At 40.7% G+C, this 72089-nt stretch overlaps 1 protein-coding gene across 2 annotated transcripts; it reads left to right on the top strand.

Annotated features, from left to right (window-relative positions):
- The first annotated feature begins 25189 nt into the window (after positions 1-25189).
- Positions 25190-57822, top strand: TMEM64 (transmembrane protein 64). Of its 2 annotated transcripts, XM_062188275.1 has the most exons (3): positions 25190-25996; positions 49322-49477; positions 54005-57822. In XM_062188275.1, the coding sequence occupies exons 1-3, from the start codon at positions 25190-25192 to the stop codon at positions 54194-54196; spliced, it is 1155 nt and encodes a 384-aa protein (XP_062044259.1). In that variant the 3' UTR covers positions 54197-57822. The 2 variants fall into 2 exon arrangements, with proteins under 2 accessions (XP_062044259.1, XP_062044260.1); XM_062188276.1 differs by lacking the exon at positions 49322-49477.
- The last annotated feature ends 14267 nt before the right edge of the window (positions 57823-72089 follow it).

Here is a 72089-nt window from a genome sequence, read left to right on the forward strand (position 1 = left end):
TTAATTCTAACAGTTAGTCTTAGCAGACACTAGTCTTGTTTATGTGATCCCTTTGACTCTTAATCCTATCATTATGATCAATTGTGAGCTGAAACTGATCACTTTGACTAGTGAGATGGCATTGGTACATGCCACTTTGATGGGATGGGATTGGAAATTAATTCTTACTAATTTCCAAATTCAGTAAATTTTATTCAGTAGTGCTTATTTGACCTGTCAACAATGATTAATAATCTTGGCCACTCTATCGGTTGTGCCGATCCAAAGCCAGGAACCAGGTGCTTCCTCTTGGTCTCCCATGCGGGTGCAGGGCCCAAGCACTTGGGCCATCCTCCACTGCACTCCCGGGCCACAGCAGAGAGCTGGACTGGAAGAGGAGCAACTGGGACAGAACCGGCGCCCCAAACAGGACTAGAACCCGGTGTGCCAGCGCCGCAGGCAGAGGATTAGCCTAGTGAGCGGCAGCGCTGGCTGGCCACTCTATATTTTAAAATTTCTCATGAAGTTTCTATGACAACCCTCTCTATTTCTTTGTATTTCTTTAAAAAGTGCTTTCATCCTTTCTAGTGAATCAATTTTGGTACTTTTCTGGAATTTATCCTTGATCCACATTTTCATCATTATATATATTCTCATTGGATAAACATTTAAATCATCAACACATAGTTGCTTCCCAAATCACCACTCTAATCTAAACCTTTACCTGAATATCATCACTATTTATCCAGTTATATACTAGATAGCTTCCTATGGATGTATCCCAAATGCAGCATGTCCAAAGCTAAATTCATCATCTTCTACCCTAGTCCCCTAATGCTGAACATTAACAGGTACCCAAATGGTGTTTAGTGCTACAGCCCCCTCCAGCAACATAGCTCTATATTCCACAGATTCAAATACATAGACAGAGAACCCAGACTTGGAAAAAGTTGGGGGAACTTCAAAGGTGTTACTGTTTAACTGTTTAACTGAACTTTAAAGTAAAGGATTAAATGTCAAATTCAGTGCTTCTCACTCTTCTGAATTTGCTCTGAGATGTCAACTATAAAAAGCTGGTCTTGGCATTACCTATATGAGGAGGAAGAATTTTTATATTGACTTGAAATAAACTTTGACTAAAACAGTTTTAATTTTATTAAATATAGATACAAAAATAAGTTTAATTACTACGGAACACATATTTTTATTATAGGTACAACTCTCTTAATCCTTTTTATCCTGCTATATCAGAATTCCTAACACTAGGAAACCTAAAGAATAGAGGGTTATCTCTGATAGTTCTGGAGGATGGGAAATCCCAGATGAAAGGATCAACATCTGGCAAGAGCATTCTTGCTGTGTCATCCCATTGTGGAAAGCAGAAAGATGAGAAAGAGCAATAGGGAGTCTAACTCAATTTTTAAGCAACCCTCTCTTGAGATAACTAACCCACTCCCATTCATTAACCTATTCGTGAGAACAAAGTCCCACGACCTAATCACCTCTTATTAGGCTCCACCTCCCACTATTATTACATTGGGTACTTAGTTTCCAACACATGAACTTTGAGGAACACATTCAAACCAGAGCAGTATCTAATAATAATTTTAAGAAAATCTCTGAAATTCCATCTTAACATTTTTTTGTATGAGAAAATTTTATTTCATTTTCAGTCATAAAAGGCAAACTTCTCCCCCTCTCATCAATTCAAATATTTTACTCTATTTCATTCTTTTTATTAAACTTTTATTTAATGAATATAAATTTCCAAAGTACAGCTTATGGGTTACAATGGCTTCCCCCCTCCCATAACTTCCCTCCCACCCACAACCCTCCCCTTTCCCGCTCCCTCTCCCCTTCCAATCACATCATGATTCATTTTCAATTCTCTTTATATACAGAAGATCAGTTTAGTATATATTAGGTAACGATTTCAACAGTTTACCCCCATATAGCAACATAAAGTGAAAAAAAATAATGTTGGAGTACTAGTCATAGCATTAAATAAGAGTGTACAGCACATTAAAGACAGAGATCCCACACAACATTTTTTAAAAAAATTAATTAATTTTCTATGCCATTTCCAATTTAACACCAGGTTTTTTTTTTTTTTCATTTCCAATTATCTTTATATACAGAAGATCGATTCAGTATATAATTAGTAAATATCTCATCAGTTTGTACCCACGCAGAAACACAAAGTGTAAAAATACTGTTTCAGTACTAGTTATAGCATCACTGCACATTAGACAACACATTAAGGACAGATCCCACATGGGATGTAAGTACACAGTGACTTCTGTTGCTGACTTAGCAATTTGACACTGCTGTTCATGGCGTCAGTAATCTCCCTAGGCTCTAGTCATGAGTTGCCAGGGCTATGGAAGCCTTTAGAGTTCACTGACTTTGATCTTATTCCGATAGGGTCATAGTCAAAGTGGAAGTTCTCTCCTCCCTTCAGAGAAAGGTACCTCCTTCTTTGATGGCCCCGTTCTTTCCACTGGGATCTCACTCACAGAGATCTTTCATTTAGGTCTTCTTCTTCTTTTTTTTTTTTTTTTTCTTTTCCATGGTATCTTGGCTTTCCATGCCTACAATGCTCTCATGGGCTCTTCCGCCAGATCCGACTGCCGTAAGGGCTGATTCTGAGGCCAGAGTGTTGTTTAGGACGTCTGCCATCCTATGAGTCTGCTGTGTCTCCCACTTCCCATGTTGGATCTTTCTCTGCCTTTTTGATTCTATCAGTTAGTATTAGTAGACACTTGTCTTGTTTGTGTGATCCCTTTGACTCTTAGACCTATCAGAGCCATCAATTGTGAACTGAAATTGATCACTTGGACTAGTGAGATGGCATTGGTACATGCCACCTTGATGGGATTGTATTGGAATCCCCTGGCACATTTCTAACTCCATCATTTGGGGCAAGTCTGATTGAGCATGTCCCAAATTGTACATCTCCTCCCTCTCTTTTTCCACTCTTAAATTTAACAGGGATCACTTTTCAGTTAAAATTTAAACACCTAAGAATAATTGTGTGTTAATTACAGAGTTCAACCACTAGTACTAGAACAACAACAACAACAACAAATACTAAAAAGGATAAAGTATTACATTGTACATCTAGAGCCAGGACAAGAGCTGATCAGGTCATTGTTTCTTATAGTGTCCATTTCACTTAACAGGTTTCCCCTTTGGTGCTCAGTTGTCGCTGATCAGGGAAAACAAATGATATTTGTCTCTTCGGGACTGGCTTAATTCACTCAGCATGATGTTTTCCAGATTCCTCCATCTTGTTGCAAATGACTGGGTTTCATTGTTTCTTACTGCTGTATAGTATTCTATGGAGTACATGTCCCATAATTTCTTTATCCAGTCTACTGTTGATGGGAAAAAACTTGGAGTTTTTGAGCCATTTTTTTTTTCACATTTTGCCACACACACACAGAAATGGCATTTCTAGTATTATAGTATGTATCGACCTCCATTAGCATTACTTATCTGTCTCCTGTAATTTACTGTGTACTACTTGCGGCAAATAGTTATCTGTAACTCCAGAGTAGAAAGTCTGATCCCCATGAATAAACAGTAAATGAAAGCTCATGGCACTTCCAGGGTCAGGGTTAAGAGTACTTAATCATGTAATTAGTACTTCAAAAGGCATGGAAATTGTGTCACATGCTTAATCTTACATCCTGTCACTATAAGGTGTAACAAGAATACTTTAATCAGGCCGGCGCCGCGGCTCACTAGGCTAATCCTCTGCCTTGCGGCGCTGGCACACCGGGTTCTAGTCCCAGTCAGGGCGCAGGATTCTGTCCCGGTTGCTCCTCTTCCACACCAACTCTCTGCTGTGGCCAGGGATTGCAGTGGAGGATGGCCCAAGTGCTTGGGCCCTGCACCCCATGGGAGACCAGGAGAAGCACCTGGCTCCTGCCTTCGGATCAGCGCGGTGTGCTGGCTGCAGCACGCCGGCCGCGGCGGCCATTGGAGGGTGAACCAACGGCAAAGGAAGACCTTTCTCTCTGTCTCTCTCTCTCTCACTGTCCACTCTGCCTGTCAAAAACAAACAAACAAACAAACAAACAAAAAGAATACTTTGATCATAAATCAGGCTTCTACCTTCTGTTTCTCTACTTCTGTGTGAAATTTAATAAAAATAGTAAAAAAGATATAAAAATGGTTATATCTTCCCTTTTCCTCTCTTCTACTTATTCTTCCTCCACACAGCTCATCCTATTACGAATTAAATTATGTTTAGCTATTTACTTATTTAATCAGTTTGAGTTTTCCTGGGCTAAATATTAATAATTATATTTAAATTAACAAGTTTTACTTAGGCAAAAATACTTCTGGATTTCCTTGAGTTCTGAGGGCTTATTAATTTGCCAATGCTAATTAAAATGCAGCTAACATGAAAATGTTAAATACTTCTTTTAAGGCACAAAGATAGTAAATAAGATTTTACACTGTCTCCCTTTTACTCCTTAAAGAAATTTTTAAAATTATGCAAGAATTTCAAGCAGCAACTGGCTTTTATAATTGACTTTTCATGTTCTATTGCTCATCTTTGATTAAACATAAGGTCTAACTCACTGGAAGTTTAATAACTCAAGAAATGAAGAATTATTATTGGTATCTATGTTTGAATTAAACACTAAAAAGTGTTTAATATAAACTTAAGTCATAAGCATAACTGTGAGATAACCTAGAACAGAGATGCAGTTGTGAGCCATGAGTTACTTATGGTCATGTGTAAATACAAAAATAGATTGGATCCATGGTTCCAAATGTTACTTATATGTAGATGCAAATATAAATTTCGAGGCAGTGAAAACTGTGTTACACTTTCCAGATTTATATAGATGTATTTAATGTTCAAGAGATATATGTGCTATAATGTTAAAAATAGATTATTAAAGTTGAATTTTAGATGTCTGCCCAAAATTATTTCAAGTATAGTTATATAACATCTGTTTTTTTCTTTGTCTTTCTGATGATATGTAAGAATTACTGAAATTTAAGCCTAAACTGGAACATGAGTGGCTACAGTAACTACAATAGGTAGCATGAATATTAATTCTCCAGTGGTCTTTGACTGAAAACATGGAGGTAATTCAGTGAGTGAAGTGACTTTACACATAATGATTAGTATCTACAAAAGGGGATTACTGTGAGATTTGTTCATTCAGTTAATGAATGCTTATTAAGCACCTAATATATGCAAAGCTGGGTGTTGGGTCTTAGGAATTCAGTAATGAACAAAGCATACACAGTATACTGTCTTACAGTAGAGCTGAAATATAAATTTTTAGGTAGAAATTTCAAGTAAATGTATGAAAGGCTATTGACACATAAAACCTAATCTGAGAGGACAGCAAGTAAGTGTGTGTGTGAGTGAGAGAGAGAGATAAAGAGAGAGACAGCGAGAGAGAGACAGATAGACAGGGAGAGAGATTTAATTTTCCTAACATCACCAGTTATTTAAATGTTATTTCCAGAGTTAATGTTGGTTACACACTCTATAATTAGGGGAGGCAAAGAAACCCTTCCCTCTCAGTAATACCCTCCACGGTGGTGTTCTGATAAAGATTACAGTCAAGGGTAGGATTAAATGTCATTCAATAGGAGAAACATCCACTGAGCAACTACTAACTGCTAGAAAACAAGACAGACTCAATCCAGAAAGCAGACTGTGGAAGGATAACAGACAATGATGAGAGTCTCAAAAGGGAAAGTCCAGACAGCTGACTGAAGACTTAACAACAAAGCTGAGCCAGAGAGCCACAGACTAAAGGTTTCCAAGAAATCCAGATGAGTAGACAGCTCTGATTCTGGCGCCTTTGGGCTCTGTATAGCAGTTTTGCTGTTCTTTTTCATATAGAATGTGTCTTTTCACTTGGTTTTGCAGTAAAATGCTTCCCTTCCCTCCCTACACACACACACACACACACACATCCCGATGTTGAATGGCCTAGGATGGGTAACTTAGGTGAGATCACTTCTCAGCATAAAGACTTGATCTTTTACTGTTGGTGCTATTTTTCCTAAACTTGCTTTTCCTCCCATGTTAGTACTGAAGGAGGAAGATTCTGGCAGCAAAAGTTAGGGTGTAGGCCTAGGGGAGAGGAGCCAGAGGCCTCTGCTTTCTTCTCATTTAGGCTTTAGGCCAAAGGCACAAAAGGAGCCCTTGTAGAGTTATGTGACTCTGCCTTGCTTGCTAGGGCCCTGGTGGAGTGCCAGAGATGTATTGTGAAGGATGTGCCTGCTCAGACCTTTTCACTGGTCTGTTAGGAATCAAGAGATGACTGATTTACTTTTTGGAGACTTAGGGATCCCAACAAATCACTTTTTAATCAGCAACTTAACTCACACAAAACAAGGAGACTATAATATATTGCTTTCTTTAAGAAATGCACTCAAATACTTGAAATATTTTTGTTGCTCATTAGGTGTAGAGCTCTGCCCTGTATTCACTCTCTCTCCACTGGTTTAGGGACGAGGCTGTTTTTTCTGGTGTCAGTACTTGCCCCTTGGGTCAGCAGTGAAGTCACCATAGACCTGTCTTTTCTCCTACATCCAGTCAGCTAGCTGGCAAGATAGGGCAGAGACGGCCTTTGGGGATGCATGGATGGGTTGTCGTCTTTTGCTTCCACTTTTCCTGATTTTGGAGCACAGCTAAGGCCACATCAACAATACTCAAGAGAACTAACAGATGCCTCTCATTTGCCTTTCTTTTCATTTCTATTAGGGCCCATTGGACTCTAAGGAGGAAAAAAATGAACACACAGTGATCCTAAGAGCTTGCTTTAAACCGATGTGATTTGTGTCTAATGAGTTCAAGAAAAAGAAGCATTTCATGTGTTCAACCAGGATTACCAGATCTTGTGCTGTGGCTTGTTGCTGTTGTTTAGTTATTTTCTCTCTTGATCACCAGCTCCGTGGAAATATACTTCTCGGAAGTATCCAGGAAGGAGATGATTAGTTAAGGCAAGTTTGTAGACATTCCTAGAACTCTTGGGCAAAACACCATTAAATGGTACTACAATCTTAAATTTCTAAATGTGTAAGCATGGAAAAGTGACTAAAAAGTAAAAATGCTATTTTTGTTTGCAAAGTACATTTTACTTGTATGATGCAGTAGAGGACCTGACATTCACTGTAACCTGATTGCAGACAGAGTAGTAGGATATTTACAAATCAGTCCAAGGATTTCAACAAAGTCTTGACAGTGAACTCAAGATTGTCCATACTCAACTGTTCATTAGCCTCTGCACTAGACTTGTTAAATTTGGAATCAGAGAAATTTTAAACATCGAAAGGCAAATGCTTTGAATTCTGGAAAGAAAATATATCTACCTTGAGTCACATTGTATTAATCACTGCAAAATATCATGGTAAAGTTTCCAAAAGCAAATGTTTTCCTTTTTTACAATATTTCTAATATCTAGAAATAGATAGATATTTCTAGTTATTGTCCTGTAAATTTTGGCTATGACTTCATTTGCTGCTCTTAGCAACCCTATGAGGTGGGTGGGCAAGCCATGGTTATTTGTGGAGTTCTCATGTTCAGCTGGTTGCTCTTCTTATTCATCAGAGGTATTGCATTATAGTCTGAATATTTAACATATTATATAGTATGGTAATTTGAAAATCAATAAAAATACTGATTTTGTAATATAGACCACAAAAACTAAAGCTGGAACAAAGTAGATACTGAAGCTAAGATTCTCAAGTATGATGGATGATGAAAAGGTGTCATGTTTATTCATAAAGGAGATGAGGCTTAGACACATGATAAAAATTGCTATGAGGTAGGCATTTGACCACTTGGGTCACCTGCATTCCATATCCAAGTACCTGGGTTCTAGTCCTGGCTCCACTTCCAATTCTAGCTTCCTGTTAACATGCATCCTGGGAAGTAGCAGGTGATGGCTCAAGTAGTTGGCTACTGCCACCCATGTGGGAGTCCAGGATTTAACTCTAGGCTCTTGGTTTTGGCTTTGCTGTTGGAAACATATGGCTTCTGGCTGTTGGAAACATATGGGAAATGAACCAGCAGTTCTCTATCTCTGACTCTATCTCTAACTCTATCTCTGCCCTTTGGGCCTTCAAATAAATGAAAATATATATTTAAATTGCTTTCTCCTTTATCCTAGATGATCTCATCCATTGCCACGGCTTTATAATCACTAAAATATGGGAGTCTTTTACATTTCTTTCTCTAAACTTGATTCCTCTCCCATCTTCTGACTGGAATATTTGTTTGCTTGCTTAACAACTCCTTGATTTCAAAAATGCTAGCTTGATTCATATTGTCTAAAGGCATGAATGGAGCTGGTCTTCCAGGCTGTTTCCTTAGCAGCATCTGTGTATAAATAGGCAAAGGAAGGCAAGTTACGCAAGCAGCAAGAACAGATGGCCACCATCAGATTGGATGCACTGAATCTGCTTTAGTTTATTATTCATAGCACATTTTAGGAAATGTAACATGGATTGGTTTTAATTTCAAATTATTTTTGTTGTTTAACAATCCTCAAAAGCCAGTTAGATAAACAAACCACTAGACTAAAAGCTGAACAAACTTCAGATAAAAGAGTTCCTACTGGGTTGATCCATAACAAACATTAGCCTTCTCACAGATGAACTATCAACATCAACATTACCCAAACATGACAAGAGGGTATCTGATGCTATGCTAATATGTCAATGCTCAAATAACTGCAGATAAGCATTGAAAAAGCAAGTATGGAAGGTCTTCCAAAAATTCATGGAAAACGTGTAATGCTAAAACTACACATGGATTTCAAGTTGTTTGTACCAAAATAAACCAATCTTTTAATTTTATTTTTCTACAAACTTTCTGAAGTACCTTATTCCACCTGATAGTTTACATCTGAAATGGTAATCAGCCCTTCATTTTTTACAAAACTGATATTTCAAAAATTTAAATCCTCAGACAAGATGAACATGGACATAGGAACTCTTGCTTTAAATAACTACATACAGTTTTTCCTGTCAGGACTTAGCAATCATTAAAAACTTTTATTCTAACCATATATGTATGAGTGCATGATTTTCACTAACTTTTATAGACAACACCTCTGTAGAAACTCAGTTATAGTATTTGTACTGGGAGAGGTATGTTTTCCAAGGTTATTTCTGAGAATATCTGCACAATGAAGCTTTTCTTTAGTATTCATGTACTCTTGACTATATTTTTCATGTAATTTAATTATAGATCACATAATATCAAACATTGTTTCACCAGGGCAACACTTCATGTGTCTGAAGGTATGAGTGGTTTTTGGAATGAATGTTATTACGTCTTTAAAAAAAAAACCAGGGCAACTTTATTCTAAGACCTGTTTGAATTTTTTCTTTTTGTGTTTTGAAGCCCAAACTGAACACATAGAAAGCATGTTATTGGTTTAATATGTTTCCACTTATGTATTTTATTAGCAAATTACCTATGAAAACTTGCTAGAAACCTAAAGAATATTCACTCTGAGAAGGAAAATGGCCTTAACATCTTGAGACAGAGTGAACAAAACAGCAATAACCAGCACAAAACTGATTTTATTTTTTCTACCACCTGGATAGTGCTTAAAATTAAAAACTATTTCTGGCTGTTTTAATATAATAGAACAACAATGGGTTTCATGTTAACCTTTCTGGCTGCTTTAATTTAATAGAACCACATGGATTTCATGTTAACCTTTTATATCAAACATCATGTTACCCAAAACCAATACTGCTAAGCTATATATAGACTTTAATGGCAAAAAAAAAAAAAAAAAATTCCTTAAAATGCTATGCATCTACAAATGTACACACACATATTCCAAGCCTCAATCCAACAAACACAGCCATGTGGCATGCTAAAATGATAGCAAAGACCTAGTTACATAACAAAAATGAAATTTTTTTAAACTTCAGCTGAAATAGATTATTCAGCAACATCATTTGATTTTTCTTTTCCTTGAGGACTACAGTCCCTCATTTTCAACAATTTTTACAATAAACTTGAGTTGAACAAAACGTGTAGAACCGGGCCAGCGCCGTGGCTCAACTGGCTAATCCTCCGCCTAGTGGCGCTGGCACACCGGGTTCTAGTCCCGGTTGGCACACCGGATTCTGTCCCGGTTGCCCCTCTTCAGTCCAGCTCTCTGCTGTGGCCCAGGACTGCAGTGGAGGATGGCCCAAGTGCTTGGGCCCTGCACCCCATGGGAGACCAGGAGAAGCACCTGGCTCCTGCCTTCGGATCAGCGCGGTGCGCCAGCCGTGGCGGCCATTGGAGGGTGAACCAATGGCAAAAGGAAGACCTTTCTGTCTCTCTCTCTCTCTCACTATCCACTCTGCCTGTCAAACAAACAAACAAACAAACAAACAAACAAAAACCCGTGTAGAACCATGACTCTATTTCCCTGCATCCTTTGTGCATCAGTAAGAAGCAGGATGATTCTTCAGCACTGCATGTGCCTTAGAAGTGTGCCAAGATAGACAGCCCTGGAAAGGAATTCATGAGATTTTTCAGCCTCTCCAACTGAGTCTAGGAAGACAATTACAGGCCCTGCTATCTTCACTGAAGAATGAGCACTAGACCCCACTGCTACTTCTCACGTACTTACTTTAGAAGAACATTGATACTTTGCAAATGAACAAGCAATGAAATCTATTCAATTTCTGTTACAGAAACTTAGAAAAGATAGAAAATACTAATGATATTTTTGAAAGCTACTCATAAATCCAACACCCAATGGGAAACATTTTGTATTGTCTCCCAGTATTTTCATGTTTATGTATTTGCAGTCCCTATTTTGTATGCCAAAATAATACTGCCTAGCATAAAAGAGAACATCACATAAGATAAGTATTTATTGAAAACTTAGAAATACATCAAAATAAAAGATAATATGAAGCACTGGAATGCTGGGGGAATATGGGAGGAATCAGAAGATATTCACACTACTTGTATCACGTTGGATGTAGGGGGAGTAATTAAGGAGGCTGCTCTTTCCAGCGAAAGAAACTAGTAGGGATCTTAGGTTCTGAAATGTTAAAAAATTACTATATTCATTTACCTTTATTTGAAAGACATAAAGAAAAAGAGAAACAGAACAGGGACAGAGAGATCTTCCATCCGCTGGTTCACTCCCCAAATATTCCAATAGCCAGAGCTGGGCCAAAATAAAGCCAGGAGCCTGACATGCAATCCCTGTCTGCCACATTGGTGGCAGGGACCCCAGCACTTGATCATCTGCTGCCTCCCAGAGTGCTGGAATCAGAAGTGAGGCTGAGGGGCCATCGCGGTGGTATAGCAGGTTAAGCTGGTGCCTGTAATGCCGGCTTCCCACATGGGCACTCGTTTGAGACCTGGCTGTTCCACTTTCCATCCACCTCCCTGCTAATGTACCTGGGAAAACAGTGAAGGATGGCTCAAATGCTTGGGTCCCTGCCATCCACATGGGAGACCCTGAGAAAGCTCTAGGCTACTGGCTTTGGCCTGGCATAGACCTGACCGTTGTGTGGCCATCTGGGCAGTGAACCAATAGATAGAAAATTGTCTTTGTCTCTCTGTAACTCTAATAAATATATAAATGAAAAAAAAAAAAGTGAGGCTGAGACTTGAACCCAAAGCACTCTGATATGGAATTGCAGATGCCCCAAGGAAGCAGCGTTTTAACTGCTACACCAAATGCCTACCCGACATAAAAGTTAGAGATAACAGACAGCAGATCACACAATGTTTTATAGTTTACTGGTGATACTAGGAATGATACTTCTTTAGGGCACTGTAGCCACTAACATCAACATGAAATTAAAACATGTATAGGTGAGAATCTTGGATCATTCATACTGAGACCCAAATGCAAATGCAAGAAATAATGCTCAAAATATTCTAGGTAATATGAAATTTTTTTTTTTACTTTTAACCTGAGAAATGGAACTGATACAAATGCAATTTTGAAATACGTCCCTTATTGAAAGAATTGCCAGAATACTTTTTAAAGTGTATTTTATAAAGTAGGTATGTGAGAAGGAAGTACACACAAATTTCCCCTTAAGAAAAAAATGTTCTTTAATAATTTTCAAACTTACTTTGCATTGCAGATTTTCAATGGTTAGAAGGCAATACTATTTTATTAACTTACTTATGAGGCCATAAAGATAGAAAAACAAGAGTCCAGGGGTGGACATTTTGCCTAGCAGTTAAACTGCCAGTTAGGATGCTTGTGGCCCATATAGGAATGCCTGGATTCAATTCCTAGCTCTGATTCTGCTCTTGACTCTAGCTTCCTGCTAAAGGACTCTGGGAGAGGGACCAGTACTCTGGGCAGTGTGTTAAGCTGCTGTTTGCAAGGCAGGCATCCTATATGGACACGGGTTTGAGTACTGTCTGCTTTGCTTTTGATCCAGCTCTCTGCTAATGTGCCTGGAAAGGCAGTGGAAAATGGTCCAGGTTCTTGGGCCATGTAGGAAACCTAGAACAAACTCCTGGCTCCTGGCTATGTGCTGGCCCAGACCCAGATGTTGCAGCCATTTGGGGAGTGAACCAGCAGATGGAAGATCTCTCTCTCCCTCACTCTGTAACTCTTTCAAACAGATAAAGGGCTCAAAAAGTTGGGTTCCTGTCATCCACAGAAGAGATCTGGATTAAGTTCCTGGCTGCAGACTTTCTCTTTCTCTCTCTCTCTCTCCCTCTCTCCCCCCTCCCTCTGTGTGTGTGTGTTTCTCAAATAAATAATAAAAACCAGGAGTCCAGATCAATTACAATCCTAACTTCTATTTGCATGTGTTAAATACAAAAAGAAAATTGGCCTGATTTTTGGTGCAAATAAAAAAATGTAATTATAATATTTGTTTTAAACATCAAAATACTTTAGTTACAGAAAGTGGTATTATTTTCTCCATTTATTGACATTTATTAACCAATTCAAGCCATATTCTCCTTTATTTTACCAATTTGCATCAGGCCATTTTCCCATAATTTCCATAATTCCTAAAGGAATTAATAAATACCACATGAAAAGTGTTCATGTCCATATAATTTCTTGGTACTTCACATTTTTTCAATATTTATTTATTTATTTGAGAGGCAGAATTACAGATAGGGAGGGAGAGGCAGAGAGAGAGATCTTGTACCCACTGGTTCACTCCCCAAATGGTCGCAACCAGTCCAAAGCCAGGAGCTTCTTCTGGGTCTCCCATGTGAGTGTAGGGGACCAAGGAGTTGGGCCATCTTCCACTGTTCTCCCAGGCCATTAGAAAGAAGCTGGATCAGAAATGGAGCAGCCAGGACACTACAGGGTGCCCATGTAGGATGCTGGCACCACAGGTGGAGGCTTAACCTACTATGCCACAGCTCCAGATCCCAGTACTTAACTCTTAATATAACAGATATTACCAAAAGGTAAATAAAATGTTTGTGTCTTTAAGTATTTTTTTTATTTTCATATTAAAATAGTTCCCTTTTGGGAATAAGTGATAACGTTTCCTAAGAATTGAGCATTCAAGTCGTTTTAAGCATATTTTAAGTCATTAATTAACTAATAAGCATAATTAAATCAATGGATATTTTATTTGAATAAGATATATAGTGAATATAAAGTGAATTGCTTTAGAAATATAAGTAACTTTTTAAGTAATCGATTTTGGCATATTCATGAGACAGAATCAATAGCTGGAGACAACTGTATAACTGATTTTCTTGTATGATCAAACTTACTTGTCTAACAACTCAGTTGCCAAGATGCCTATAATTTTTGTTAAATTTATTATTTTCTGTTTTAAATGACTCCAATAATGCTGTTTACATACCTCTCTCTTCTGGAAGGAGACAACAAACTTCCTGTGGGCTGGGACTGTGTTCTCTCATTTTTTTTGTATGCTTGCACCTTTCAGTGGTACATCTTTCAGGTGATCCAAGAATAACTTATGCATGAAGAAATGAACCCATTTTATATTAGTGCTCAATGCTTCTGTCAGTGTTTCACAGCAAAAGAAGAAATTATTTTTATTTCTCCATGTCCAGGTTCTTCATTCTCTGCCCCAGCTTCTTAAAGCAGCCATAACAAATCACCATGACCCATGTAGCTTAAAAACAATAAAATTTATTTTCACACAGTTCTGGGACCAGAAGTCAAAACCAAGCTGTCAGCTGGGCTGTGTTCTGCATGAAAGCTCTAAGAAAGAATGTTTTCTTGCCTTTTCCAGTTTATGGTGGCTCTAGGTATTCCTTGGCTTGCAGGTACATCAGATCCAACTCTGCCCCTGTATTTTCATGGCTTCCTCATCTTGCCTGTCTCTTCCTCTTCTGTTTCTTATCAGGATATATATCATCGTGCATAAGGCCCACCTGGTTAATCCAAGATGATCACATTTGGATATATAATTATATCTTCAAATATTATTTTTTCAAATAAGCTCATATTTAGACTGAGTAGACATGTGTTTTGGGGTCTACCATGTAATTCACTATAGTAGTTAACTGTACAGATTTCTTTTGATTGAATATTTTAAAGAATATCTTTAAAAGGAGCCATAAATATTTCTTCTAGGTGGCATAAATGTAAAGCTGATTAAAAATACTCAAAAAGCAGAGTAGCCTAAATAAGGCAGAATTTTATTTCTCTCTTATCTTGCAGCCTGGCCAGGCTAGGCTGGCAGAGCAGCTCTGTTCCATTAAGCTGTTTAGGGGCCCTGGGGCCCTGGGTCTCCACCGTGTCAGCACTGCAGCTCAGGAAGGAGAAGGAAAGTAGAAAATAATGGATTTCTTTTTAGGCTAGTGAGGTTGGAGTAGTACATCACACATACACTGCCATTTCATTGATGAGAATGTGTTCATGGGGCCACCTCTAGTGGCAAGTGAACCTGGGTGATAACATCACCAGCAAGAGGCAACTCAGCGGCTATGGAGGATGGAGGAATGGATGGGGGAGAACTACTACTATGTGCTAACATTTGAAAACTTTACCACTCATAAGTGTATCTTTTTTTAAATCTGAGAGGCAGAGAGATACATGGGGGTGGCAGGGAGAGGACTCCCATCAACTGGTTCACTCCCCAAAGGTCCACAAGATCTAGGACTAGACCAGGCACAGGTCAGAAACCAGATCTTCAACATGATGGCACAGACCCAACCAATTCAGCCATCACCTTCTGCCCCCTTGTGTACTGGATCAGAAGTAGAAGCACATGAGTCAGTATTCCATCCAGACACTCTGATAATTAGATATGGGAGACTTCATGGCTGTACCAAATGCCTGACCATCTACATTTTTAAAAAGTCCTTGTATTTTAAATTATCTGTAAAGGGAGAATTTTTTACAGTTCAGAAGTGATTTCTAGACATTTCTTACTAGTCACTGCTATTTTCCTATAACTATCTTTAAAATCTTTTATAAAACATGTCGAGTAATTTTCCTCTGGATTCCATAAGTGTTTATCATGGCTTCTTGCCCTCCACCTTCTTTCTCCTCCACAGGTAGTGTAACAAATGGCCTGGTAGGTGGTTGGCAGCTATTGGCTTAGGTTTGTGTGTACACCCTGCAGACTCAAACTTTCCCTGTGGTGGGCTGTTCAAAGGATAGCCTGACAGCAGGTAGTCATTATTTGTGTCTTACTCTAAGGTACATTCTCCATGAACTCCATCAGAAACAGAGATGAAGTTCTGATTTTGATTTGCTTGACTCAGGTGTGTCTCTCAACTGATTCAAAACATAAGTGGCAAGTAGAAGGACTAATTTATTAACCTCCTCTAACACAAATAGTTATCATGGAAACTTCTGTTTTGTTAATGACGTGAACATAAAAGTTCCCGAAAAGCTGCAGCCAAGACTATGCTTAATGTTGTTATGAAGAAAGAGTAACATTTTTGCCCAAGGGAGGAATTTGTTTTCAGCTTAGACACAATATGAAAATTACTCTTCCAGTAAAAATGAACAAAACACAACACCTTCCTTACCCTCACCCCCTACCCTATCAGAATCCAGGGATAGAACACAGAGGCTGCAATCTAATGCAATGGATTCAAAGGGTCTCTTGCAAAAACCATGACTGCAAAAACCAGGAGAACCTAATGAGCTACAAGTAGATCGCAATGAGTATTGAAGAAAGCAAGCTCTTTTGGCAGTAATTATATTGATGAGAAAGTTAAAAAATTATAATATGACAAAAAAGTATTTGTGGGAGGACTCCACCAGTTCAACACCCCTGCAAGACCAGCTAACAGCATAAAACACAAGGAAGGACTCAGCAGAACCTGGACACCCTAGGAAGAATGACAGATACTTCTTTTTTCATGTTGTAGCTTCAACCAGTCTCCAAGAAGTCCTACGTATTGGGGGGTGGGGGGTGGTGGTACTTCTACACTTAATAACAGCATACTGAGGCTGTGAAGAACAAAACTGATACTTGCAGCCAAGGTTCTGATACTAAGAGTGGGCACACTGGATAAGCAGTGCCGCTGGAAGGTGTTTCCTTAGAAGTCTTGTTCCTATTTGAGCAAGCTTCATGTCACATTTTTGAGGTATAACTGCTGAATGACCATGATGAAGCCATCTCTTTTTATAGCTAGAAAGATCTAACCCAGAGCACTAGCAGGAAAGTTATAAGAAACTTAAACATAGGTTTAAGGTTTGATAGAGTAAGATTCTTCCAATACAAAATATTTAACTTACATTATTGAATGTAATTTTTAACATCATAGATTTCCTCCCTCTTATTCTCCATATTCAATAATTACAAGTACTTTTGGTTGTGCTTTAGAAACTCTATTTCATCTTTCCATAAATGGGTTGGGGCCCATTTACTCCATCTCTCAGATATGTGAAATAATCTGTGAAGTGGTTTCCTTCCACTGCTAGAGGATGGCCCCCGTGGTTGATGCTGTCTGCCTTGCTTCCCCCAGGCTCTCATGTGTACTCTACGCATCTGCCCTCAGAACATCTCACCACTTTCCAAGCACACCATGCTCTTTCACACTTCTGTGCTTTGGCACTGTCTGTGCCTGAAATGTTATTCTGGTTCCCTACTGACTGGTTGACTCCTCTAAGGCACCTTAAATCCTTCTGGAATGAGTGAGATATAAATAAGTGTATACTCATCCTTCAAGACCCAGCTCAAATATCATGTTTGTTGCAGTGTTTTCTGATGCCCAGACAGAGTTAGTCATTGCTTCCTGCTGTGCTATCATAGTACTTAACACTTGGGGCTACAATTGTTTATGCCTTCTCACACTGGAAATTTTTTTTTAATATGTCCGAATATATCCTTTGAAATGCTGGGATCATAGTACATATTCCTAATAAGAAATTGTGGAGTAAGATGTATTTGGTAGTTTAGCAGGCAAGCCAATCTATTTCTCTGTTGTGTTGTTTTTTTCATTCCTTTCCTTTAACTGAAGGTGACTCCTCTTCCTTCTGGAAAGATTTCCCCTCTTCTTCCTCTTCAAACTTGTGAGAGCACAAGTTGAGAGAGAATGCCATGAAGAGATGAGGTGAAAGACTATCATCTGGATCAGTCACATTAAACCTAGAGATCAGTAGAGCATATCTTTCCTCCCTAACTCATACCTCACAAATGATAAAAATAATCTTGATGTAACTGTAGAGTCAAGTTCAAATTCTTAAAATTTTCTCTAAGATTTTATTTCAATCTTGATTTATGAGAAGCATTGAAAAACCATTGTTTAATACATGTTGGAAAATATGTAATTCTATGCATGTTTCTGTGGCTAAGAAGTAATTGATTTGTCCTGTGGAAGTAATTAATATCAATCTCCAGTCATATTTTCTATACTGGGAAACAGGTCCATTGGCAGTATAATATTCTGAGTTTTCCTTTTTGGTATGTTTTAAAAAAAAACCTAAAGAGACATTTTATACTCATTTTTCTCCTTGATAACCTATATGATGTTAATAAGTAGAGTGGCTACACAGAGCAGCACTTTTCACACAAACTTGTAGAAAAACAGAATTATAACTAAGATTGCTATTTTAACATCAATGTACAATAAATAGTTTTCTCTTGGGAACCAAGAAATACTGTTTCATGTAAAATTGAGAGTAATGCAAACAGAAAACACCAAATCTTCTGACTCTTTTGGACTGGAAATATCTGTACAATCAACTGGTAATTTTGCATTTTCTTACTGTAAGTGGTAATTTCTGAACAATTACTTAGCTGATATGAGTTGGTGCATCTACTTTCTCTACTAATCCTTATCTGTCATCTCTATCAAGACTTAGGAGGCTGGGGAGACCTCCAGATAATGTGTACTTGGTAATACTTAGAGTAGGCGCATAAACACAACGATGGCAGATCAAGGCTGGATGAGATTGTTGCATTTTCCAATACAACTGTAATGTTGAAGAAGACTGGATATTTTCACAATTAGCTCAGGGTATCAAAGAAGGCTTCAATGGGAAGAGTCCAGTTGAATACAACCAAGGAATAGAACAAACAGTGCTATTTGGAAGTGGCCACCCATCAGGAATCACCCCTCTTTATGTCATCTCAAGACTTTCAGCTCTACTCTGAAACACTCCACACACAGACCTGGTAATGGAGTTATTGTTCTCTTCCTTGAAGACAGGAAATGTCTTTAGCTCATCTTCACATTCTCATGTCAGTCTAGCAAAGCACATGCCCTCAATACACTCTTATTGAATAAATAAGCTGAATATCCATCATGCAGAAAGAACAAGGTACCAAACACTGAAAAAGCAATTTCATGCAGGATCCAGATGTATGCATCTAAATTACATAACTTAAGTAAGCCTGGAAAAAGAAAGCACTTGTCCTCTGTAAAATGCACCACAAAGAGTCTTCATACTATTTTCCTTGCTTGCTGGAGAGCCTACTGAAGAGAAGCACTGTTGCTCCTATGGCCACCACTTCATGCAGTGCACTTGTACATTCCTTTCCTTTGGCTGCAGAGCAATCATTGCGGGAAGCTTGGCACGTGTGTTTATTTGGTACACAGTTTCGTGAAGAATTCATGACTTCTGGAACTGGACTATAAAATAAACCTGATTATAATTTTGAGCCCAGAAGCCTCAAATCCCTCACAATCAAAGATTTACATGGAAGCTAGAGAAAGGCACCAAAGCCAGGACAAAGGAACTCCAAATCCTGCTTGAGGAACAATTTTCATGACTAATGATAAATCACATCAAACTGATTTTTGTAGTTAGCTCCAATATCCACCTATCAAACTAAAGTTATTGTTATGGATGAAAAATTTAGCTGATGGTAATAATATACAGTATGTATAAATTTACATTTATAGAAAAGTTTAGAGTCATTTTTCACTCAGTTTTTAATAGCATCTTCCCATTTTGCATTTAAATGTGATTAGTTAACAGTGTTTGATTGGACTTCTCTCTTCCGCTCATCCCCAGTCCTCACAGATACTAACAAAAGTTAACATTTCCAAATCAGATGCAGTGGAAATCTATAACAAGGAGACTAGAAACACTTGCTGTTGTAAGACTGACACCTAAAGAACTTACAAGATAGATCAGGCCTTATTTGTGATTAGGAAAATTAATGGAAATGATGCCTCAGGCCATATAAGCACTGGCAAGTTTGCATTCATCCCCACATTCTTCCTCTGAGTCTCAGAGGCAGCATCTTCCCTCCTGTACCTACTCCTCCCCTCCTGTCTTCGTCCCATCTTCTCTCACCCCCTCTAGAATCTGGCTTCATCTTTCATTTCTTCCCTTCTGCTATTTAACCCTTTCATTTAATTTAGAAACCTCAATTTGTAAACACACTAGAGTATCTCACTACCAATACCTCTATCTTCTTCACCTTGTTACCCACCAGCTGTCACCCTTTCCTTCCTTCCTTTCTGTTCAAAATGATCACACAAGCTATTTAAACTCACTTTAATACTCACCTTTCACTCACCCTCCAATTACCACAATTTGCCTTTTACTGAAAATACTTTCTCTAAGTGGCTACTTTTAAAAGAAACATCAAAGGAACACTCATTGGTTCTTTTCTCACCTTTGCTATATTGAGCACTGCACATCTTCCTTCCCTAACATCCTCTCTTCCTTGGGCTTCCAATTTAAGACTTTCTCCTAATCTCCTCATAATCCCTGAATCTACTTTTAATTTGAAGCCTGTAGTCACAACTTCCTCTTTCCTCTTTGGATAAGTTTTGTAGACTAGGCTGTTGTGCTGAAGTTGCTAGGTTCTGAGCTGCCCTACCGAGTAGGTCAGGGTTCTGCAGACAACAGAAGCAACAGCAAAGACAGTGTAATAAAGGAAGCAATACAAAGGGGCGGTAAAGCATCAGGAAACCAGTATGTGAGCTGGGCAAGAACCAAGAACTAGATAAACAGGAACTTCCATGGAATAATTCACCCGCTGTCCAAACTCCTGGGAAACTGGTTTGGGAAAACAGAAAAACTCTGACTACTCTTCACTTCTTCCAGGCTTCAATCTTCTGTTCACGCCTCCCGCTAGTGAAACCTAACTGGAGACTGAGAGCACAGTGAAGCCGGAGTGATGCATTCTCTACATGTCAACCTCCTGAGATGTACAGAAAAGCAGGGGAGGGTGGAGAACATGGGTGGAGGAAGAGCCAGCCCACAACACACTGCCCACCATCTCCTTCATTTACTTAAAAAAGATTTAACATGCCCAGTTTTCCAAGGAATCAATAATGCAGGGACTCACAAGACAAGAAAGACACCCACTTTTGGCATGTTTTCATTGTACTTGGGAAAGAGACAAGGCATGAAAACAATCACAGGACGATTTTAAGTGGCTGTAAGTGCTATGAAGAAAATATGGGGTGGGGGCAGGCGGTGCTGTGGCACAGCAGGTTAAGCTATTACCTGCAGTGCCAGCATCTCATGTGAAAACCGATTTGAGTCACAGCTGCTCCATTTCTGATCCAGCTCCCTGCTAATGTACCTGGGAAAGCAGTGGAGGATGGCCCAAGTACTTGGGCCTTTGCACCCACATGGGTGATCTGGAAGAAGCTCCTGGCTCCTGGCTTTGGCCTGGTCCAGTCCCGGCCATTGAGGCCATTTGTTTGGAAAGTGAACCAGGGCCGGTGCTGTGGCACAGCAGGTAAAGCCGCCGCCTGCAGTGCCAGCATCCCACATGGGTGCCGGTTCTAGTCCCAGCTGCTCCAATTCTTATCCAACTCTCTGCTGTGGCCTGAGAAAGCCATAGAAGATGGCCTAAATCCTTGGGCCCCTGCACCCACGTGGGAGACCCAGAAAAACTCCTGGCTCCTCGTTTCAGATCAGCACAGCTCCAGCCATTGCCACCAGTTGGGGAGTGAACTAGTGGATGAATCAGTGGATGGAAGATTTATCTCACTCTCTTTTTCTCTCCCTCTCCTCTCTCTGTGTAATTCTTTCAAATAAATAACAGATGGAAGACCTCTCTTTGTAACTCTGCCTTCAAAATAAATAAGTTAAAAGAAAAAAGAAAACCTCTGTAGTGGGAGCTGAGGTGCAGTGAGTTAAGCCGTTGCTTGGGATACCTGAATTCCTTATATGAGTATTTAGTTTGAGTCCCAACTATGCTTCCGATCCAGCTTCCTGCTATTGCACCTGGGAGGCAGCAGATGATGGCCCAAGTACTTGGGTTCCTGCCAGCTATCTGGGAGACCAGGATAGAGTTCCTGACTCCTGGATTTGGCCTGGACCAGCCCCAGTTGCTAGGGCATTTGGGAAGTGAGGCAACAAATGAAAAGTTTTTCTCTCTTCCACTCCCTCTGTCTGCCTTTGAAATAAATAAATAAATAAAACTTTAAAAAGAAAAGTGGAAAATGTCAAGGACACCACAAATCTGGTGTAGAAGGCAGTCTGTGACGTCATCTCTGAGCAAATGAGAGTAGAACTTAAAATGAATGAGGAGGAAGCCAGGCCTTCTGAAACAGCAGAAGCTACTCAAACAGGAGAGATCAGCAAACATCCTGGGGTGGAAACCTTAGTTAGTCCACAGGAGAGAGGGGACACTAAGCTGCTGGTGTGTGTGAAAGGGAGGGTGGCAGGAGGTGAGGTAGGAAAGGCAGGCAGAGGCCAGATCATAAAGGGTTTTGTAAAAGGTCAGGGAAGGAGTTAGGCTTTTTTCCTGATGCAGTATAAGAGTTTTAGGCTGTTTGTGGTGAGTTGGCATCTACGGATTAGGTAAGATGCATGTGATTTCCAACTGTAAAATATAACTTTCATGATTCTGTGACAAACAAATTGCAGTAGGAGTTGTTCCATTGTTGTTGGTGTTGCCCTGCCCAGAGCTCCAGTGCCCAGGAGACCTAAATGGGACCTTGGCCCATCCATAGACTGGCTTAGAAATAAGGGCTATACAACTGGATTATATTCTGAAATATGAACTCATGGATAAGAGGAGGATAAATTAGCCAGTTGATGGTATGAGAACAGAGGCAGAGAAGAGACATGGTGAAAAAGAAATGAGTAGCTTATCCTTAGAGGTTCCTAGGTTCCTAATAGCTTTCATTTAACCATATAAACATTCTACCTTTTAATTAAGGTGGTCTCCGAGTTTCTCTTTCATGCAAGCATGAGTCTAACTAGCATGTGGGTATTCTCAAGATTCCATACTTAGATGACTTCTTATTTTCAATTAGGAGTGATAAAAATCTGCTTTGGGATTAATGAAACTCTCAAATCTTAGCAGCTTAAAACAAGCCAGGGTTTCTTCCCCCTCACTTCATGTCCACCACAAGGTGGCTGTGACTATCTGCATTACCTTCCTCCAAGACCATGACACTCTGGAACACTGTGGATTGCTATGGCAAAGAGGAAAGGGGTTCTGGAAGCTCTTGCATCAGCAATTAAATGATATGCTCACAATTCACTGGCAGAACATGTCATGTAGCTCAAAGCAGCTGCAAGGACAGGATGTGCAACACCATGTACCTAAAAAAGAACAGGAAATATTTGGCACACCTACTCCCATTCACTCAACCATAACCACTGTTTTAACTGCTATTTCCATACCAACTTCAAATTTTTTTTAGGAGAATTTCCATTTTAACTCCAAATCCATATTCTCAAGTGTCTACTAGAGTATCACATTTGGATGGTATTCACAGGCATCTCAATCTCATTTAACAAGATGGAGTGCTTCATTTTTCCCTACAAACTTCCCAAATTTTGTCTTGGTCAGCATCCCATTATCTATATGCTACCTCAAATAATCCTTGACTCCTTCTTCCTTTCTTCCAACACCCAGTCATCAAATCCACAGCTGGCTCCTCTGTAACTTATCCCCATCCTACCAACTGCCGGACTTTTACTCCATTTAAGCCCCTCATAGATTCTTGTCCAGGAAATACTGTGAGCCAGCCTTCTGTCTTATTTTCCTGCCTTCCTTTCTTCTCCTATAAACTGCAATCATGTATGCATTCAGCAAATAGTTAAGACTCCTTAATTCTTCTGAGATAAGTAGTGGGTCCATTTAAGGAAATCAAAATCTAAACAGGGTGACAGTGATGTAAACAATTACAACACAATGGGGTCAATGTGATAACAGCTATGTAGAGGGCAGCCTGGGAAAGAAAAAGAAACACCAAATTTGGTGTGAAGGTGATGAGAAGGTGGTGTGGGGTGCTTCTAAAGAGGAAATGAAACTTCAGCAAAATGCTCAGGGGGTCCCAGGAGCTGCTCCTCCATGTGAACCACAGGAGCTGGGAAAGATGTTGAAGGAACACGCCAGTGCCTGACACCTCGGAGGGTTTCTACCTGACCTAGCTGAGCCAGGGTGGGATGCAAGGGGAGCAGCATGAAGGAATAAGCAGGAACCTGATGAGCAAGGACCCAAAGTATCCCAGCCAGTTATTTGACAGGCAGCTGAGGGGAAGGTCACCAAGTTGAGAAAAGCTCAAAGGAAGAGCAGGTCTATGGGGACTAACAGTTTTAACGACCGATACCATCACATAGCTGAACACTGATGCCACCATAATGCCAACCGCATTATTTTACTTGACCTTCACAACACACTTAGGAGGTAAGGTCGTACTATTATTTTTACTTCCCAAGTTAAAAAGAAACATTGAGATTCAGGGATTCCTGAGCTGATCAGAGACACCAAACCTGTTTTGCACCACAGCCCAAGTTGCCAAGCTATGCTGATTTTTAAATGCCTACAGGAATTCCACCTGGCTAGGTCCACAGGCAGCAGCGTGACAAGTAGGGGACAGAGACTTGGGCGGGTCATCAGCTTATGGAGACGGGGGCAGGGGGATGAAAGCTGTGCGTTTGAGTGAAATGGCTTAGGGAACTCTAAAAAAAGAAGAAAGAAAGGAGACCTAGGGACAAAAAGAGGAACAGAAATCAGGGAAAGTGCTTGAGAAGGCGCCATCCGACAGCGGGAACTTTAAGAAACATCTTTCCTTCGATCTTGTTCACATGCCCCTAGTCCAGTGCCCTGTAAGGGACCTCCGGGCTTCCGGGAGCTCTCCGTCAAGGCTTTTCTACTTAACCTCTCCACTGGGAGACTTCACCACCGGGGAGGCACATCCGCAGCTTAGGCAGGAGGAAGGGCAGTCACAAATCTCTCGCGGAACAGACCAAGCCCTCTTCCTCCCTTCAAGGCACCAGGGCAGCTGAAGACGTGAGCGCCCTTCGGGTCAGAGGTGACTGCGGACAAGGCAGTAAGCACCGGTGCTGAGCCACACACCTCACACACCGGGGGCTCCGGGTCCCGCAGAGGAGCGCGCGCTGACACGCAGGCACGCGAGCGCCCGTGGGGCCGGGCCGGGAGTGCGCCGAGACCCAGACCCCCAACCCCGGCCCCAGCTCGACGCTGTACCGCACGCCAGCCCGGTCCCGGGTCGGCTCCCGCATCTCCACAGCCTGCCCCTCCGCGACCCCGAGCCTCGGTCTCCAACGCGGAAGCCCGCGCCCACCTCAGTCCGGCGCGGCGGTACGTCAGGGGGCGGGGCCAGGACGCAGCCAGGGCCCGCCCCGAGCGCCGCGGCCCCGCCCCCGCCCCGCGGGCCGAAAAGGGGCGTGCTGGGCCCGTGCGGGCTGCGGAGTTTCCTCGGCCGACCTCCGCCCCGCCGCCGCCGACTTCTCGCCCTTCTCCGGGCCGCCCAGCACCCCCTGTGCAGACGCACGGAGGACAGGCCGGCCTGCAAGGCGCCATGAAGAGCCGCCGCCTAGCGGGCGCCGCGGCGGAGGGGTTGGCCGGCTGAGGGCCCGCGCCGGGCCGAGGCATGCGGAGCCCCGGCGGCAGCCTGCAGCAGGCGCTCCCCCGGCTCGCGCAGCACCCCGGCCTCCAGGGCCGGGCCGAGCTGTCGGTTCTGCGGCCGCTGCCGCGGGCGGCGGGCGGGGACGAGCCGAGCGAGCGCCTCCCCCGCGGGGGCGGGACGAGCGCGGCGGCGGCGGCAGCGGCGGCGGCGGCCGCGGCCTCGGGCGCCCTGCTCGGCGCCTATCTGGAGCGCCAGGGTCCGCCCGCGGCCTCGGAGTTGCCGGCGCCGGGCGGGGCCTTGGCGGGCGGCCCCGGCAGCGGCGGCGGCGGCGTGGTGGTCGGCGTGGCGGAGGTGAGAAGCTGGCGCTGCTGCTGCCTCGGCAGCACCTGTTGGTGCCGGAGCCTCGTGCTGGTCTGCGTGCTGGCCGCCCTGTGCTTCGCTTCTCTGGCCCTGGTCCGCCGCTACCTGCAGCACCTCCTGCTCTGGGTGGAGAGCCTCGACTCGCTGCTGGGGGTCCTGCTCTTCGTCGTGGGCTTCATCGTGGTCTCGTTCCCCTGCGGCTGGGGCTACATCGTGCTCAACGTAGCCGCCGGCTACCTCTACGGCTTCGTGCTGGGCATGGGTCTGATGGTGGTGGGCGTCCTCATCGGCACCTTCATCGCCCATGTGGTCTGCAAGCGGCTGCTCACCGCCTGGGTGGCCGCCAGGATCCAGAGCAGCGAGAAGCTGAGCGCCGTTATCCGCGTCGTGGAGGGAGGAAGCGGCCTCAAAGTGGTGGCGCTGGCCAGGCTGACCCCCATACCCTTTGGGCTTCAGAATGCGGTGTTTTCGGTGAGTGGAGTCCCGCCGGCCTGGGAGGGCGCGCCGTCGGATGGATGGCCGCAGAGAGGTGACAGTGACACTGGGAATTACAGTTCGTTTCTGTCCTAAGCCCGAGAATTAACGCCGTTCCCACAGAGCAGATCGAGGGCAGGGCGGGCACAGTTGTTCCGGGAGAGGAAAAGAACTGTTGTATTCCTTTCAGGACCCGAGTTTGATTTCAGAGGGAATATGCCCAGTTCGAACATTTGCCGTCTCGCCCCTGTGGCAGGCAGCCTTGGCCGCCGCTGAGGAGGGAGGCTTCCCGTGCCTGGCTTGGTTTGGCCCCGCATAAATGCGTCCGGAATTTTTGGCTCAAGTTTTTTGAGTGGCCTGGGGCTATGAGGAAAACATTTTGAGTACGCAGTGCAGTGGGGGGGGGGGGGGTAGCCGTGCACTCCGGCTTTTGCTTTCCTATATTTCTGAGGTAATTTGTTTTACCACAGCGCTGCAGTTTGAAATCGGAGTAGTTAAAGCACAGAGACACTTTTTCTCAGCGAGCAAATATTTTTTTCTTTCCTGAGTTTCTGTCCCTGTGTTCTGCCTGTTGTGCTTGGGTCTCTCGTGTGCATCCCTGTGTAGCTGATTTAGGATGGAAACACTGCTGGTGAGGAGACCATGCTGTTGGAAGGCAGGCATCTCATCTCCACAAACTTCGTGACTTCGAAGCAGGCTACTAACTCTGTGGCTTCACTTCCTCTTTTCTAAAGTGAAGGATTTATGCTAATTTACTGAGTTCCTTAAATTCAGTGAGTCTAAACTATGGATAGTTCAGATTCGCAGGAGCCCGATCCTTTCCGTCAGACTTAAAACTGTGTTTTGAAATTTCTTGTGCCTTTTCTTTTTCTTTTTTCTTTTTTTTTTTTTTTTGACAGAGTGGACAGTGAGAGAGAGAGACAGAGACAAAGGTCTTCCTTTGCCTTTGGTTCACCCTCCAATGGCCGCCGCACAGTGCTGATCCGAAGCCAGGAGCCAGGTGCTTCTCCTGGTCTCCCTTGCGGGTGCAGGACCCAAGCACTTGGGCCATCCTCCACTGCACTCCCGGGCCACATCAGAGAGCTGGCCTGGAAGAGGGGTAACCGGGACAGAATCTGGTGCCCCGACTGGGACTAGAACCCAGTGTGCTGGCGCCGCAAGGCGGAGGATTAGCCTATTGAGCCGTGGCGCTGGCCTCTTGTGCCTTTTCTTATCCCCCTACTATGTGTCCTGGGCTTCTTCATATCTTGTTTATCATGGTTAACAGCAGTCCTGCAGAACTGATTAGGCACATCTTAGGACTGTTGTCTCCTAGTGAGGGGCACAGGGCCCTTGCTCTGGAATCACACTGTTTGCTTAGAATCTGGTGACCTTGGTCAAGTTGTTTATCCTCTGCTTCAGGCTCTTGACTTGCAAAGTGTGGGAAGGCCCAGGGTTTTCCAGAAGATTCCCTAAAAAGAAGATATGCAACAGAACCTGACTTAACACTCATGCACACTTTGGCTTTTGTCGTCTTCTGTTGTCATATCACCCAAGGTCACTGAGGAAGTAAATAAATGATGGAGTCAAACTTTGACCTGTGTGCTGATGCTAGTGTTTTAACATAGGGACCTCTTCTTCTTGGACCAGTAGGGCCCCGGGGCGTCCTGGGTATAGAGTAAGGAGAGTAAAAGTAGGCTTTTCTTTTGGTAATGTCTTTTTTTTTTTTTTTCTTCACATTGAATATGTAATAAGTTGTACTTTGCACTTGGAAATAATTTAAAGTTGAAACTCAGCCTGGCAAGGGGCAACTATCGATCTGGCATTATGGAGTCAAGAGGAAAGCCGGAAAAAAAGGCATCTTTGTCCCCATTTTACTGAGAAGGAAATGGAGGTTCAACTGTTAGAAACTTGTTCATGGCCGGCGCCGTGGCTTAACAGGCTAATCCTCCGCCTTGCGGCGCCGGCACACCGGGTTCTAGTCCCGGCTGGGGCGCCGGATTCTATCCCGGTTGCCCCTCTTCCAGGCCGGCTCTCTGCTGTGGCCCGGGAGGGCGGTGGAGGATGGCCCAGGTCCTTGGGCCCTGCACCCGCATGGGAGACCAGGAGAGGCGCCTGGCTCCTGGCTTCGAATCAGCGAGCTGTGCTGGCCGCAGCGGCCATTGGAGGGTGAACCAATGGCAAAAAGGAAGACCTTTCTCTCTGTCTCTCTCTCTCACTATCTACTCTGCCTGTCAAAAATAAATAAATAAAGATACGTTTAAAAAAAAAAAAAAAAAAAAAGAAACTTGTTCATGGCCGGTGCCGCGGCTCACTTGACTAATCCTCTGCCTGCAGCGTCGGCACCCCTGGTTCTAGTCCCGGTTGGGGCACCGGATCCTGTTCCGGTTGCTCCTCTTCCAGTCCAGCTCTCTGCTGTGGCCCTGGAAGGCAGTGGAGGATGGCCCAAGTGCTTGGGCCCTGCACCCGCATGGTAGACCAGGAGGAAGCACCTGGCTCCTGCCATCGGATCACGCAGCGTGCGGGCCATAGCGGCTATTTGGGGGGTGAACCAACAGAAGGAAGACCTTTCTCTCTGTCTCTCTGTCGAAACTCTACCTGTCAAAAAAAAAAAAAAAAAAAGAAAAGAAAAAAGAAATTTGTTCATTCAGTCACTCACTTACAACATGGCAAAGCTGAGGTTTGAACACAGAATCAGCTGATAGGGTGCTTCTCACTGTAAAATTCTTTCTTGGGGCCAGCGCTGTGGTACAGAGGGTTAAAGCTCCAGCCTGCAGCACTGGCATCCTATATGCTGCTTTGAGTCCTGGCTGCTCCTCTTCTGATCTAGCCTCCCTGCTAATGTGCTTGGGAAAGCAGTGGAAGATGGCCCAAGTGCTTGGGCCCCTGCACCCACATTCGAGAACCAGAAGAAGCTCCTGGCTCCTGGCTTTGGATTAGCTCAGCTCTGGCCACTGTGGCCATTTGAGGAGTGAAACAGCAGATGGAAGATCTCTCTTTTTTGTCTCTACTTCTCTATGTAACTCCGTTTTTCAAGTAGATAAAATAAGTCTTTTTAAAAAAATTCTTTCCCTAAGAATTTGGAAGTCAGAGCTACAGAGAGAGAGAGGGAAAGACAGAGAAAGAACTCGTCCATCTGCTGGTTCATGCCCCAGATGGCCACAGCAGCCGGGGCTGAGATGGGCAGGAGCCAGGAGCTTCATCAGGGTCTCCTATATGGGTTCAGGGGCTCAAGCACTTGGGCCATTTTCCTTTTCCCAGGCCATTAGCAGGGAGCTAGATAGGAAGTGAAGCAATTGGGACACCAACTGATGCCCACATGGAATGCCAGCATTGCAGGAAGCGGCTTTGGCCACTTCACCACAACACTGGCCCCCAGATTCTTACTGTTAGCCATAAGCAAGGTGAGGTGTAAAGCTGCTGGATGTGGTCAGTGGTGTCTCGTTCGTCCTGTTACTCCGAACTGTGTTCTTGTAGAAGTAGCCCTTAGAACCACAGCAGTGTACTGAGTTCACCCGGGCCAGGTAAGAGAGAAGGAAGCGTGGTGTAGGCTGATGTCTCACCCCCTGTCCCTCATCGCCTCTGGCTGCCCACAACGCCTCCTCTCCTGGCGTATTTCTCTAGTTGTCCGCTTCCCTCCCTACTTTGAAATTATCCCATAGTTCTTTGTTCAGTTCCAGTTGAAACTCATTTTCTCGGTGCCTACAATTAAAGTTGTCTGAGCTGACCCCAGGAAGTTGTTAGGTACAGGGGTCGTGAGAGGCACGGGCTGTGGACAGTCCTTGATTAGTCTGTGCTTTGTAATCTTTGCCAGATTTCCTCATCTGTAAAATGGAGCTGTTGGAGTCAAATAAGCTAATGCGGTGAAAGCGCCTGGCACATAGTCAGATGTTGCTAGATGTTGTTATTCATGGTGATGGTGTTTATATTTTAGAAGCTGGGCCTGCTTGTAAAGGGTAAATTTATGCTTCCTGTCTATTCTTAACCATTGTTCTTTGCTTCTCCTGGTGTACTAGAAGGGAATCACCAGTAAGCTGATCCTCCACTTTCAAAAATTCTCAAAATAGAAAATATGTACAGAACACTTTATAGTATTAGTTCTTAAGCCGTAGAAATAGTTTCTCAAGTACATGTTTAAACTCTTCCCTATTTCAAAAATGCACCTATTGTTTCTGAAGGAAAACAAGTAAGGCCTTTTTGTTTTTGTTTTTAAAACTGAGCTTATAGTTTTATATTTTTATGGTTTTGTTTGAGGGGGAAGAGAGAGAAACTCCTGTCTACAGATTCACTCCCCAAAGGTGCAACAGCCAGGTCTGGGCTGGGCTGCAGCTGGGAGCCAGGTATGGTCCAGGTCTCCTACATGGATGGCAGGGTCCCAAGTATCTGAGCCATCACCTGCTGCCTCCCAGAGTGTGCTTTAGCAAGAACCGGGATTGGGGAACAAAGCCTGGACTTGAATCCCGGGCACTCTGATGTGAGTGCAAATGTCCTAACTGCAAGGCCAAACGCCTGCCCCAAAGTTTTTTATTTGTAATGTAATCTTGTATCTTCAAGTCTTGCTGCCCAATAAGATGAATCTCTAAAGCTGTAGTTTGTGTGTGTTTCTAAGTGTAGCTCCTAGCTGGATACATACCTCAGGTGACCATTATTTCTTTCTTCGCAGATTAGGAGCAATAACAACCCCCAATCTCAGTAGATTAAAAATCAAAGCATTATTCTGCATGACACAGGTCCAGCTCAAACTTGTTTATTTTTCCCCTCTGGGATCCAAGCCATCAAAGCTACCATCTTACACTCGGTTATTGTGACGTGAATTATACCCTGGCTTTTCGTTTCCACGTGTCAGTAATCTTTTTACTGGCCTGAACAAATTATAAGGCCACACTAACTTCAAAGGGCTGGGGGGTGTGCCGGGAAGGAGAGAGAACTGGGGCATTTGGTAGCAGTCTGAATGCCTCTGGCACTTGCCTGCCTCTTCCTTGTGCCTGTGTCTAATCATCGGCTGAGTCCTGTGGGTGCCACTGCCTACACAATTCCGGAGTCTCAGCCTCCCACCCAGTCTCCCTGACGCTAGGCCTAGGCTTTCCTGTCTCTCTTTTGTTCAGAAAGATCTTTCTGAAATGCAGGTATGATCTTGGTTGATGTTCACCTTCATGAAATCCTCCAAGGAATTTTCTTCTCCTTCAGGGTGAATTCCAAACCCTCCTCGACTTAACCTCTGTGGCCTCTCTGTGGTGGTTCCACAATTAATTTCTGTGCACTCTTTGATGTGTTCATTCCTAGAACCCTCAGCACTCTAAGAGGTAGGCATGGTATTTCGGATTTAAACACAGAAAATAAAATTCTGTCTGTGAATCTCTTTTGTATCAATTACCAGGTAAAGAAGGTATGGATCAATAAGAAAGCAATGTTGACACAGGTGTAGAAGGAACTTGAGCCCTAAAAGAGGAAACCTTTCTAGAGGAAGTGGAGAATGGAAAAGTGGAAAATGGAAAAAGCACAACATCCCGTTCTGTATTTAGTAAACATTAGGAAGTGTCCTTGTAAGGCCCACTCTATATGACTCCCCTTGTAGAGAGCTGCAGTTTAAAGTTAGCTCCTGTAGTGTTACCTTTGATCTAAAGATATGACGTAATTACTGGTTGTTCTGGGAAACAGAATTCATACTTAGGCTTGCAACTGCTAAAGGGGTCAGGAGATACAAAAAGCCCATCTCTGTCTCTTGTCACGAGGGCCAAAGAGTATAGGGTAGTCTCCTTCTCTTAAACAAATCTACATGAGAAATTTTGTTTTCAGTCATCCTTAAATCTTTTTTTTTTTTTTAAAGATTTATTTATTTGAAAGAGTTACACAGGGAGAGAAGGAGAGGCAGCGAGAGAAGTCTTCCATCCACTGGTTCACTCCCCAGTTGGCTGCAACAGCCCGAGCTGCACCAATCTGAAGCCAGGAACCAGGAGCCAGGAGCTTCTTCCAGGTCTCCCAAGGACTGGGACCATGGACTTGGGCCATGTTCTACTACCTTCCCAGGCCACAGCAGAGAGCTGGATTAGAAGTGGAGCAGCTGGGACTCGAACCAGCACCCATATGGGATGCCAGCACTGTAGGCGGCAGCTTTACCCACTCTAAGCCACAGCGCTGGCCCCATCCTTAAATCTTAAAAAGCATAGTATGACTGACCTTCTTATTCATAAGTTGTATGCCACTTTACAATTTGCAGAGCAAATTTGCATATATTATCTCCCTTAATTACCACAGCAGTATTTGAGTAGAGATTAGTGCCCAAGTGGCAGTTAGGGAGTGGATGGCTATCATAAACCTAAAGTCAGACCTGATTATAACCTAGACTGTGTCAACCTGAGGTAGTTATCGTTAATCTTTTTTGAATTTTTATTTATATATATTTGAAAGGCAGAGAGACACAGACAGATAAGTAGATTTTCCATTTGTTGGTTCATTTTCGAAATGCCTGCAACAGCTGGGGCTGTGCCAAGCCAAAGCCAGGAGCCAGAAACTCAAGTAAGATCTCTAATATGGGTGGCAGGAACACAAGTACTTGAACTATCACCTGCTGCATCCTGGAGTGTGCATCAACAGGAAGTGGAGCTGGGACTCAACCCAGGCACTATGATATGAGATCCAGGCGTCCCAAGCAGCATCTTAAACACTGCACCAAACGCCCACCCTTAATCTTATGAGTCATACATCCTGTTATGAAATGTGATAAATAATGCCTGCTGCATTGAAATACATAATTGGTTTATTGTTTACTATTTCTTCTGTCCTCTGCATTCCAAAATGACACTGAAGCACGATGGTTTTTTTTAATTTAACAGAATCTTTATTGTTCTTAGTAAGTACCAGACACTGTTCTGTCATGCACTCATTGCTTATTTAATGCTTATATCAACTTTAATCCTCATCTGCTAGCTGAGATAGTTAACACACAAAGCAGTGAAGTAACTTGCCCAAAGCACACAGTAAATAGTTAGAGTCATTAACTTACCCCAGGTACAGTGTTGGTCCAATAAGGTCTGGATTTCTCAGACTCCACCCGGTTCCAGTTGCATAAAACTTGTCCAAAAGGGCCTTGCCTGCCAAAGAGCAGTATGGCAGACTTCCCCCCAATCAGGCTCTGTGCGGGGTTTGAGACAGCTGAGTTACCTGTGACCCCAGGCTGTGAAAGCAAGAGTCAGCAAGCTACAGCCTGATTTTCTGTGGCACACTTTTAGGTGACTGGGAAAAATATCAGAAGAGTAATATTACATGCACCTGAGAACTATGTGAAAGTTGGGGCTGGCGCTGTGGTGTAGTGTATAAAGCTGCCACCTGCAGTGCAGGCATCCCATATGGGTGCTGGTTCAAGTCCCAGCTGCTCCACTTCCTATCCAGCTCTCTGCTATGGCCTGGGAAAGCAGTAGAAGATGGTCCAAGTCCTTGGGCCCCTGCACTCATGTGGGAGACCTGGAAGAAGCTCCTGGCTTCAGATGGGCACAGCTCCAGCCATTGTGGCCAGTTGGGGAGTAAACCAGTGGATGGAAGACTTCTTTCTGTCTCTCTCTCTCTCTCTCCCCACTCCACCCCCTGTATAACTCTGACTTTCAAGTAAATAAATAAATCTTTAAAAAAACAAAGACTTAAATGAAAGTTTAATTTTAGCATCCGTATATGTTATGGAAGTACAGCATTACTTGTTTGTAGGTGTGCTTTCTGTGGCCCCTCTCAAAGTGGGATGGCAAAGTTGAATAGTTGGGTTAGCTCTTTCCACCTGCAAAGCCTAGAATACTTACCACCTGGCACATTTTAGAAAACCTGTCTACTTGTGCTTAAGAATCACTGCAACAAAACAGCCACCAAGCCTGAGCCCCAGCCAAGGTAGCAGCCCTTTAGCTCTCACATAAATCTTACCTTTTTCACAAAATAATAGTAACAGAAGCAATCTATGGATGAAGTAGAAAGTAAAAGTAGAAGACAGCAGACTTAAAAGTGCAAGGACTTACCCGTCATCTCGACTCACTGTTGCCAAGCTGTCAGTTACTTTGGCTATCTGTAGGAGCTTACAGTAGCCTAGAAATACCAACAGCAAAATTTGCTGTTTGTTTTTGTGAGAGGTAGGGAGCTGTGAAACTGGTACTGACTGAAGTAACAACAGCTAAGGATATCACAATCGGAAGTGGATAGAACTGTTTTTTTTTTAAATGTTGCATGTAGATACCAAAAATAAGTTACTTTTAGTGATGTAGTTCACAATTGAGCTGAAACTTACAATTAAATCAAAGTTTCTGGCAAGTGACTCTCAGGCCACAAATAAAGCCTTAGCCCGTGGACTCCTGAGGGACTTCTGGTTCCATCCCAGTTCCTGTGTGGCCATGAAGTGAAGTCACTTATGGTTCTGGCCTTTGGTTTTCATATTTGTTAAACGAGAATTTAGACAAGGTCTCAGGGTTTTCTTTTGAAAAGGCAAGTATTCTGAGTGACAATTTCAATCAACATTACCTTTTAAAAAGAAAATATATACAATTATATATATATATATATATATATATGTAGAGAGAAAAAGAGAAAGTGTGTTTAGTGATGGTATGCTTTGTAAAAAATATTTTTCTTATTTTCTTAAAATCTTTTTCTGTACTATAACTACAGCCATAGATTCAGAGAAATACAGTGGGTCATAATTCTTATCATGATGATTTCTTTTTTACTGTTCAAGTATACTAATTCATTGCCAGTGGTATTTCAGGCAGAAGAGAAAGGAGCTTGGAGTGTGATCCTGGGGCATGAGATAGGATGACCAAGTTGGCTAATGCTGTGGTATTTCCACACCTATCCTTAGACCTCACAAACAACGATCATTTCCTTGAAATGGTTTTCTCCTCCTTGTGCCTTCTGAGTTATCACCTCAGCTTTTACAGTTTTATGTGTTATCAATAAGCTTATGATGAACAAATTTTTAGCCTATTATAGCAGTGTACAAGGATACCTTAAAAAGTCTGTGGAAAAATCGAATTAAAACATGACTTTATTTTGGTTCAAAAGTATTTTGAGATCCATACATAGTTTTCTTTTTTTAAGAAAAAGATTTATTTATTTACTTGAAAAGCAGAGTTATAGAGAGGCAGAGATAGAGAGAGAGATGTCTTCCATCCACTGGTTCACTCTCCAAATGGCTGCAACGACCAGAGCTGGACCAATCCGAAGCCAGGAGCCAGGCACTTCTTCTGGGTCTCCCACATGGGTGCAGGGACCCAAGGACTTGGCCATCTTCTACTGCTTTCCCAGGCCATAGCAGAGCTGGATCAGAGGTGGAGCAGCTGGGACTCGAACCAGCACCCATATGGGATGCTGGCACTGCAGGTGGCAGCTTTACCCACTGTGCCACAGTGCCGGCGCCTATGCATAGTTTTCTAGAGTATACATCTTCTGTGAACTTTCTGTAGACCCCTTGTTCATGCTGTATATCTTAATATTCCTTCCTAGGTGAAAAATGAAAGTTATTTAAAGCAGAGGTCCCATTAAAATTTACTTTAATATATGTTTTCAAAATAAGTGTTCAGTATTAAAACTTTGAGATGTATAGCAAGTACAAAGAAGAAAGCATTCATTAATGTATTTATTTTTCTAATATTTTTATTTCTTGGTGCATATGTTTCTTATATAACATTATGAGTTAATGATCATTGTGATCTTCTACTTGTAATGCAGTGAACGTTTTGTCATTATAAATGCTGCAACCTGACCTTTAGTGATCACACAATTAGCTATGGTTTTCTGTATTTTTGTATCTATTTTACTGCTACTCAGAGCTAGATCCTATATATAGAAAGTGTTTAATGTTTTGTTCAGTAAGTAAAAAGAAAAAAAAGTATAGTTTATTAAACTATGTAAAGAAGAGCTTTTCAGCTTGTGTTCTGGAGATCATACAAGTGTGAGATTAAATGTCCATTTTTCCCCTCCTTGGGGGATGATTTAATTACGTGTGAGAGAGGGAGGGCGGGAGAGAAGGAAGGAGCGAAAGGGGAGAGAGAACCAGATTCTGAGACGTTGTCCCTGTCTCTCACATAAATGAAATAAATGTGCAAAAAATGATTTAGTATCACTGAACTGGTGAAGGTGTTTCTATACTTGAAGGTGGCTTTTGAGCCATAGATTATAAACTATTTCTGTCACTGGAAGCCTCTTTGCCTTGATGCTGCCCCCTCCATGGGTTGGAGTGGGGTCTCAGAGTGCTTGCCTTGCAAGTCTTGTGCCAGTATCCCAGCATTGCTGCCTAACAAGAACGTCTTGACGTTAGGTTTCCCTGGATGTTAGTGGAAATGTCATTAGTATTCCTTCGACAAATAACTAGTAGGTGCCTACTGTGTGCCCACTGCCATTCTGTAGGCTGAAGCTGTGGCAATGGGTAAAGCAAAGCCTGTCCCTCAGAGTGCCTGCAGTCCGGTGGAGAAATAGCATTGTAGGTATATCATGGTGTCAGTCTTGCTCATAATTTCCACGCATAACATTTTTGTGTGTGGATCCGGAAGGGATTCAGTGAAGAGCACGACAAATCAGTCTCTCCCCTCACAGAAGTTACAGTCTGGGCAAGCAGGGAGGAGCACACAGCTGTGAAGCCTTCGGTTGTCCTCCAGCGTGAAGCGGATACTGTGAGAGCACTGGAAAGCAGTTCTCATGGGGGAGGTTTTCTGCAGGGGTTGATGGCTGAGCCAAGTAGTGACAGGCAGTTACCTGAGTAAAAGCAGTGGGAGCAAAGTTGTGAGTGGCCTTGCCAGAAGGAGCAGCGTACAGAGGCCCAGAAGGAAAAGAGAGCCAGCAGTGTTCTGGGAACCAAGGGACATCTGATGTGGCTGGAACATAGTGTGATGTGAAGCAGGAGATGGCCAGAGACCTGGTGTCCTGAAGCACTTTGTGCACCGTAGGACCTGACCCTTGTTCTGCTGGCTGTGGGTGAGAGTTGAAACAGGATTAGGATTGTGTTTTCAAAAGCCCTCTGTAGGATTTAGTGTTAAGTGGTGAGTGGGGGTAGTCTGGGTGTCAAGGCTGGAGAGGATGAGACTGAACAAGAAGAGGACCGCAGGTTAGAGAAGAGTCCTTAGACATTCACAGGGTGCGTTGCACAAGGCAGAGTAGATCATTGGGTATGGGCAGCAAGGGAGAAGCTGTGCAGCTGACTTTGAGGTCTCCAGCTCAGGCAGCTGAGGAAGGGAACACAGAGAGAGACAAAGATGGGAATTTAATGTTTTCCCTTAAACCAGTTTTAAAATTTTTGTCTTTCTGAGAGTGAAAGCTAGTTGTCTTTTCTGATCTCTCTATTCCCTTTTGTCAGTTTTTCTGAAATATTAGTTTGGGGATAGCTACAATAAAATCCATAATTTATCAACAAATAATAATTATATGAAAAGCTCAATCTCTTGCCATTTTGATATCTTTGGACTGCCCTTTCTTCAGAAAACATTATAAGGATTCATGATTGTTTCCTGTGTAATATTATTACACATACTTCTTTAAAAGATTTATTTATTTTCTTGAAAGGCAGAATGATGAAGAGAGGGAGAGAGGGAGGGAGAGAGAGAGAGATATCTTCCATCTACTAGCTTACTCCCCAAATGCCTGTTACAGGCATTTGTCTGTTACAGCAGACCCTGAACCAAGCTGAAACCAGGAGCCAGAACTCCATCTGAGTCTCTCATGTGGGTAACAGGAACCTATTGACTTGGGCTGTCATCTGCTGCCTTCAAGGCACATTGGCAGGAAGCTGGATTGGAAGCAGAAATGGGACTCGGCCCCAGGCATGTGCTGCTGTGGGATGCTGGCGTCCCAAGCCGCGGCTTAATCCACTGCACCACAGGACCTACCCAGTTATTAAATATATTTTAATTAGAATTAGTACAATACTTGATAGTAACTTTGTCAGTAAACAGCATTCCAGATAAACCAAGAAACACACCTGTGCAGAAAGGTATAAGAATAATTTGCTGAAGCTTAAAATAGTTTAAGAGTCATGGAAAAATTAAAGCACTTTGAGTACAGATTGCCTTTAAATTCTTCATTACGTCTATATGAATATTTTCTGTGTAAAACATTAAATGGAAACAGTAACAACAGTAAGCTGTTGTATGAGCATCTGCCAGCTTAGAAAGTGGAGGAGCCAGGGCAGGGTTGCCCTGGGGCTGTGCCGATGCTGTGGCTGAGCGGATAGCAGGCCCCAGTTGCACCAAGCACACAGGTGATGGATGACTCTAAGGGTGGAGGTGGTCTCCAGAAATGATGTGTCCAGAGGTGAACCTGTTCTTCCTCTACACAGTGAAGGCTTTGCTTGTCTTTTTTCCCCAGGTGGGTGCTTTGTTCTCAAGATCTATTTGGCATAATGTTTTTTTGTTTGTTTGTTTGACAGGCAGAGTTAGAGAGAGAGACAGAGAGAAAGATCTTCCTTTTCCGTTGGTTCACCCCCCAAATGGCCGCTACAACCGGCCGCGCCGCGCTGATCCAAAGCCAGGAGCCAGGTACTTCCTCCTGGTCTACCATGCGGGTGCAGGGCCCAAGCACTTGGGCCATCCTCCACTGCCTTCCTGGGCCACAGCAGAGAGCTGAACTGGAAGAGGAGCAACCGGGACAGAATTCGGCGCCTCAACCGGGACTAGAACCCGGGGTGCTGGCGCCGCAGGCGGAGGATTAGCCAAGTGAGCCGTGGCGCTGGCCTGGCATAATGTTTTACACTAACCTCTGCTGAGCCCAGATAAGTGAATGGAGCCTCCGAGTAAATCACAGTACCTCTGGGAATAAGAGTGTATATAATTTTGTAATGCTTCTTGGGTTTAACAGCATGGGAGGATGGCAGTGAAGTGGGCATGTGCTCCCCTAAACTCCTGGTGTACTGTATTCCTTTTTATCTCTGGTTGCAGAGACAAAAGCAGCAGGATAATACTCATGTCCTAGGTTGAAGTTTCTTGTTTCTTTGGATTTGGAAGACAGTTTCTGAGCCAAGATCCTGAAGTACTATAGGCAGGAATTCCAGGGGGACCACTCTAAGCTCATTATACGTTCTTTCTGGAACATAGAAAACCATGGCAGATTTTTTTTTTTTAAATTAGGTAGATGAGGGCTTATTGGGGAGAGAAGATTGGATGGGTCTCTGTGGAAAGAAGTATTCTAAATTAAATATTTTTCTTGCTTGTCTTTGCCCACCTTTACCTTTGTGTCTTTGCCCGTAGTTAGCACTTACTGTCCAATTTAAACACCTCTTTTTTCACAGAGTTGCTCTTTGGCCTCACTCCTGCAAAGACTGGAGCTAGGGGAAGATTCTGGGTAGGAATTCAATTTACAGGAAATACGTGTGTTAAAATAATTTGGAATCTTTTTTGATCTTTAATAAAGTTATTAATAGTTTAAAAATGGAGTATATGTATGCATATATGTTACTGTATTGCTCCATTGGTTAAATCACTGAACATTCCAGCAATAGTATTTACAGTGGTTAGCTGAAATTAGTTTTTGTAGTTTCTTTATATGCAACTTTCAGAAAGGATATATGTGTGTATAATAACAATTACTTTTCCCCCCAGGATGAGGTTTGGTCATGAAGCATTTGATAAAACTTTGATTTATGCAATGGACAATGATCTTTTTAAGGTTAATTAATTTATTTGAAAGAGTTAACAGAGGGACATAATTCTAGCCACTGGTTTACCCCCTAGATGGCCTCAACAACCAGGGCTGAGCCAAGAGCCAGGAGCTTCATCCAGTCTCCCATGTGGGTGGCAGGGCCCCAGGCACTTGGAACATCTTGCACTGTTTTCCCAGGCCATTAGCAGGGAGCTGGATAGGAAGTAGAGCAGCCAGTACATGAACTGGTACCCATATGGGATGCTAGGGTTGCAAGTGGCAGCTTTATCTGCAATGCGAGCCCCAGTGATCTTGTTAAAGAATTGAGTGTCAGAGTAGTTTGAAGCTTATGAAATCTCTCTATAAAATTCCCATTTGGATATTAGTGATGTTATCCATGAATATCTACTATGTGTTCCAAGTAGAGAAACTTCATTACATTTAAAGGCTGTGGACTGAGGCTTTGCATACCAATATTTTGAAACTTAAATGTTTGTTTATTTTTAAATTAGTTTGTTTATTTGAGAGGCAGAGAGACAGGGCTCCCATCCACAAGTTTACTCCCCAAAAATCTGCAACAGCTGGGGCTGTGCCAAACAAAACTAGGAGTTGGTAGCTCAAACCAGCTCTCCCACATGAGTGTCAGGGGCCCAACTACATAAGCTGTCACCTGCTGCCTCCAAGGGTATGCAATAGCAGAAAGCTGGAACAAGGAGAGGAGCTGGAATTCAATCCCAGAAACTCTTAGTAAGGGACACGAGTGCCCCAACTGTTGTCTTAACCGCTAGGCCAGATGCCTGCCCCTAAATGTCTTTTAAAGGCAACTTCCATAGTGTATATAATGTTTTGTTATTAACTACAAGTATTTACTCAAACATTTGACATGTTTGTTCTGAAGAGAGCTGTCTGCTTCTGTGAGTGCTATAAACTGATATATGAACCTCCCTTGAGTTTAGCTCCATTCACATCGTTCCTCAACTGGACTCACCAGCGCTTTTCCGCTGTTCCTTTATCATCCAAGGTCCCTCACTAGTATCACCTCAGCTTTTCCTGTCTTTGTTGTCCAGGATTCCCTTGTATATGCCTGTAATCAAAGCAAAACGCACTGCCAACCTCATTCATACCTCTTGTACTTTGCCTGCCACATCATTCTCGTTCATTCTCTTCCTAGAACACCTGCCTTCCTCCTCGCACCCGTCTTTGCCGCTCTTTGCCCATAGTTAGCACGTACTGTCCAATCTAAACACCTCTTTTTTCACAGAGTTGCTCTTTGGCCTCACTCCTGCAACTGACATTAATCCCTCTGTACTCTAATGCTCTGCAAACATCTTCCCTGGCAAAGCTCCCTCTTCATGTTTCTAGGACAGGAGTTGGTGTGTACTCGTCAATATGTAAATCCTTAAAGGATGGCCATCGTTTCTCCCTCTTTCAGGCACCTGTTAGAGCATCTTGCATGGACAGTTGCCGAGTCAGTGGTTGATAGGGTAAATTTTTTTTTTTTTTTGCACGTGAACGTTTTATTGGATTAAAACAAAACATGCTGAAAGTTTTCAAGACACATAAAAATAGTGACATTAGTAAACCTCAGAGAGTAAATCTTTTTTTTTTTTTCATATGCTGATTAATCTTTCTTTTTCTTTTTTTTTTTTTTTTAACTTTTATTTAATGAATATAAATTTCCAGTGTACAGCTTATGGATTACAATGGCTTCCCCCCCCCAATAACTTCCCTCCCACCCACAACCCTCCCCCCTCCCGCTCCCTCTCCCCTTCCATTTGCATCAAGATTCATTTTCAATTCTCTCTATATACAGAAGATCAATTTAGTATAAAGATTTCAACAGTTTGCACCCACATAGAAACACAAAGTGAAACATACTGTTTGAGTACTAGTTATAGCATTAAATCACAATGTACAGCACATTAAGGACAGAGATCCCACATGAGGAGCAAGTGCACAGTGGCTCCTGTTGTTGACCCAACAAATTGACACTCTAGTTTATGGCGCCAGTAACCACCCTAGGCTGTCGTCATGAGTTGCCAAGGCTATGGAAGCCTTCCAAGTTCACTGACTCTGATCATATTTAGACAAGGTCATAAAAGACAGAGTGAGGATAGTAACCAATGATCCTAAGAGTGGCATTTACCAGGTTTGAACAATTATACAGCATTAAGTGGGGAAGAGGACCATCAGTACACACAGGTTGGGAGTAGAGCCATTGGTGGTAGAGTAGAGGTTATGATTACAAAGGAATGAGGCCCAAGTGCACTAGACAGGGCCTAGAACAAAGGACAGAGCCTAGACACAAAGGACAGGGCCTAGAACAAAGGACAGATTAGAGGAGCTAAGAAAGGTGCTGTCTAAGCTACAATTAAGTTTTCTGATTGAGAGGCAAATAGAACCTGATAGAAGGGGCTTGATAATAATCTGGTGGGCTTTAGGCCTTGTAAATTCAGAGGCCCAGACCTATCTATCTCTTCACATGGGGTATATCCTAAGGGAGGTGTGAACCTCCTAGGGGAAGGCACTCTGTTGACTTTCATTACTTGGCTGGGCTGGGAGGAGAGCTGGCCAGGTAAAGGCAGGGGGCATCTCTAACAAGAAATTTACAGTTCTGCCTGCAATGTTGCTGACCCTACTTGGCCATACCCTCAGCTGCAGTGGTCACTTTGGAAGTTGGGCTGAGTGAAGGGCTTTTCAGCTTAGAGCCAATAAGATCTGTGGCTCTGACCTGGGCATCCTTCGACTCCAGGGCAGGTCCATTTCCAGTGATCCAACTCTTGGCAGAGCTGCCAGGGCTCTTCACAAGCTGACTTCTGCTGAAGCCCAGGCTTACCACATTGAAAGCCACTGCAGTGGACTGGCCTGTTGGGTCTCCTTGAGGGCAGATCACTGTACAGATCAGCCATTAATAGGCCTGCCACCCATTGCTTCTGATGCCGAGCTTTCTTTTCCTCCTGGTTTGTGTTAAAGCAGACCAGAGGATGCAAGTCAAGGGAGTGCCCGTTTCCCATCTCTAATCTTCGGTGGCCTGAACTACAAGTCTATAGTCACAGGCATGTTCTGTAGTAGTTTTTCTAAGGTAGACAATGCCCATGAGGAAAATTATATTCTCACTTTAAAACTTTCTTTCCCTTTGGTCTGAAAGGGAGGTTTTTTCTACTTACTGTATACTTCGCTGATGGCGAAGTGAATCTAGCTATGAGATTATTATTTGAGTTCTTATTTTGGCTATGCTATTGCAGAAAAATGTTAGCCATCTCTTTTATAAGGTCTAAAGATTAAATTGTGCATCCTACAGATTCCTTCATAATAGAATTAGTTTCCTACCTTGAAGAGAATAGAGAAATGAAAGAACAAGTTGGGCTTAGAATAGAGAAATGAGGGAGCAAGTCCTAGATCGCTTGCTGACAATAGCAATATCACATGAATACTTAGCAAACCGTTTCAACCATTAGATAACAACTTAAGAAAACATTTACCAGAAGGTCCAATGCCTTCTATAAATTTTAAGAATCATGTATTTGAAAACACCTCTTAAATATCTAACATGGTGTAGTTTGTTTAGCCAGTAAACTTAAGCACAACCATCTAAAATGTTTTTAGTTTCTTTCTACCAACAAGTCTAAAACATATGATACACAGATTCAGGTCCCACAAATTAAAATGTATCTTTGATTGATTTTAGCAGCTTAAATTTATGGACAATCTTATCTATAAGCCATTTAAAATAAAACTCTTAATAAAATTTCCCCATGTGGACATACAATATGTACACACATATAATATAGCATAATAGACCAATATATCAATTTTAATAATAGCTTTTAAAATCTTTAACTCTTTTTGTAGATTGCCAATTGATTTGAATTGCTTTTTCTTTTTAGTAACCTCAGTTAACCATACTTTCTCTCAGTTGGTACTGTTAATACATTATTGGCCTCATCTGTTTACAGAGCCATCCCAAAGTACTGAATACAATAAAAGTGGCTGGAAAAAGTCCATAGGAACCTATAGGAGGACAGCTAAACACAGAACCAACAACGCTTTAGTTTTATGAGCAGCAGATATTCAAATTTTTGAAAAAAGCACATATTTAAATAACCCATAGCTCTTAATAAAAATTCAGCTGTTTTTGAACAATTAGAATTTAACAGACATCAAGAGAACATAATAGATTACTTTAACACATTGCTTTAACAGAGCATCAGAGTTTAATTCTATGTCAAAGAGAAATTGAGCTTCCTGTGATCTTTTGCTGTGAGGTTTCCTTCCTTTACCTTCTTTCATATTGGTGACCATGTTTCTGTGTTTCTGTGTGTAAGACATCTTTAAGCATCTTTTGCAGGGCAGGATGAGTGGCAACAAATTCTTTCAGTTTCTGTTTGCTGTGAAAAGTCTTAATTTCACCTTCATTCACAAATGAGAGCTTTGCAGGATATAGTATTCTGGGCTGGCAGTTTTTCTCTCTTAGTACCTGGGCTATGTCTCGCCATTCCCTTCTAGCTTGTAGGGTTTCTGATGAGAAGTCTGCTGTGAGTCTAATTGGAGATCCTCTAAGAGTGATCCGACGTTTCTCTCTTGCACCTTTTAGGATCTTTTCTTTATGTTTCACTGTGGTGAGTTTGATTACAACATGTCGTGGTGAGGATCTCTTTTGGTCATGTTTATTAGGGGTTCTATAAGCTTCCTGTACTAAGATGCCTCTGTCCTTCTCCAAACCTGGGAAATTTTCTGCTAGTATCTCACTGAAAATGCCTTCTAATCCTTTCTCCCTCTCCATGCCTTCAGGAACTCCTAGAACCCGAATGTTGGGTTTTTTAATAGTATCCTGTAAATTCCTGACAATATTTTTTAGATTTCTAATTTCTTCTTCTTTTCTTTGGTTTGCCTGTTTCCTTTCCTGTTCTCTGTCTTCTAAGTCTGATATTCTCTCTTCTGCTTCGCCCATTCTGTTTTTAAGGCTCTCTAATGTGTTTGTCATTTGATCTATTGAACTCTTCATTTCATTATGATTTCTAGTCACTATCAGAGTTTCTTGTTCCACTAGTTGTTTCATTTCATTTTGATTCCTCCTTAATATTTCACTTTCACGAGAGAGATTTTCTATCTTGTCCATGAAGGATTTCTGTAGTTCAAGAATTTGTTTTTGAGAACTTCTTAATGTTCTTATCAATTTTTTGAGATCCGCTTCTTGCATTTCTTCGATCTCATCATCTTCATAATCTTGAATTGGGGTGTCTTTTTCATTTGGGGGCGTCATAGTTTCTTCCTTGTTCTTGTTAGCTTGGTTTTTGCGTTTGTTGTTTGGCATGTTGGAGATATTTGGTTTCTTCACTGTGGTGTTTTTTCTTGTTACACTATGGCTCTATATTAAGTGGACTGTCTGCTTTCAGTGGAGCCTTAGAGGCTTGAGATGAGTGTGGACTGAGAGCTGTGTTTGGTTCCTCAGGGTTGAGGGTGTGTCAAGGATGACACTCCCAGGTTAGGTGTGGTAAATCTCTCTTTCTTTTTTTGATTTAAAAGGGAAGTAATTCCGCACAGCTGAACATAATTGGAGGTAGTTAGCAGGCAAATGATATACCCACAGGAGCCAGAGATCGGAAGCTCTTTCCCAAGGACCACACAGGGAATCTCTGCTGCCCTCAGTGTGGGCTCCAATTCTCCTGCAGTCTCCCACTGGGTTGCCAAGTTAGATGCTAATCTCCTGTTATTTCACCCCTCCCCACAGAGTCAGGTTTTTCTGCTAGGCTCAGGGCTGGTGCAGACCTGAGGTCGCCCTGCTTATGACGTATGTCCAAAATGGCGCCTGCTCTGTCTTGCTCGCCTGTGAGAGGTGAGCGGAGAGAGAGAAACTTGTGTCCGTATCAGTCACTATTTTTATTTTTTATTTTCTCTCTCTTCTAGTTAGCCTGGTGAACTTTTCCCCATGGAGTTTCAAGCCTCGTTCCCTCTAGCCTCCTCTTTCCGCTTGCCCGCTGGTATCTCGGGCTATGGAGGTTCGGCTCACCTCGCGTTCCAGCGCTGGTGTGTTGAGTCTGCCGCTGGTGTCCCGAACTTGGGCTCCCACGCTCTCCACGCAGGTCCACTGTGAATCACTAGTTCCGGAAGAGTTTCCTCTGCTGTTTCATCCCCTACTCTTCCTTGAGCCTGCAGTATCTCCACTTATATTAAACTTTCTCTCCCCCCGGACTAAGTGTGCTTCCTGCCTATTCCGCCATCTTGCCCCCGATAGGGTAAATTTTTAACAACCGGTCACTGCAGTATTTCCAGACTGACAGTGGCACATCCCCAGTTCATTATCTGTGAAAAGAGTTGTATGTGGCTTTATTGAAATTATGGTTTATACAATGCTTAGATTAGTTTCTAGTAATAGTACCTATAGGCCAGCGCCGTGGCTCAATAGGCTAATCCTCCACCTGTGGCGCCGGCACACCGGGTTCTAGTCCCGGTCGGGGCACTGGATTCTGTCCCGGTTGCTCCTCTTCCAGTTCAGCTCTCTGCTGTGGCCCGGGAGTGCAGTGGAGGATGGCCCAAGTGCTTGGGCCCTGCACCCGCATGGGAGACTGGGAGAGGCACCTGGCTCCTGGCTTCCGATCAGCACGGTGCGTTGGCCGCAGCACGTGGCAGCCATTGGAGGGTGAACCAACAGTAAAGGAAGACCTTTCTTTCTGTCTCTCACTGTCTACTCTGCCTGTCAAAAAAAAAAAAAAAAGTCCCTATAGTAGTACCTGTAGCTGATTACCACACTCTAACTCTATTTTGAAGATTAATAACTGGTTTAATGAAGTGGCCATTAGCTTTTTTACATATCAGTAATACAGAGATGAACACATGAAGAAGTTATTTTCAAAATTAATAGCTGTGATAACAATAATAACATGAAATGATCAGAAATAATAACAAATGTGTGGTAAGTGTGAACAAAACTACCAAACTTTAGTAAGAGTATAAAATGATTTTGACTGATTTTGAGTAATTATAGAAACACTTCTAGATAAGAATACTGAATATTGTTGAGACTTCAGCACTATCTAGATGAATTCATAAATTGAACTTAGTCCTAATATAGAATTTGCTGGGTTTTTTTTTTTTTGACTGATGAAATGATCTATAGGAAGAGGGAAGAATGAGATTCTGTCATCACCTTTAATCTAAATAATTTCCAGAAGGAATAAGTGGTAAATATTAAAAAAAAAGTCATCACAAAAAATAGGTAAAAACTGACTATGGGATCTGAAAAGAATCAAAAGCCAAAGGCAGTAGGAAAATAGTAACAATATTAGATTATGGGGACCGGCGCCATGGCTCACTTGGTTATTCCTTCTGGCGCCGGCATCCCATGTGGGTGCTGGGTTCTAGTCCTGGTTGCTCCTCTTCCAGTCTAGCTCTCTGCTGTGGCCCAGGACTGCAGTGGAGGATGGCCCAAGTGCTTGGGCCCCTGCACCCACATGGTAGACCAGGAGGAAGCACCTGGCTCCTGGCTTTGGATCGGCGCAGCGCGCCGGCCGTGGTGGCCATTTGGGGAGTGAACCAACGGAAGGAAGATCTTTGTCTCTCTCACTGCCTAACTCTGCCTGTCAAAAAAAAAAAAAAAAAAAAAAAAGTGAAAGATGCTTTAGGGAGAATGCATGCCACAGTTAATGGAAGGTTATCCTTGATCTATAAGGAGCTCTTTAGTTAAGAGTGTGTGCATTTGGCATAGCAGTTGATATACCACTTGGGATGCCCAGGTCTCATATTGGAGAACCTGGGTTTGAGTCCTAACTCTGCTCTGATTCCAGCTTCCTGCTAATGCACACTCAGAGTTGAAGCAAGCGATGGCTCAAGTATTTGGGTCCCTGCCACCCACATGGGAGACTCAGACTGGGTTCCTGCCTCTTGGCTTTGGTCTGGCCAACCCTTGACTGTTGTTGGCATTTGGGAGTAAACCAGCAAATTGGAAATATCTTTCTCTGTCTCTTAAAAATAAATTTAAAAATTTTTTAAATGAGAAAAAACATTCCAGTGAGAAAGGACAAATGTGAAAAAATAAAAGCATAAAATAAATGAAAATAGAAAAATATATGTAGAAAACCAGTGTCAGTATAAATTAAAATAGTGCAAATTAATAATGAAACCGCATTTTATCCTATCAAACTAAAAAAGTTTGAAGTTTAATACTTAAAATTGCTGGTAGTATGATAAAATGGACACACTCATGTATTTGTAACTGAAGATGTGTAAATCAGTGTTCAGATTTTAGGAAAATAAACAGTTTTTACTGTCTAGTAATCCCACTCCTGAAAACCCATCCTGAAATAACAGATGCATACAGTTAATCATTTGTGAGTACTACTGGTTAACATCACTTCAAAACCTAGTAGCTTAAAACAAACATTCGCCGTCTCGGTTTCTGTGGGCTAGGAATCCCTGTGCAGTTTAACAGGGTGCGTGTGACTCAGGCTTTCTCACAATGATTCAGTCATCTTAAAGCTTTCATTAGCAAGAAGCTGCTCCCAGCCTCACTCCTGTGGCTGTTGGCAGGCCTCAATTTTTTGCTAACTGCTGGCAGAAGACATTAGTTCCTTTCTACCTGGGGCCTTGCCATGGAGATACTTACAGCGTGGCAGCTGGCCTGCTTGAGGAAGAGATGGAAATCCTGTTCTTTTTGTAGCCTGTTCTTGGAAGTGACATCGAGTCACTTCTGCTGTCGTCTGTTTGCTAAGAAGTAAGCAGTGGGTCCCGTCTACGTCCACCCTCTAGGGAAGGGATTACACAAGCATGGGAATACCAGGAGATCACATTGCTGGGGATTTTTTGGGTGCTGCCTATCTCTTAGGCTAATGTACAGAGGTTTTTGTCATAAGTAAGGGTTTTATAAAAGCAAGAAGAAAACAATCACATCCATATACACAAAGACATAATGACAGTTTGCACTTTTTTTGAGTGTCAGACATGTGCAATTCTACATATTTTATGCATATTTCTGGGCCTAGTAACAACTATGTAAGGAGGTTGTTATTTTCATGTTATAGATGAAAATCTGTTACTCAGAGACAGAGTAGCTCATTGCATTCTTAGCAGTGAAATGCCATTCTAGCAGTTATCTGTCTTCAAGGCCCAGTGACCACACAGTCTTTTAAGATTGCTTATGGGGCAGAGACATTTGGCCTAGCAGTTAAAATGCCCATGTTCCGTATCTGAGTACCTGGGTTCGAGTCCAGATTCTGCTTCTGACTCTTGTTTCTTGCTCAAGCAAACCCTGGAATGCAGCAGTATTGGCTCAAGTAATCAGGTCCCTGCTACCCACATAGAAGAACTTGATGGTGTTGCCAGCTCCTAGTGTCAGCCATAGCCATTGTGGGAATTTGGGGAATGAGCCAGCCAGATGGGAGCATTCTCTCTCTGCTTCTCAAATTCAAAACAAAATAAAAAGAATATTTTATGAAGAATGTTTAGTGAGGTAGATAGACATGAAAACTTTTTACAGGTCATCTGTGAGTGGATTTTAATTACATGTAAGCAAAGGCACTCATGATTATCTCTCAAAGGTAGAAAAATACTATAAAAATTATTTCATTCCAAATCCACATTATACACACACACACACACACATAGCTTTTGTGATTGTTTTAAAAAGAATGGTTAGTAAAGTATTTGAGCTCTCTCCACTCCCTAGGAAAACCACTAGCAAGGCTTACGCATTTTTGTGTTGCATTGACATTTGACTTGGTAATGAATCATTCTTTTTAATGTGATTTCTAGATTACTGATCTCTCATTACCCAACTACCTGATGGCATCTTCAGTTGGACTGCTTCCCACTCAGCTTCTGAATTCGTACCTGGGTACCACCCTGCGAACAATGGAAGATGTCATTGCAGAACAGAGCGTTAGTGGGTATTTTGTTTTTTGTTTACAGGTGAGTTTAAATCCAAGCGGTATCTCTATTTTAATCTTTTTTTTTTCCTAATTGCATTGCTTGATTTATACCTAATGTATTTCCTTGAAAATAATTCAAGAAATTTTTCCTTGTTAGGTCTTTTCTTGGTTTCAGTACTACAAATCTTGAAAACATTAAAATGTTTTAACTGTATACTCTTATGTGAAAATTTATAGGACTGAATTGATACTTAACTGTTTAAAGTATTAGTTGCCCTGGAAATGTAAATTTCTTTCTAGTACAATTTGATGCAGAACAAAGGCATGATTCCATTAAAAATTCTAAAGTTTTTCATTAAAAACCCAGATAAGATTTATGTAATAGGTTATTGTTACTATGCAAATTGTAATATAATTTGGAGTACACGTAATTCCCTATAAAGAGATTGATAAAAAAGGATTATACTGCCGTGTAGGCAAAATTATTCAGGGCCCTTAAATTGCATACAGAAAGACAACATTTTCATTTGTTTATGATGCCTTTCATTCCTAAGATTTGCCAAAATAAAAAATCATCATAATTTTTGATTAATCAGTAAGATGATGATGATAGCTAACCTATATTCCAAGCTTTAAATGCTGCATTTTCAAGCTCATTTAAAGCTTTTGGGACTTAGAGTTTTATTATCTTGAGCCAGTGTGTCCATATCTTTCCAGCTTTGTTCAGTGACATAATACTGGTTAGCTTGAAATTGACCTCGTTGGGAGTATTTATGACATAAGAAAAGGCAAATGCTACAAGTTAGTCTTCTCAGCTTGGATCCCCAAGAGCTGGTTTACCAAGATATCATTGGAGCCATTGGGTAATAAGTTGTCTAAAGTCATAACTGTAAGGGATTGAAACAGGATTTGAACCAAGGTGTCTGATTCTGGAGACTGGGCTCATAAATGATAGAATATTGTCATCTGAACAGATAATAGTAATGAGATAGTCCCACAGACTTAACTTACAGATCTTTTAAGCTTGTTCATTTTAATTTATAGTCATTGATTGTATGGTATCATACTGCAGATTTGATGTTGGTGGCATTATTCTCAAGTTTCTGACTTGAAATTGTGTTAAGAATACTATGATAAAATAAACCCAGAGTTAATTTTCTTTGTGCTTATGAGGTACAAATTCAGGCAATAAAGTAAGTCCAGGAATATTTACTTTGGAGGATTACTTTAATAGAAGCTTATCAAAAAAAGGGCTTGCTTTGAGAAACATGCTAGAGTATTTCTGATACTTAATTTTTGTTTTAATTAATATTGTTCTAGAGCTATATTTGATTTAGCTAAGCTGAATCTAGATTTAGAATTTTTGTTATATTTGGTAAATTTGTATTAATACAGCATGCTAATTATGTAATATTAAACTTTCTATGTGTTATAAATGTCACACAGCATATGTAATAATTTAATGTCAACATTCATGCTAAGATAAAAGATTCTGATGCATTCTCAATTTTTTTCCAATATAAACTTAAGCATATTTTCTGTGTATAGTTTTTAGCTTCCTAAAAATGAGTAATCTGTTTGGAACATCTGTTTTGTCCTCCGACCTTGTCTTTCCCTATTTGGAACATTGTATTTCTGAGCAGCAGAGTAAATTACTCAGCTATCACCATTGTAACTCCTAGTGCTTCTTAAGCTACAGGATTGACTTTTATCCAGTGATTTCTTACCCTTTTGCTTGAGCTAGTAAATTTCAGTTTAGGATACACGACAAGACTGGAAAGGCACATATTTCTTAGCACAAACACTTATGGAGAAAAAAACAAAAGTCCAGACATATTTATGCTCCAGTTTGGTTTATTGATATTAGTTATAGCTTAATTTGTTTCAGGAGGGATTTAATGCAGCATGCAAAATATATACTGAAGAGTAAAAGGAGGGGAGAAAGAAGTCATTTTAAAGGGGAAAATTAGCATAGGGAAAGATGAAGCTTAGGTTAAAGTTAGTAAAGTGAATGTTTTTGTGAGGTTCCTCCTGCATTCTTCAAATGAACAACAGATTTGCTTCTGAGCTTCATAGTCATCAACCTGATAGAGTTCACAGTGTTGGTAAAATTAGAGCAATACAAACTATTTCTTGTACTAAATCCCATGTAGATTCCATGGTCTGTTTAGTTATTCTTTTCCATGCTGCATTTTTCTGTGTACCCACCACCCAGAACTGCAATTCTGGCTAAGTTCAAGTTTGATCCTGTCTGCACCTGTTCTTTGGGGAAGTCATACCACAAAATAGATGGTAACAATTAATGGCCGGAAACCATTCCTTTTTCTGTTTGTTTTTACCTCCTAAATCCATGTTCCTGAAGATTGTGAGATTGTAGCCCATTCTCTAGTCTCTCAGAAAACTTTTTATTTCTTAGCAAATCCAATTATTGTGGTGGCAGCGGTACACATCTGTAGCTTGTTTGTTTTTTTTTTTTTTCTTTTTCTTTTTTCATAACTACACATGCAGAACTATTTTGGATGTCTTGGAGCACCTGGAATTCAGCATGTCTTGAACCAGAACTTTGCATCTCATGCAAACACATGATCATTAACATACCCAGATAATTCTCTTAACATTTGGTTCATTTTTTTAAATATGGCATTGCCATCTATTGATCAGTATCAAATTTAAAGAATTTTTAGTAAGTGCATCTTATTTCTTTTTTCTTAATTTTTTTTCTCACAATCCATTTCAGCTTTTATTTTTTTAACTTTTATTTAGCAAATATAAATTTCCAAAGTACAGTTTATGGATTACAATGGCTCCCCCACCCATAACTTCCCTCCCTCCTGCAACCCTCCCAATTCCTGCTCCCTCTCCCATTCCATTCACATCAAGATTCATTTTCAATTCTCTTTATATACAGAAGATCAATTTAGTATATATTAAGTAAAGATTTCAATAGTTTGCACCCACACAGAACATAAAGTGTAAAATACTGTTTGAGTACAAGCTATAGCATTAATTCACATTGTATAACACATTAAGGACAGAGATCCTACATGAGGAGTAAATGCACAGTGACTCCTGTTGTTGACTTAACAAATTGACACCCTTGTTTATGGCGTCAGTAATCTCCCTAGGCTCTGGTCATGAGTTGCCAAGGCTATGGAAGCCTTTTGAGTTCGCCGACTTCGATCTTATTTAGACAAGGTCATAGTCAAAGTGGAGGTTCACTCCTCCCTTCAGAGAAAGGTACCTCCTTCTTTGATGGCCCGTTCTTTCTACTGGGATCTCACAAAAAAGAAGGTATCTTATTTCTTTAATAGAACTAACATATTAGAGAACAATTACAGAATTTAAAGACCTACTGCCTTAGTTACTTAGAATTTTAGTGGCTGCTCACTTACAGGTGCCTCTGGTACAAGTTCCATGGTCTCTTCTCTTCTAGACTCCAGTATGTTCTGCTCAATTCTCCTCTCCCCATCACCCTCAACACTTACATTTAGAATACCTTCCCCATAAAGTTAATGCTATAATTATGGGTAGGCTTAATGGAAAGAAAGTTATATTTTAGGGTCACTTTTGGGTGCAGAAGCCTTTGAAAATTGCTGACACATCATTTAGCTATTAATTGTTTAGACATTCTGATAAATTACATACTGGACAGTGGGAAATGCAAGTGAGAAAATTACATCACTATTGGAATTTCACTTTTTTAAAGTTGATCTTAATATTTCTAAGTATTCTTGCAAACACTTGTAGTATCACATAAAATAGTAGTAGTACTCATTTATAAGAAGCTCATTTTCTTTTTTTTTATTAAAGATTTATTTATTTGAAAGTCAGAATTATACACAGAGAGAAAGAGAGACAGAGAGAGAGTTCTTCCATCCGCTGATTCACTCCCCAGTTGGCTCCAATGACCAGAGCTACGCCGATCCAAAGCCAGGAGCTTCTTCCTGGCCTCTCACGTGGATACAGGGGCCTGAGGACTTGGGCCTTCTGCTTTCCCAGACCATAGCAGAGATCTGGATCATAGGTGGAGTAGCCAGGACTTGAACCAGTGCCCATTTGGGATGCTGGCACCGCAGGTGGCAGCTTTACCCACTACATCACAGCACCAACCCCAAGAAGTTCATTTTCAAATAGCAGTGCTTATTTCTGAATGAGCTTAAAGTTGTGCAAAGATAATTAAAGCTATGTAAACTACATTAGTAAAGTTTATCCAGCTGTCATTTCTACTGTAGACATTTTGTTGTTGGTAGTGTTCATGGAAGGAAGCTTTTTTAGTGCAAAGAGGCAAATTTGCCTTGTATCAAGGAGACATCGTTTGGACCAGAAGTGGTTTTTTGAAGTATGTTTACCTGACATCATAATGCCTAAGACTTTGCCCCTCTACTTCTAGAAGCAGCAGCAAAGGAAAGAATAAATGATAACTGTAGATGAACTATTTAAATCTTACCACATTTGAGAAGCATCTTTTTTGAAGCCTTTCTAAGCCAAGTATTTAATGGGTTTAATTTTTCTATTTTTATATATAAAATACTGATAATGATAAGTAATATTTTATTTTTCTTCACAGATTGTTATAAGTATAGGCCTCATGTTTTATGTAGTTCATCGAGCTCAAGTGGAATTGAATGCAGCCATTGTAGCTTGCGAAATGGAACTGAAAACCTCTCTGGTTAAAGGCAATCAACCAAATACCAGTGGCTCTTCATTCTACAACAAGAGGACCCTAACGTTTTCTGGAGGTGGAATCAATATTGTATGATTCTGACGAAACATATGATGGTCAAGAGCCCGTAGTGTGCTGTCTGAGGTCTAGCAGTCCCTTCACTATTGGGTAGAGACAAGTCCTAATTGTATTACGGCACAAACAAAACTGACTAGTTTTTAAATTGCACAATTTTTTTAAAGCAAGAATCATTTTCTGGATATGTAAATGTAAATGTAGATGCAATTTTGGCTGCACCTCTTTATTATGCCTGTAATGGCCTATAGGTCTGCACTTTAGTGTTTTTGTAATTGTTTTATTTCTGGGTACTTATGAACAGAGAAATAACCCAAATATTTTTTTCTGCTTACTGTCTTTATTTATAAAGTCCAGAAATAGCTGTATGCCTCTTTCCTACTTATAAAGATGAGTAGAAATATCAGTTTTAAATGCATTATATTACTAGATGTTCTTTGCTTTGGTTGTCTTCCCAGAAAGGATAAACAGTGTTTTGTTTTATTGTTGTTGTTGTTTAAGTGGGACCACTTTGTTTCCCTGTTCCTAGAAAATGGACATTAAGTTTTGGTTGAATGTATTTTTGCAAGCATCACATTATTGCAGGGCCATTTACACCTGCTCACACAAGCTTAAATCCTACATTGTGGGACTGAAGTGCTCTTAAGATACCTTTTTATTTTCACTGTGTAATATGCAAAGCAAAAAGGAAATTATTTAATGGATGGTGGCTCAAAATTGGAATGTGTGTTCTAATCCAGTTATGTTGGCTTTACCCTCCTTAGATCTTTCATCAAAGGGCTGTCCCATTGCAGTCTTACTAAAATGCTTTATTAAAATAAATGTTTTTCCTTTTTATATTAATAATTAGGCTTTGGAATAAAGATACTGTTCCTTTAAATGGTGGGTTACCATCATTGAAGATGTCACTCAGGTGGCCTTGTTTGATCAAAACGCCTTTTTTAAGAAAACAAGCTTTAAAGTCATGTTTATAGTTACATTGAAGTACATATATATGTGTCTCCATAGTCTTCAGCTTTAAAACTATATATTAATGCCCAAATTTGTGTTATTTGCCATAGTATAGGTGGGTCTGTTTTGTTTTTTTGTGAGGTTTTTGTTTTTGTTTTGGTACTTGTTTTTCTCTGATAAGACTCAGGAATTCTGAAATGTGAGATTGTCTCAATTATTTCTCTCGTAGCATGAATCAACTGTATTTATTAATAGCACTTAAGACTAGAGAAAACAGTAATTTGGCATATAGTTCATATGACATGTATTATTCCTATATCACCTTTATTTTTTAAAAGTTTAATTATGAACTTAATGATTAGTTTTTTTACAGATGAGATTATAGATACTAATGCAGATTTTCTAGTGGGTATCTCTTCTTTTGCTATGAATATTCCAACTTATCAGAGACCTTCCATTTGCCTTCTCATAAGGGTCACCTCTGCCCTGATTTAACAGAAGTACAAAGGAATTCTTTGGAAGTCAGTTATTCTAGGCTTATGCTGGAGATGACATTCTTTTAATATATAAGTTGCCCTGAAGTATAATTGTTTTCCTTTCCTTCATAAAACATAAATTTTCCCACCTTTGAGTAACAGTGAAATTCAGTTTTATGCCCTTACCAAGAAGACTTCAGGGCAGATGTTTTGAGACACACATTGGTCTACAAGTACATAACTGGCCTCTAAATCCTTCCTTCTGCTATTGGTAGGAAAGAGATATATATTTGGAATATTCTTATTTTTTTAAAACTAATTACATGTTTAGATTTTTTTAAATGATATTAGTTTAACAGCCCCAGTGAACAATACATTTGATTTGTTCTTTTCCATCTAACTGGACTACATTTTTCTTGCGTTTCTTGTTTGTTGCTTAGTTTTTATTAAAGGAATCATTATTCAAAGTTACTATTTTCCTACTTATTTTACACTTCATGTGTTTTGAAGTGCATTTATTTACTTAGTGTCTGTGACTTGAATAATTTCACCAAATGAATACCCTTTGGTAGTTTGTAATGCATTCTTCCAATTGTTATACTTTGCTTGGTACTTGTAGTAAATATGTAAAGGTTAAAAGAAATAATTTTTCTGTATTCTGCCAATCATAATTTTATATAATAAATCATCCATTTTTTTCTTAAAATAATATGGATTGACTGTTTGTAAAACACTAATCTGTAGCTGCAGTTTTCCTTTTATCCAGGATTTCTAGCCTCAAGTAAACCACATCCATTATCATCCAGTCATTTCTTAGGTGGATTTCATTGCTGGGTTTTACTCAGCTCACTATAAATTGTGCAAAGCATTGTCAGGACTTATTCACTCTGTCATTAACCCCGCAGCCCCAATTTATGGCAACAACACATTCTACAGGATACTTTTATATTACCCCAAATATAAAATGCCTCCAATCATGTATATTTATAGATGTGAATATTTTCCATTTCTCAGTCTGGTTAAAGGCAGTATGGAGTTGCTTTGTGCTCATTTTAGAAAGCATACAATACACTTGATTTCCAAATCTGATGAAAGATTTGTACTGTTTTCAATTTGGGGGGCCTTTGCATGAATTTTCCATATTTTTTGTCTTATTGTTGATGACTTTGTTTACTCTTTGGCAAATTTTACCTGACCATGTAAATTATGTTAAAATAGCATCTCCTAAAAAATGTGTTAAGATTTACTAAATGTTTTCATATCCAGTTTCATTTGATGGCCTAATTTGTGAAATAACTTGAAATCTGTACCCTTTGTTTTGCCAGAATACTATAAGCTAGCCTCTGCCATTAGGATGTGTATTTTGAATGACTTGTGGGTATATTCAGAGCCAGCCTGGCACTCCCTTTGCTGCACTTTGTTATAAGCTACAGCCCTGTCCAAGATGGCTTTCTCCTGATAAGTGAAGTATCTGACTTATAAACCATTTTCCTCCTTGTGAAGGTGTTAATTTAAGTTCAGTAATTACTCTTATTTGCCCCCACTGGAAATAAGCTAAGCTGCATAGGTACAAACATATCCCCAGCCTCACTGTGTCGGTTAACGTACAGTGCTGATGAAGAAGGTGCTATGACTTACACGCATCAATATTTGTTCGCTGTGGAGCCGTCTTTGAGAACGCTTGAGAAAGTCACTAAGTGTGTGCCAGGTTGGTGCAGGTACATCGTTAGATGCCTGGTAAGTCCATGCATGCTATTCACAGCCAAGCAGCATTTGCAGAGAAGCTCACGTGGACCTCAGGAGCGAGAGAGCTGGCCTAAGTTGATGGCCTTAGTGGTGAAAGATTTTGTTTCAGCCAAAGGCTGCTCACCGAATCAGGATGACATTTAGTGTGACACCACCTGGTGCTGAGATTGGACATTACTGATTTCTGTTGTACTGTGTTTAGGAAATAATGTTTTTAAAAGTCATGACTTTAAGCTGAAAAGCCATTAAGGAGAGGAGAGGATTCACCGTTCCACAGAATATTTACAACTCAGGAATGCAGACAACCTCACCTGTTAAACTGTCATCCCACAACTAAATTTTTAACTTGGTACTTCTGAATTGCAAAGCAGTTGCTGCAAATTATTTTCTAAGGTGGCTGAAGACTTAAAATAGATGATTCTAAAGGTGAATCAGTAAAGTGTGTGAATAATTGGTATCCCAAATCACTGTGTGCCTGAGAAAATAAAAGGTAATGTTTTATTTTCCTTATCTCTTCTCTTTTTTTCTCTCTGTAATTTAATGGTTGTAGAGACATGTCCACAGCAAGGAATAATTCAGGGAGAAGGGAAGATTTGCTCCTAAAAATGAAAGTACCAATCAGATGATCTGGGGGAAGGGAGTTGGTTATGGTTAGGACAGAGGCCTGATGGAGAATTGAATTCTAGTGTGTTATGTGGGCACTCATCCGGTTTTTTTCTCCAATACCCCTAAGTCATAAAATATCACCTGCTGTTCAGATAATTGTTAGTGAGTTGACTCAGACTGTGGTAATATTTATGATGCATTTTTAAAATGTTAGATGACTATTCTTTTATTATTTTTTAAAGATTTATTTATTAGAGTTAGAGGGAAAGACAAAGAGAGACATCTATCCACTGGTTCAGATGGCCGCAAAAGCCAGGGCTGGGCCAGGCTAGAACCAAGAGCTTCATCTAAGTCTCCCACATGGGCGACAGGGGCCAAGCACTGCGGCCATCTTCCGTTGCTTGTCCAAGGCCATTAGCAGGGAACTGGATCAGAAGTGGAGCAGCTGGGACACAAACTGGCACACATATGGGACGCTGGCATTGCATGCAGCAGCTTAACCCACATTGCCACAACACTGGCACCATGACTGTTCCTGAGAGTGCATTCCAGCTGCGATGAAGCTTTAATCTTGACATCTAGGACCATACTTGTCCTTATTTGTAGCAGATTTGATACTGTTGTACATTTTTTTGGTAGTTGTTTGAGGTCAGAACTGCTCGCTAGCAGACAGCATGGGCCATGGTAGCCACACTGTCATTGTGATGGGGCTGTGGAGTGCTTGTTGGATGAGCATCTTGTCACCGCACTGTGCTTGTCAGCCAAGCTTGTGCAGTGCTGTCTGTCATGTTTTCTCTCCTTGATCAATGGTGCATGTCAGCACTCCAAGAGTTGGAAAATATATATCAGTAGTATACTGTATTATGAATTTGACATTGACCATTTTTAAGAATAGCACTTCATGCATGCTGATATTAAACAAGGTATGCATAAATGCTAAATTCATACTCAAGTTATTCTTCAGGTTCCAACAAAGTTGATTATCCAAATTGAATAATTGCTAATCTATAAAACTTTTAAAACTGACTCAGTATTCTATAAGGTAGTGTACTGGATGAAAAACTTGTTAGTCACAAAATACATAGTGAAGTGGAGTAGAAAAGGGTCAGTAGAATGTATATGGAACCAAAAATGAGTAATTTGAAAATTATACAATTCTTAAAATAGTATGTAATTGCAGTGATACACTTTAATGTAATGTAGGTGTAGTTATCCCAGGAGGCAGGAAATTCATGACCACCATAAAGTAGTAGAAGCCAAGAGAGAACTACTGTTGGTTACAAAGCCACTTTCAGTGGAAACATTCTGAACATAATCGGTCTTAAATCCCTCATCTCTTAAAAATCCTGTCCTAAGTTGACTGGCAAAGAGGGCAGGGAAATGAGTAGTTTTCAACTAGATTTTTTCAGTTCATCAGGCTGCTTCTTCAGTTAACTAATTGCTTTTGTATCTTTCCATTTCTATTTTAAGTCTATACTAGAACCACTTTGTTTGAAATCAGCGTTTTAATTTTCATAGTGCATTAACTTATTAGATGGACTTGGGATAGATTCTGGGACCTTTGAGCCTGAGAATATCTTCCTTCCCTCCACATAACTACTGAGTACAGGGGAAGTCTTGCTTCCTTTTGGGGGAGGAGGTAGTCCTATCACAGGGCTTTCTTATCCATGGGCTGGCAAGTAAGTACCAAGGAACGATGGTACAGTTACAGATGTCAGTGAGACTTTGGCTTTCAAATCTGTAGGATGATTGGCTCCACCAAGCTATGTCAGTTCTCCTTGACCTACAGCAAGTACTGAGAAAACTGGCCCAACAAAGAAAGAATTCAGGAAGCCAGAAGGGGAACAGCTTCCCAGAACCTCACAACCTGCCTGCCTCACATTCCACCACTTATTTCTGATGTACTACATTAATTGCAGCATTGTTATTAGTCTCAAGCAACTGAAAACAAAGTGAACACAGTCTATGGGGGAGTGGTCCAAACAATCATGATTCATGCACACCATGGAAAATTGAACACCCAGACACTAGTGAGTTGGGGAGATTTCCAGGCAGTATTGTTTGTGAGAAGATGCAGAAAACTAAAATCACTCAACTTTTCCCCAAATATTTTAAACTTAAGCATTTAAAAAATAAGCTTGTAATGTATCATATGTATCTTTGGGGAACTGTGTGACATTTCAATACATGAAGACACTATTGCAATACAACGTGAGCAGGCCCATGATAAGGTTCGTACTGTAGAAGCAGAAAAATTTGGTAGGAACAGGAGTGGTGGCAGGAATATAGGCCACTAGAATGTGAGAGGATGATGGGCCAAGTTGGAAAATGTGCCAGTGTGTCATGGTTAGTGATAGCTGAGCTGAGGTTAGAGAGAAACACAAATTGTCCAAAGGAAAAGGAGGAAGACTGGTGTTCAAAGACCAAAGCACAACAGCCTGTCCAACAGTTCAGTACAACTAGAACACAGGGGGCTAGACAGGAAACAAGGCTGGAGAATTACATATACGGGTGTGTGTGAGGGAGAGAGCATGAGAGAGAGAAGAGACTTAGAAGAAGATGAACATCATGAAAAAAGTATGCATGGGTTTCAAAAAAAAAATTTGCATCAAAATTAACTTTTATTTTCCAGAAACTATTTGAAGTACCCTCAAATATCAAATGATGGAGATCCATAAAAATGATTAAGAATTAACAACTATAGGTCTTGTATTTATGGATGAGGAGATATTGAAGTGACATTAAGATCTGAATTTTAATTTTTGTTTACTTGAAAGGGAGAGAGAGAGAGAACTGTCCCATCCACTGGTTCACTCAAATGCTTGCAACAGCCAGGGTCAAAGCTGGGAGCTGAGAACTCAGTCCAGATCTCTCTCTTGGGTGGCAAGAACCCAACCATGAGCCATCACCATTGCCTCCCAGGATACACATTAGCAGGAAGCTGGAATTGGGACTCAGAGCTGAGACTGGAACCCAGGCATTCTGACATGGAATGCAGACATCCTAAATGGCAGCTAGTCCAATCATCTCCCTATGTTGATGTTTTAGATGACACTCTGCAGTCTGGAGGAACTGAATAGGGTCAAGACAACCGGAGAGAAGTGATGAAGGCCAGAAATAAGACTTAGTGATGAATATGGGACAGGGTTCTGTTTGAGAGATATAGGAAAGAAATTTGGCAAGTATAGAATGTAGGTTGTCAAAAGAGGGAAGATTCTGTGCTGGCTCCTTGGTTTCTGGTATGCATGGTGATCTAAGTATGAGCAGCTTGGAAGTGGGAGGTAGTAATGGATTTCAAATTTGGGGCATGGTGATCGAGAGCCACTAGGTAAGCAGATGTATGGATCTGAAACTCAAGAAGACAGGGGCTGGAGATAGAGACTTGGAAAGTATCAGTGCACATAGGTGGTATTTGAGCTTCTGGTGCAGATTTGATACCAAGTGAGAAATGGTGGCCAATAGGACCAGGCACAAGCAAAGAGCTCTTCAGAGGAGACTGAAGAAGAGCACCCTGGTGGGGAGCATCGCAAACAGCAGAAAGGGGAAATTTATAGACACAGGATGCTGTTACACATTAGGAACCAAAGTTGTTCATTGAGAACTCAGGCAGTCATTAGGAGCAAGCAGGGACATGGAGGCCCTGCTGGAGCATGTTGAGATAGGAACAGAGAGCCCAGGGAACACAGAGCACTCTGAATAAGCTTAGCATTGGCAGTCAGAACCCCATAGACACAATGGTTAGGTAGGCAAGGATTTGCATTGCTTTCCCCTTTATTCTAAATTTTGTATCCCTTTTTAGATTTTTATACATTTTTAAATTACATCATTCTTAATGTTAGAGGAGAAAGTGGAGTGGCTGGGGAGTGGGGGAAAGAGATAAGACTGCAGTTCTCAGATTAAAGTAACCTGGGGAACTTCCCAACAATGCCCCTACCTGGCCCTTATCACCTATTAATCATAATCTCTTCAGGGAGGGGCTGGACTTTGACTCTTTTTTTTTTTTTTTTTAAGAATTCTAGCTAATTCTGATACCAACTGAGGGCTGAAACCTTTGAGGAAGAGTTTTTCTGTTAACATGGGAATGTCTAAAGGCTGTTTAAACACTAAAGGAAATGAGCCATCTACAATTTATTCACTGATTTGAGATGCTCTTAGTTTATAACAGAAGCATTGGGTTGGAAATTGAGATGTAGCAGATCTTTTTTTTTTTTAAACTTTTATTTAATGAATATAAATTTCCAATGTACAGCTTATGGATTACAATGGCTTCCCCCTCCCATAACTTCCCTCCCACCCGCAACCCTCCCCTATCCCACTCCCTCTCCCCTTCCATTTGCATCAAGATTCATTTTCAATTCTCTCTATATACAGAAGATCAATTTAGTATAAAGATTTCAACAGTTTGCACCCACATAGAAACACAAAGTGAAACATACTGTTTGAGTACTAGTTATAGCATTAAATCACAATGTACAGCACATTAAGGACAGAGATCCCGCATGAGGAGCAACTACACAGTGGCTCCTGTTGTTGACCCAACAAGTTGACACTCTAGTTTATGGCGCCAGTAACCATCCTAGGCTGTCGTCATGAGTTGCCAAGGCTATGGAAGCCTTCCAAGTTCACCGACTCTGATCATATTTAGACAAGGTCATAAAAGACAGAGTGAGGATAGTAACCAATGATCCTAAGAGTGGCATTTACCAGGTTTGAACAATTATACAGCATTAAGTGGGGAAGAGGACCATCAGTACACACAGGTTGGGAATAGAACCATTGGTGGTAGAGGTTATGATTACAAAGGAATGAGGCCCAAGTGCACTAGACAGGGCCTAGAACAAAGGACAGAGTCATTATTAGAGGAGCTAAGAAAGGTGCTATCTAAGCTACAATTAAGTTTTCTGATTGAGAGGCAAATAGAACCTGATAGAAGGGGCTTGATAATAATCTGGTGGGCTTTAGGCCTTGTAAATTCAGAGGCCCAGACCTATCTATCTCTTCACATGGGGTATATCCTAAGGGAGGTGGGAACCTCCTAGGGGAAGGCACTCTGTTGACTTTCATTACTTGGCTGGCCTGGGAGGAGAGCTGGCCAGGTAAAGGCAAGGGGCATCTCTAACAAGAAATTTACAGTTCTGCCTGCAATGTTGCTGACCCTACTTGACCACACCCTCAGCTGCAGTGGTCACTTTGGAAGTTGGGCTGAGTGAAGGGCTTTTCAGCTTAGAGCCAATAAGATCTGTGGCTCTGACCTGGGCATCCTTCGACTCCAGGGCAGGTCCATTTCCAGTGATCCAACTCTTGGCAGAGCTGCCAGGGCTCTTCACAAGCTGACTTCTGCTGAAGCCCAGGCTTACCACATTGAAAGCCACTGCAGTAGACTGGCCTGTTGGGTCTGCTTGAGGGCAGATCACTGTACAGATCAGCCATGAATAGGCCTGCCACCCATTGCTTCTGATGCCTAGCTTTCTTTTCCTCCTGGTTTGTGTTAAAGCAGACCAGAGGATGCAAGTCAAGGGAGTGCCCAAGTCCCATCTCTAATCTTCGGTGGCCTGAACTACAAGTCTATAGTCACAGGCATGTTCTGTAGTAGTTTTTCTAAGGTAGACAATGCCCATGAGGAAAATTATCTTCTCACTTAAAAACTTTCTTTCCCTTTGGTCTGAAAGGGAGGTTTTTTCTACTTACTGTATACTTCGCTGATGGCGAAGTGAATCTAGCTATGAGATTATTATTTAAGTTCTTATTTTGGCTATGCTATTACAGAAAAATGTTAGCCATCTCTTTTATAAGGTCTAAAGATTAAATTGTGCATCCTACAGATTCCTTCATAATAGAATTAGTTTCCTACCTTGAAGAGAATAGAGAAATGAAAGAACAAGTTGGGCTTAGAATAGAGAAATGAGGGAGCAAGTCCTAGATCGCTTGCTGACAATAGCAATATCACATGAATACTTAGCAAACAGTTTCAACCATTAGATAACAACTTAAGAAAACATTTACCAGAAGGTCCAATGCCTTCTATAAATTTTAAGAATCATGTATTTGAAAACACCTCTTAAATATCTAACATGGTGTAGTTTGTTTAGCCAGTAAACTTAAGCACAACCATCTAAAATGTTTTTAGTTTCTTTCTACCAACACGTTTAAAACATATGATACACAGATTCAGGTCACTCAAATTAAAATGTATCTTTGATTGATTTTAGCAGCTTAAATTTATGGACAATCTTATCTATAAGCCATTTAAAATAAAACTCTTAATAAAATTTCCCCATGTGGACATACAATATGTACACACATAAGCCAATATTGTATTAACAGTACCAACTGAGAGAAAGTATGGTTAACTGAGGTTACTAAAAAGAAAAAGCAATTCAAATCAATTGGTAATCTACAAAAAGAGTTAAAGATTTTAAAAGCTATTATTAAAATTGCTATATTGGTCTATTATTATGCTATATTATATGTGAGATGTAGCAGATCTTATTTCTGATTGTCACCAATTAGCTATGTAATGTGCAAGTCAAAACATTTCTGCGTGGATATTCAGTGACGAGGATGTGATTCTTATTACTTAATGTCCACTTCGGTCTACCTGTTTTTTGTTTTTTTTTTTTTTTTGTTTTGTTTTGTTTTTGTTTTTTTCATTTACAACTACTTCTGGAACAAAATCATGTCTCTTTAGAATAAGTAACTCATTTGTACCTGTAGTTAAATATAATACCGGCTCTAATCTTAGGATAGTTTGTTAGCCTTTTCTTTTTTTCTCCCATCTCTGATGAATATCAAGGTTCACAGGATGAAGCTCATCCAAGAACATCCTTAGAGAAAAACATACAAAGCTTAGAGAAAACTCTTTCTTTGTTCTCAACTTTCAATGTGTGCACTTCAGTAGAATTTATTTAAAGTTAGTTTGTTCAATTTTAAACAAAATGTTTTAAAGCTGAATGAAATGAAAATCATGTGGTTCAGACATTTGGAGTTGAAAGAGGAGAACATGCCTGGACTATGAGAGAAAGTTGGAGGCTGAGCATCCTGTTCCCCTTGCTGTGCTCTCTGTGAGCCGGCTCTGGCGGATGGGAGCCTACAGAGGCCAGGCTGCAGAGCACCCAGCCTGGTTGTCTTGATGCCAGGAAGGCTCCTAGAACACAAAGCCAGAGTTTAATGAAAAGTTGGTTCCATAACCACTTAAACTAAATATAGTGTGATGAAGTTTGAATCCTTTGAAAATATCAAGTCCTACAAAATTGCATATTTAATAATAAAATATTTGAGGCATGATATATATGAAGTCTTCAAAAAGTTAATGGAAATATATATTTTGGGAAAACTATGCAGGGATTTCAATTTTTCACGCCAAAATAAATTATTTATAATTCCATATGTCTTTTACTTTTTGAAGTACTCAGAGGCAGAAAGATAGATTCTAGCACCTTAGTTTCAAATCTTTGCTGTGTAGTTTAGATAATGATACTCAGAAAAAAGTTTGTTATATGTCAAGGTAGATGTAATTTTCACCCATCAAAATAAGCAAAGCCTTTAGAAATACAAAAACATTTATATAAAATAATTGAAATGAAGGGAAAATTATTTCTAAGTAGCAGCTGCAAGCATTGTCTCATCTCTAGGCTGTGTAAGTGGAGCATTAGATCAGATAGAAGATAATTTCTGGCCTAGAAATTTCAAGCTTAGGAAATGGCAGTAAAGGGTCTAGAGGTATGAGCAGTCATAGAAAGCATTCTGTGTTAAAAATGTGTACTAAACACTCAGGAACAGATGTTAACAACGGAATTTTCAGACTTAGCTTGTGAGCCTTTTGAACTTACTAGGTGATAGAAAACCCTAGAACAAAAATAGGATTTATTCAAATAGGAAAAAGGAAACAATTATATTTGTAATTTTATAGAAAACACTGTTAGCAATCTATTTTACTTTTTGACTTATATAAAGGGAACAAATTTCATATATGCAGTTTTAAGAGCATAATAATACTCCCCACCCTACCCTGCCTATTTCCCTCACTCTTGCTCTTTCTCCTCCTTCCTTTCTTATTTTTCTTTTAAATTTTACAATGACACTTTCAATTTACTTTATAATCACAAGCTTAACCCTCCACTAAATAAAGAATTCAACAAGTAGTAAGCAGAAAAACCACTATTCCTCAAGAGTGTAGACAAGGTCTATAAACAATAATCAAATCACAAAATGTGAATTTTGTTCATATACCTTTTTTTGTACTCTGTGTATTAGTTATCACAAATCAGAGAAAACATGTATTTGTCCTTTGGGTATTGGCTTATTTCACTAAGCATAATGGCCTCCAGTTGTGTCTATTTTGTTGTGAAAGACAGGATTTCATTTTTATGGCTGAGTAGTTTTGTTACTATCTTTTAAAGTTCTAATTACAGGTTCAATGAGTTCATCTGAAAGCAGGGAAGTTCAAGTTTGTTCGTGTGGTTTCTTATTCAGTTGTGCTATCCCCTCCAAATTATGAAATGTTGATAACATCCATAAAGCACCTAGCACCTAATCTATAACAGACCCTTAGCAAGTGGGAGTTCCTCTCCTCGTGGATCCTCTTGCTTTCAGTGGTAGACATAATACCATTTCTTTAGGAAGTCGTGTATGGAAGATCCTGTGGCAAGGAGGAGGTCCAAATATCTTCACTAAAGAATAGGAGACCAAGTAATTTAAAATTATGTCTCTTGGATTTCTGAGTTATTTGTGACTCATAAATTAACAGTTGGCCTGTTTGGGTGCAGCTGTTGCTGTTCAGTACCACTGGAAAGCACTGAATTCTTGGCCTGATACCTCAGACAAATCAACTGAAAATCTGGTTTAACTTGATGTCAGTTTTAACCTCAGCATTTAAAAGCTTTATAATCAAATTAGAGCCAGCTTTCTCATTATGACTCTCATTATACCCCTCAGAATACACAGGAAAAAAATAAACTTGTTTTTCTTATGGAGATTTTTTCTATATTTAACTGTCCTAACTTTTGGCTTGGCATGAGTAAGCAAAACTATGCCCTTATTACAAGCGGAAGAGACTGGTTGGCCCATAATTAAATCGCATGTAAAGTTCTCTGAAGTAATCCTATCAATTTCATCTTTCTACATTAAAGATATCAAAGATTATTATTCCTGTTTTGTAGTTTAATGAAATGAATCAAGAATCATGTGCAATGTGTTTGAAAATACCCAGGAAATTTCTTGGGGAAAAAAGATAATAAAGAAGGATTTCTTCACCAAAATTTAATATGTAGAAGCACTGAAATCAGAAGAAATAGATTAGTGGAATAGAGGAGAAAGTCTAGAATCAGACCCATGTATGCATAAGAATATATTACACAGAAAGGTATCATTAAATAGCATTGGAAAGCAAGCTTTGTGGAAAATTAAAGGTGAATTAAAGATAAAAATGAAGAAAATTAAAATATAGCCACAGGAAGAAACATGGATAAACTCAAAAATTTTAACTTGAAAATTCAAGCCGTAATCCTACCCTACTAAAATAATTATTTTTTTTGCATTTATTATCCTGTTCATACTTATATTGTCTAACATAGAAATGTGTGTTCATTGTATTTTTTTTTTTTTAGGATTTATTTATTTATTTGAAAGGCAGAGTGACAAAGAGGAAGGGAGATACAGAGATAGGAAAGAGATCTTCCATCTGTTGGTTCATTCCCCAAATGGCTGCAATGGCCAGTGCTGGGCCAGGCTGAAGCCAGGGCCTTCAGTTCTGTCTGAGTCTCCCACGTTGGCAGCAGGCACCCAACCATTTGGTCCTTCATCCACTGCTTTCCAGGGCACATTAGCAGGAAGTTGAATAGGAAACAGAGCTGCTAGGACCTGAACCAGCACATATGGAATGCCTGCACCACAGGCAGACACCTAACCTGCAGAGCCACAACACAGGCCCCTCATTATATTTTATATTTCCTTTTATTTGATAATGTTATGACCTTCATTCATTCTTAGGTCCATGTAGCATTTTTAGTTTTCATTTTAAAATGATTATACTTTTGTAGGCACATACAATTCTAGCTAACAGTTTAGTGTAAAACCCTTTGGAGTCTCTCTACAAATATATAAAAATATGTTTGAGAGGCCAGAGCTGTTGCATAGTGGGTAAAGCTGCCGCCTGCAATGCTGGCATCCCATGTAGGCACCCATTGAAGTCCTGGCTGCTCTGCTTCCCACCCAGCTCTCTGCTGTGGTCTGGGAAAGCAATAGAAGATGGCCCAAGTCCTTGGGCACCTGCACCCACATGGGAGACCCGGAGGAAGCTCCTGGTTCCTGGCTACAGATCGGCCCAGCTCAGGCCATTGTGGCCCTTTGGGGAGTGAACCAGCAGATGGAAGACCTCTCTCTGTTTCCGCCTGTGCTGCTGCCTCTCTGTAACTCTGCCTTTCAAATAAAAAAATAGACTTTTAAAAATATATATGTTTGAATGAATTTACCTCACTGACAATAATGAAAGAATGCTGTGTATTATTACCTTTAATTTTTTCTGTACACAGTATATCTTGGAAAAGAGATTACATTTAAAATCACATTGCTGGCCGGCGCCGCGGCTCAATAGACTAATCCTCCGCCTTGCGGCGCCGGCACACCGGGTTCTAGTCCCAGTCAGGGCACCGGATTCTGTCCCGGTTGCTCCTCTTCCAGGCCAGCTCTCTGCTGTGGCCAGGGAGTGCAGTGGAGGATGGCCCAGGTCCTTGGGCCCTGCACCCCATGGGAGTCCAGGAGAAGCACCTGGCTCCTGCCATCGGATCAGCGCGGTGCGCCAGCTGCAGCACGCCGGCCGCGGCGGCCATTGGAGAGTGAACCAACGGCAAAGGAAGACCTTTCTCTCTGTCTCTCTCTCTCACTGTCCACTCTGCCTGTAAAAAAAAAAAAAAAATCACATTGCCCGATAAAATTTAAAACAAAAATATCTGCTATGATTTTATTTGGAAATCAACTTGTAGAGAAGTTTTTTTTTTTTCCCTAAATTAGATTCTAGACTGAATTTTAAAACTTTTTAACTTTAATTCATCTGTTCTCATGAATATACCGTTGGATTTTATTTTTATCTGAGATTCTGCTTAGTTTAATTTATGACACTTTCCTGTATTGTTATAATTTGATTTTGTAATTTAAAAATTTGTACTTCTTTATTTTCCTTTTTCCATTATATTATTAATTATATAGTGTGCATCTTGCTTATATTAGTATTTTTAATAAATTTGAAGGTATATTTCCTATTTTTAACATACATAATGAATATATATTCAAATGTTTAGTATATAAATATTAAAGTAATTCACAACCATTCATAGTCTTGCAATTATCAATTTATAACTAGCCAAGCTTATATACTTTCATTTATTTTTAAGGAGAGAAAAATAATCTTATGCTCTTTGGTATGGTAATATTTTCTGTTGCCTCATTCTTCATTATTTATTAAGTGAGAAAATCTTGTTTTATGTTCTGAAAGTAAGGCATGCTTAAAGAATGATGGAATAGTTCAAAAAGATTCAAGAGTCAGCTTGAAAGGACAGTTGCTGGCCAAATCTGGGACAATTTGAGCACTCAAATACATAATGATAATGATGAATCATAGCCCACTAATAAAATAGGAATATATGAGTCCATCCTTGCTAAAGAACACCCCCAATACTGGTTGAGGAGTTGCTGGAGAACCCCAAACCTGGTTTGCTGGCCTGATGCACAGCTCAGTTTGGTGGAAAAGAGTTGATGTTTATTGCAAAATGCAGAGTAAGGAGTCGAGCAGCTAATGCTAAATTCCTAGATTTCTGGTGGAACTAAAGGCAGTGAATTGTACAGTTCAAAGCTGGGTGTGAGCAGTAGCCCTCTCATTGGTCCACAGTGCATGTGGCCTTTCTGGGATTGGTCAGTGATTGGGGTCAGCATTCTTCCTTAAGAATGGCAAAAGTAGGTTCCAGTCTTCTTGGGTCTAAAGATAAATTGGATATTGCTCATTTGATCAGGGACTGTGAGTTCCTGCAAAGTTCTCAGAATACCAGCATTGAACGGGTGATCACATTAACCATAGGGGCAACTGGAATCTTTGATTCAGGGTCTCTTACCATTGTGTCACTCCCTTAACTTAATGAATTGATCCTTATAGAGGAAATGCAAGCTAAGGAAGGGATACTGGGTCTTGATAAAATCTACAAAGATATTTGTAGTGGTAAGGGTTCAGCATCATCCTGATAAAAATAAATTAACTAATTAGTAAATAAATGAGAGGGAAAAACATCTCTTATTGTGCAGTAGAATGGCAGACTGCCAAACAAACAAATCTAGAAGGAAAGATAGAAATAGAAAAGCAACATTCAGCCACTGCCATATCCATGAATATAGTGGAGAAACCTGCCTGAAACCACCTCCAATCATCAGCAGAAATGGTATGATAAAAATTGTACATGTTGGTAAGCACCCTGCTGAGACTTGTTTCAAGAGAACATGCTGAGAAGGTCTTGAGTGACAGGCATATCCCATGGCTATCCCGTGAATGCTGAAGTTGTGTTTCTCCCAGCTGTCTCCAGCAGTCACATCCTGGTGAGGGACTGGAGCCTGTGGGTTTCCTCAAAGATGCAGACTGGGGCTCTATCTTTTTTCCCTTTTCCTTCATTGCCAGTTTGCATGTAAGTCTCTTTCAGATTTAATCCTTTTTAGCATTTACTTCTTGGAAGACCTGAACTGACACAACTAGATATGATGCCATGAGAAAGAAAGAGAAAAACAAAGCCACTCTTGTGATATTTCTGTCACAAATGCATAACCTGAATCTCTTCATGAGGAAACACCAGACAAACTCAAACTGGGCGACATTATACAAAATAGCTGGCCCATGGGCTTCAAAAGTGTCAAGATTATGGCACCAAAAACAAGAAGCAAAAAGCAAACTACAAACCAGGATTATTGCAGACCAAAGGAGCTTAAAGAGAGATGAGAACTAAATGCAATATATGACCTGAGATAGAATCTTTTGATCACAAATTACATTAGAATAATTGGAAAATTTGAGTTAGTTTGGCAATAGTTAATTAGTATTTATTTTTTCATTTTGATGCCAGAAAAGGAAATACTGAAGAATTCAGGGACAGATCATCATATCTGAAACCAGGTTCAGAAAAATTACATTCCTTGTACGATTCTGGAAACTTTTTGTATATTTGAAGTTCTTATTTTTCATGAAAATCAGCCAAATTGAGTTTTATTTTTGGAGAATGGACTGGAAGAGAACAAGAATGAAAGTCTAGAAAAGTTGGAGGACTATTTTTGGTGTATGGATAAGAAAGCATAAGTTTTTGTCAAGCAAAGATAGATTCCAGAATAGATTCAAGTGATACAATTAAGAAGACTTATTAACAAACTGAATATGTGGGATTAGAAAAGGAGGCTATTACACATAATTTTTTGTTTCTAGCTTGAGCCGTGGAATGGATGCTAGCAATAAATAGCTAAAGTGAAGCAAGGAAGACTAGGGAATAATAATAATAATAATAATAATTTGGAGGAAAGCCAAGAGTCCTGTTTTGAACATATAATTGAGAAACATATAGATATCTATGTGGAGATATTAGTAGGTAGTTGATTACGTGGGTCAAGAACTTATACTAGAAGTCTAGGATGCAGTGCAAACTTAGGAGTTATTAGCATATAGAGCATTGAGATGGATGAGATCACCTAGAGAGAAAGAACAGACATAAAGAAAGTCCTTAGTTAAACCCTCATGACCTCCAAAATTTGCAGAGCAGTTGTATGGGGAAAAGTAGCTAGAAAGACAGAATATGATTGGACAAATTTACTTCTAAAATGGAATGAAGGTAAGACTCTGTGTTTGGCTGACAGAAAGGCATGCCCAAGTTCTGGGTCTCTCAGCTTCTCTCTAAGGAGTTGTTCCTTATCATAAATTAAAAGTCTTCATGGACTGACCACTCCTTTATCCCTTAAAGCATCATCTTCCATTATAATAGTGGTTAAAAACAGTTAATATGAACTCTAAATCTGGTTTCAAATTTGCACATGTAATAGGCTCACTCCTTCAAAGAGCTTTGAGAATTACTCTGTTTCTCCTGGGGCTCATTAGAATCTTCCTAGGACTGAAAAACAGG

Source organism: Lepus europaeus, chromosome 4 (assembly GCF_033115175.1).
Source record: "Lepus europaeus isolate LE1 chromosome 4, mLepTim1.pri, whole genome shotgun sequence".
In the NCBI taxonomy this organism is placed as follows: Eukaryota; Metazoa; Chordata; class Mammalia; order Lagomorpha; family Leporidae; genus Lepus; species Lepus europaeus.

Coding starts and splice junctions, on each gene's coding strand:
- TMEM64 (XM_062188275.1), top strand. CDS start 25,190: ATGCGGAGCCCCGGCGGCAGCCTGCAGCAGGCGCTCCCCCGGCTCGCG. Junction 25,997..49,321: donor TTCAGAATGCGGTGTTTTCG/GTGAGTGGAGTC, acceptor TGTGATTTCTAG/ATTACTGATCTCTCATTACC. Junction 49,478..54,004: donor ATTTTGTTTTTTGTTTACAG/GTGAGTTTAAAT, acceptor TTTTCTTCACAG/ATTGTTATAAGTATAGGCCT.